This window comes from Sprattus sprattus (assembly GCF_963457725.1).
Source record: "Sprattus sprattus genome assembly, chromosome: 14".
NCBI lineage: Eukaryota > Metazoa > Chordata > Actinopteri > Clupeiformes > Clupeidae > Sprattus > Sprattus sprattus.
This window is the reverse complement of record NC_137912.1, coordinates 30,659,620-30,731,708: the sequence shown is the minus strand read 5'-3', so window position 1 is coordinate 30,731,708 and position 72,089 is coordinate 30,659,620. Positions and strand designations below refer to the sequence as shown.

Sequence of the window (72,089 nt, the reverse complement as noted above, 5' to 3'; positions counted from 1 at the left end):
CCCATGGGCCTACAGGGATGGCAGCACTGATCTGCGGGTTGGTAATTACAATTGATCATTTGCTGAGGTGAAATGGCTTGGTTATTTCTGTCTAGGCTTCTCATGTAGAGTGTTACCATTTTATGGTGAAGCTTATGTTGTTTACTTGCTCCGTTTCTGTCAACTTGATTATTATGGTGAGGATAAAGTCCCAACATTTATATTTCCAACAATATTATTTCCTCTGTCAACCATTTAAAGCTATTTTGATGAAAGAGGTTAATAAGAATTAAAATATATTTGGTTAAATTGGTTAAATTAAAGGTTAACACATAAGTAAAAGATAGAGAGGAAGAGAGAGATTATGGACATACAGTACATTTCTTAAATAATTAACAAATAATTTTCAGATTATTAAAGCATGTCAAATGCACCCACATTAAATGTATTCATTTATTATCACAACTACATTCATGCACAGTGTCATAGTATTTTATATCTTTTGGAAAACGTGGGAGTCATCACTTTGGTTTTACCATTGGTTCTGTATTAAAATGTGTTTAAATTAAGAATTATTATTATTAGGAGTAGTAGTAGTAGCAGTAGTAGTAGTAGTAGTAGTTGCTGTTTTTTTTGTTAAATTAATGTTCAAGAGGGTATACTGTAAAGTTTCTGTTTCTAAGTATACTAGGGCATATGAAGTGATCAAGCAGTTCTGTACTTTACTTCAAAGAGCACACGGATGGCCTAGAACAGAGCAATCATTTGTTTTATACTGACATTGAACAAGTGAGCAAGGGGCTGCACATAGGGAGACTATTATTAATTATGTATTTGTATTTCGTTTTTAATAAATAAAGTCTTTAGTTTAATTTAAAATTGCATGAAAGCCAAATACAACAGATTGCTTTATAAATGCAAGCTTGCTAAAAGGGGAGGGGTTTCCCTCAAAACATTAACTTTTCTTGGAGAGTTTTCTCCAGAAGACATTTCTGACCATTCTGTCTCCATATCATTTTGAGTTGACAATGAACATATTACTTTATAAACTAGACTGCTCTACCTTTATATACCAAGTCACTTATCAACACACTCAAATAGGTAGCATGATTTCATAATAGAGTTCAGTTTCATGTTTTGCTTTCTTATCACACACACCAACGCACACACGTGCGCGCAAACACACTCATACACTTACAAGCACACACACACACACACACACACACACACACACACACACACACACACACACACACACACACACACACACACACACACACACATACACACACACACATACACACACACATACACACACACATACACACACATGCGCAGAGCTGGACCGATGAGTTACTTGTGTTTTCTGTTCTGTCATTTAACACACATACACACACATGTATATTCTCAGACACATAGTTTGAATGCTTGATGGAGAAATGTAGCCTACTTCTTTTATAGAATTGTCTGGCATATGAGGCATTACCTTTGGAATTAACACTTCAATTTTTGTGTACTCAACATTTAGAGTATACTCTTCTCTTTGTGTAATTCATCCTGATGTGCTTTCTTATTTGTGGACAGCATCTTAAATAAATAGTTAGTAAGTAATTTCTTGGCCTGTAGCTTATGTAATGAAATAATGAATACAAATAAGAGATATCTTGGCCTGTAGCAAATTTTTTGAAATATCGATAGCACCGTAGGATTAAATCAATACAACAGTAGAAGAGATTAGTTGTACTGGTATAGGATTGCATTGCACTGTTTATTTGCACATTGTATAAATGCATTATCAATGTGTCTCAAATATGTCACAGACAGGGCCTACGTTGTCCTTGTCTGTTTTATTTACCTATTATTATATGCCTGGTAGTGGTAGGTCAATTCTGCCTCCATGGAATATACATGTGGTACAGTCATGTACACTGATAGCTTAGAGCTTTGGAAAAAAAAATACTGTTATTCGCAGAGATTTGTCCCTGAAAGAATGCATTCAAATAGTCTTTCAATGTGGGTTAGGGTTAACCTGAGTGTCTAACAGAGAAATCTCTGAGCCTCTGCAGTTGTGCTGAAATTAACTTTAATATGACAAATCCTTGCTGGAGAAACTGCAGAGGGTTTTCGAGACACTTCATTTAATTTAGTGTTACAAATGTATATAATTAAGAAAAATATAACTTTATCCCTTGCAAATTTAACTTTAAAATGTGTTGTATACATGTTCCATTTGACCTGGCTTGTATCTATGTCCTATGTCACCAAATAGCATGATTGGAAAAATACTATAAAGGATTTTAAAGGAAGAATTCTACAACTGTTTGTCTGCTCTGTGATATGTTCCTTGATAACTAAATTACAGGGCCTGAAAAACAGATACAGCTTGAACAATACTTGCCTTAATTCTAATTGAAAGAGCTAATTGACAGACTTCCCTTAAGATCTTGACATGTAATTAAGATTTAATGTTGGAATTAAGATCATTAAAACAACATGAATGATATTGAGGGCAGATGACGAGCTATTAATTTGACCTCTTCTTCCTGTAATAATATTGAGACAGACAGTCTGGCAGTTATTAAATCATAATTAGCTTGTGCTATCTGTACAGAATCTTTGTTACTGGGGAGAAACTGGATGTTTACACTACCCCAGTGCTATAAACAAATAAGAATCAAATTGGTATGTAGTGTGTTCTTTGGACCCAGTCATTTGTGGCTCAAGCCAGGACAATAAAAATAATGTACTATACGTAGACAATATACAGACAGTGTACAGCCAACATTCAGATCACCATTACAGAAACAAATGAGTACAAATTAAATTCATAAACTTTGTTGTTTCACTGATGCACCGCAACCAAAAATCTTTTTAAAATATATTCATATTTGTGTGCTGTTGGATGCAAAAATGTAAAAGATAATAAAATTGAAATTAAATAAACAACATTGCAGTCCTATAATAAGTAGCCACAACTAATATTTAAAAGTATAACTTTTTACTATTACAGTGAAAATGTGTTCTTCTACCTTCACTGACAATCTCTTCCTTGACTATTTATCTACTTTAACCATGGTTTAATCATCTCACACATCAATGGACCCATTTGATCATACCCCTGCCAAGCTTATGGCACAATTGGACCAGAAATTCAGGTGCAAGGTAGCAACAACCCCCAGAATCGGTTATCAGAAACCATTCACAGACAAAGTCTTGAGAGAGTCAATAAATATATTCACCGAACTCTGTGAATCACACATTTCTATACGATATAGACAAAACAATAGAACAAAAACAAACAGATGACCCTAAATAAGTACAGTTTTGATTAGTCAATTGATCCACTGAGTACATCTTCATCTGCTCTCTACAGGCTTTAAACGCTTCTCAGGTCTCTCTACCCATAGGTGTGTACTTTTACAACTTAGCTTATACAGGCTTTAAACCCTTATCAGGTCTCTCTACCAACAGGTGTGTACTTTTATAACTTAGCTTATACAGGCTTTACTCAACATGTTACAGAAAGTTCCACTGAATGGAATGGGCCATCCCAACTTTTGGATATTTTTTTATAATGACCACTGAAAGAAAAGGAATGACTGCTGCCATTGGCAACAGTTTAGTGCTTCTGATACACATCTTTCATATCATTCCGCAAGTAGTCTGATCACTCATTGTAGACAGCGAGTAACACCTGAAAACCCTAAAGTTCCGTTTGTTTGAAGCACCTGCTGTGTGTTGGTGTCATGTTTTTCCAGTCGAGATTTATTTTTCAGACTATACATTACACCAATACTGTATCAATAGAGGATGCTTTTTAAATTATAAATGAAAACAAATGAAAAAAAAAATGGTTCTTAATTTAACATGGCTCCAGAAACAAGAACATTTAAGAATACAAAAAAAGAGTTACTCTAAGTATCTCAATATATTCATTACCTATCAGGAAGCAAATTTAGAAGTCACTCACAAAAGGTGAATTCCAATTCCTAATTTGTATGCTTCCTTTGTCCTTGTTCCTCCAGCTTGTGCCCCGGAAATCGTTTCAAAACACACGTCATTAAGGACGTCTCATTTCGTTAAATGCTCTCAGAGGATCTGCAGGGGCGAGGAGAAAGGACTTGGAAGTGAGTAACCAGAGAAGCATCCTAACCGGATCTGTGACGTATGGCCCACCCCCTTTTTCTTCCTTTCTGTCAACCTACAAATTAAAATAAGACGTAGCAGTTTATGAATGAAAAAAGATGATCAATCAAACCAAGAAAATATCTTAATATGCTTGAGTTATCATAAATAACGTAGGTGATCATGTTTAAAAAGACAATACAGTACATTCACACCATGTTATGAGAACAGCAACCTCATGAGCAGGTTTTGTAAATGGAGAATTCTCTGTGCTTTAGAAGATTTGAACAGCTGTTGTACGGTAGGCCTCTATTTCGGTCAATATTGTGTGCACAAATGTCCACAGACATCGACAAAGTATCATTTTATTCTCATTTTGTTCAAAATAATCAAAGATTCTCCATTAAGAGGTATATTTTTATGAATAATGCTTGCTGGTGTTCAATCGTATCTTTCTATTGCACTACAACAACATATTCTGCTGTACACTATTATGTTAGGAATTTACACAACAGTGAATTTGGCCTAGGTTATGGATTTAAATAGAGAGGAATTGTGCTGTAAACATTTGGCAGAACATAATGAGGATGAATAATGAAATAAAAAAAAGGCCTGTGTCAGTGTTGGTACAAATCCTTCCAACCACCCGAATGGTTATTTGTTGCCTCTCTGAAGACAATTGCATACAGTAGAATTAATGTTTTGATAGATCTTACAGTCCTTATATGCTGTATAGGGTGACAGGTCCATTCAGTCTAGCGAGAGGTGATACCACTGTGTCATCAGTAATTGACAACTATTAAAAGTGATACATGAGTAGGCAATGAGCACATCTTACTTTGAATGGATGTCTGTCCTTTGAGACAGAGAGAGTCAGGAGAGAGAATCAGAATCATGGCAGATGATTTCATACATGCTAGCATACATGCTAGCATACATGCGGCAAGTGAACATGATACCTACAAACAAAGGATAATAGTGGATGAAATGGGGAGAGAGCATTCAAGTATTGTAGAACAGCGTAGTTAGCTTGTCAGGTTACTATTACAGGGGTAAGTAGAGCAATAAAACATATAACTATGTTGGTGACTTCAATCATTTACATTGTGGGTAAATAGGCTAGCAAAGTAGATGTATCATGAGCGGGATAGAATTAATACTTGACCGTGTGGTGGGGATGGGTAGGTGTGGGCAAAGGGTTTCTGCAAGGAGATCAGGTGGAGAGACTACAGCAAAATCCCACAGCAGAGACAAAGTGAGTGGGAAGAGCTTGATTGCCAAATATGCGTATATGTACTTAAGGGTTATGGTGATGAGGAACAATGCTATCACAGCCATCAGCATTTGCAGGCAAAGGTCATGCTATACGAGAGAGAATAATTTGGATAGTAAACATCAATTTGATTAACAGATCACATAAATAAATAACAAACATTTAGATAAACAATCAACAGCAGGTAATAGTCAAGCAACAGTATTACTGCAATTTAAACAGCTAGTTAGGCAGAATCTGCAATTTGGTGCAATTTGTTTTCGATATTTGAGCTCATCAGTGGATTTACACACCTCCCTCCCATGCTTCTGAAGCACCAAAACATAAGTATGTAGAAACATGGGACTGTACTTGTATGTTTTCTTTTTATCAGGGAATGCTATGTTGGATCAAAATGACAAAACCTATGAAAACAGACAGTAAAGCTGATGACAGTGCCACTGAAACAAGATTCTATTTATAGTTCACCCAATGTCAGGTAACCAAATCATTGATTGGTTTTCAATTTATGCCATAATGATGACATATTGAAAAGGCATCTATTTATAGTGAAGGGGGAATCATTGTCTGGTAGAGACACATCCACATCAGGTTATTAAATTACATGCTGAGTGCTCTACAGTAAAAGACCAATGCAGGGACTCCACCACCTTTGAATCAGTTCCTGTCCAGCAAAATTGAGAGGAGAAGGCAAAAAGAAAACAGTAAGCATAATACAGAAGTTCATGGACGACATTTGAGATGTATGTCAGATAGGCAAGCCATCTCAGCCAACTTTATATTTGGGTCTAATAACCTTTTTTTATCTAAAGTACAAATCTATGCATATCAAATAACATACATTTATGACATAAACTATATTTATAAAAGTATAAATCACGTCTTACCTTAGTGAAGTGCAAGACACCTCCAGGAATGTCATCAAATGCACTGACTGAATGCACTGACTGTCTGAGTCCACTTGAAAAGCCTGTTCAATATTCAGCACAACAATGCCAGACAGTCTTTCCTGACTCATAGTGTTTATCCGTTAAGTTTTCAACCGATGCAAGCAAGAAAAGTTCCTTTTACATGATGTGTTAACTTGGTTACTTTCACATTGATGAGGCCTGGATCTCATGTTTCAAAACAGGGGTTTTCAACTGAGTTTGTCCCAGGGACCACCATTCTGACTAGAAAGTCATTTGTAATTTGCCACTAATATGCCTGCGCGTGCGTGATTATAACTGCCGCCGCCACGCCCCCTCCCCCTGCACAGATATTCTGCCTATAGCACTTAAATATGTGAAATTATCAGGGTAGAACACTAACCACTGCTGCCACGCCCCCTCCCCCTGCACAGATATTCCGCCTGGTTACTCCGCACTTGTCAGTGTAATTTATTCGCTGAATATGGGTCTACATTGGTATTTTTCAAGCAATGCAACTTGGCTTTTCAGACTTTAGATTGACATATTTTTAAAATTTTAGATATTTTTCACGATATTCAAGAGTAATCTGGAAATGTGTAGAAATATCAAAGGGAATTTATACGATTAAAAAAAGTAAATGGTGAACTGATCAACACAGGCTCATGCCTCAGGCCGCGGCCCCCTGGTTGAAAACCCCTGTTTTATAAAGTGCTTATGGTTTCTTTGGATGTCATGACGCTAAAGAGGTAAATCTCCTCTTTGAAAAATCGTCGACAAACAAATGCCAGGTCTGCTTCAGGGTGTGTTCTAGAGCCAGGAATGATGTTGTGTTAAGGGTGTGATAAGGCTTGTGATAAGGCTTTCCCTATCTTTTTCCTGAAAGTACGGTATGAGGCTCTAGAAATATATTTCATAATGAATTATATGCCAATATTCAATCAATTTGATTCTGTGAAGGCAGAACAATGGCAATGCCAATGAATATTAGATTAGAAAATAATACATTTGCCCGATTTAATGAGACTTCCTGTATAAACCAGGCCCACTCCTGGTTTTCAGTCGAATCCAGATATAGAGACAGATAATGTAGTTTGTTGAACAGATACAGACAATGACCTCTAATATGTTACCATTGCTAGCAGAGTACAGATGTGCTACTAGCTAGGATCTTGATCGTGGCATCATTTAAACTTGATGATTGTACTGCTTTTGATAGTACCTTGCATTGCATGAGGACACATTGCATCAGAATGCAGGATAACAAAACCTGAAAGTCAGTTATTGATGTCAGCAGGCTGTTGGCTTGCCCACCTACACACATAATGTAATGTATCTCTATTTCAATGACAGTGTCAACTCTTACCTCAAAAGTGGTCCTATAGTGCCTCAGCACCACAATGCAAGCTGGTCCTGCATTGACTCAAAATGAAGCATATGGACTCAAAAACCGAGCGCTGTTTTGCCTTGCCCTCCATGAAGCTATATGGACTGCATATGTCTTACAGCGCTTATGTTGCGGCAGACATCCACAGTGCAGAGATTAAGGACAGGCGAATGGCAATGTATGTAAATTGCTAAAAATGTGCAAAAAATCTGTGAAGTAACACCACTGCAAGCTCCCCACCGGTTAGACACACCATAGTAGCACTTAGCTCTCTGGTTCTGGATGTCAAACTGAAGACCCGCCAGAATTTGTGTCTGATAAAATCCAACAAATGCTTCATGCACAACAAGATATTTGTCAACATATGTTAACACAACTGCGACCTGCTCCTGCATCCTGATGTCTCGTGTGTCATCTCTAATGAGGGCAAAAACGTCTGCTTCACCCACCTGCTGGGTAATGTGGTTTTTAACTTGACTGGATGGCAATCCAGTGGCAATCAGTTGATCCTGTTCATCCTCTGAACAAAGCTAAATGATATCTCTCGCTATTTTAATAGCCAGTCAATTAGGTGGTTGTCAGTAGCTCCATCAAATCTAAAAATGTACATGATTCTCTACCTCATCTGTTTCATCATGACCACAAAGGGCAATACCAGCTCGGCATAGACGAGCAAAGTCTTTTCCGATTTTCTTCAGATTTTGTTTGTTTTCATCACCTCTCGTTGCATGTTCACAGCTAATATGAGAGGCAATGCTTCCAATTTTATGAGACTGCCCTTTCAGCTTTAACGCTGCAATACGTTTATTGTTATCACTACTCGCCTGTCCCCAAATGTCATGGAGATCAATCTCTGTTTAAAGTATTCAGTTTGAACAGATGTCATCATTCCATAATTAAAGTGAGTTGACAAACGGGGGCAAATGGCCATCTAGATCAGTTATCTTGTCAAGCCGGGATGAACACAGACGTTGGCCTCCATCCAACCCAGCACATTTGTGTAAACCAGGCCAGATGAATGCAACCACAACCACACATTAATCACACACACACAGTAACTCTCACTCTGGGGCAACTGAACAGTTACCAGAGGAGTGAAGTCCCAACAAACCCACAATCTTCTGATAACTTAACAACTTCTCTACCTCCATTACCACTGTCTCACCATTAATATCCCAAGATGTTACCATTTTTATACACACATTACCACAGTAACACAGTGGTTGTACAATTTGGAAACTATTGAGTGATTTGTGGGTGACCATGACTTTCCCCTCTTATTAGCATTATAATTGATCCGTAAAGTGCTACCAAAATGTCTATAATCTTGAAACTTAACTCTTTCGCTGGAAAACACTCATCCCTATTGCTAAAGTCTTGTTATTTGAAGTTGTGACTGTGGAGCCACATTTTTTAAAAGCTTGTATTGGTAACGACAACAAATAGGTTCCCACTTGTGTCAGTTGCTAAAAATGGATGTATTACATTTTAAACAAATACACACACACACACACACACACACACACACACACACACACACACACACACACACACACACACACACACACACACACACACACACACACACACAGACACACATATGATCTGTGTAGGCAAATCAACAGACTTAGCATGGAGTCATAAATGAAGCCAAGCTAGTTTAACTTCGCTGGCATTGCAATCTAATAATGAAAAGCTTGCTAGCCAGCTTTCCTAGTCACTAAACACTACAAGTCAGAAGTCTATACATGTATATAGTTAGATATTTTTGTTGAGATTTTCACTGTCAGAGTTCAGTGGAATGAGAGATTCCCTTAGACAGAGACACACCTTTTTTGGGGTTTGCATGGGTTTGGAAGTTTTCACATACGGTGGAAATGCAAAGGGACGTTTGAACCAGATGTAGCAGTACGGAATTTAAGCTGACGTCACTGCGCCGTTTGTTAACTTTTCCCCGTCTACCTAATTTGCCAGTAATTAGGTGGCACCCTTGTCAGTCTCTACAGCCCCATAAATTCACAACGAGGTGCCAACTGGGCATGTGTCATACTCCACGGTACCTGTTGGCGTCAAGCTCAGGTCCACCGGTTTGTGGTAGGTATGACCATGTCTGGTTGGGTCCTCATTCCCAGCCTTGCACTTTACCCGGTTTCACTCCCAGGGTTGGATTGTGCGTCATTTGTGATCTACATACAGGTACAGTATGTATGGGTCCTTGCTCTTCACGAACGGTTGTGGTGATTAGCTAGCTACTCACACATACTTTTTATACTCCTATTTAGCCCGCGGACGCATAGTCGCCGCTGCCCGCGTCATCCTGTGTTCTGCACCCTTAGATGTTCGGTAGGTTATCCTGCTGTTCCCTTTTAATATGTATTACTAGTGTTGTGTGGCGGTAACGTTTTATCTATCCCATAGGAATTGGCCTGGGTGGTTTGACACTGCTGATGTTTTGCTGGGAGTGTTCTGCTGCTAACTCGCTTTGCTTGTTGCTATTGTTTGCTGTTCGTCTTCATGCTTCACGTCTTGTCCTCCTCCCAAGCAGCTGCTCTCTGCTGCGCGCGTGTGCGTGTCTGCTTTTGTTTTGGTCCTTTTGGTTTTCTGTTCAATGTTCTGTTGGCCTATGCTAGGTGCCCAAGGCTAGTTGTCCATCCTAACCTCCCCTAGTGGTGTAATATATATTTGTGTGAGTGCTTTGAGAACAAATTTGGTTTCTATTTACCCTTCACTAGGTTTCTGTGTGTGTGTGCATTTGGTCTGAGCAGTGCACGTTTGCTGTGATCTCCTGTAGGTAATTCACCACTATTTAAATACCCCTGCCTGACTGGTAAGCCTCAGTCCAGTGTCTGTGTTGTCCGTTTATCTGTTGTATATGCGTTGTCCTCCTGTCTGTTCTCTACTGTGTTTTTATTTTTGTAATTAAATAAAACATATTTATTATTTATGGAAACACGTCTCCAGCTTCCTCAGTTGACGAACCTGTGTGCCCCTAGTGTGTGTACTAGTTTAACTCCAACTATTTCCCTGGGTGCAACTCCCAGGGTGGCGTAGTCGAGCTTTAGTTAGTCCCATCTCCACTCACCATATTGTTATGACACACAGACAAAGATGAGACATAAACAAGGCAACAAAAGGTGCCTGTTCAGTGCGTTGTAAAGTAAACACCTTGGTATTGGCACAAAGATGTGATCACTGCCTGCTTTCTCATTCATTTGTTTTCACACAATGTAGCAAGGCCATATTTGCAAGACTGCAGGTCTCTGTAGTGGCTATGGTGTAGTTCTCCTGCACAGGTTTGGCAGGCGTTTGGAGTAACAGTATGCTTGGCCTGCTCTCCTTCTGTTCACCAGTGCATCACAAGACAGCAAACTGCACTGTTGCTCACACCCCCAATCCTGTTGTTGTTGTTGGACTTCAGCCACCAATAGGAAGCAAACTGAGATAACAGACACTTCCGCTGAACACACAAGTAACCATCTGTTTTTAAAGGCGACAGAAAATTAAAAAAACCTGAAATTTCTCTTTTTAGATGCATGTGTTTGCTCCTTACAGTACAGTACTACTGCCATTACTCTCCTCTGCCACACTTCAACAGAAACTCCAGTTACTGTGGTGATAATTGGCTGAATTTGTGTCCTTGTGAATCAGTCCCATTAGTCTCTGCAACATAAATGCTGTCACTTCCTAATCTATCACCAAACGGATCAACATCTCCTGTTGTTATCCTCTGTTTTGCGTGAAGGAATAGAGGATTTTAAAGTAGTCAAATTTATTTCATAGAGAGCATACAAGGTACAATACTAAAGTGAATAAAGCAAAACTGTCCTTGTTTGGTGGATGTTTTGTTTTGCAGGCACATTACTTACATGTTGTGATGTTTGATGCGTTGTGTTTGGTTTACCTGCTATAGTTTATCACTCAACAAACAATAGATGTAAGACCTCTCCTAGGGTTTCAGTCCCTGAGAAACTAAGTCCTTACCTATGCCATGTTTTTAGTCCGCTCCATCATCTTCTTGTGTTTATGCCATGTTTTTAGTCCCCTCCTCCATCTAATTTTGTTTATGCCATGTTTTTAGTCCGCTCCAGCATCTCATTTAGTTTATGCCATGTTTTTAGCATAAATATTTCCCCAAGGAGGTCCTTCTTAGCATTGTTGCCGTTGTGCATGCACTAAGGGGGTTTAGGCTCTGGGCTCTGTTAAGCGCCTAGAGGCAATTGTATTGTTATGGCGCTATACAAATAAAATTGAATTGAATTGAATTGAATTGTGTGATTTGAAATCACAATACCACTCTAAGCTACTTTTAATTGTTTATAACAAAACCTTTGCTAAAAGCAATAGATTGACATTTTGCATGTGCCCTAGCATGCTCCAAAACCTCTTGTAGTAACACTAATTGCCTTAAGGGTTTCCAGTTGTGGTAGCTTGGGCTGTAGACATTATAATAGCATATTCATTTTGTCATCAGGGAATTATGGTGCAATGCAATATATGTATTATTAAAAGCATCAGACAAATCAATTCCTTCGTGAAAATGTAGGTAATAGCCCAAAATGAACATATTATTCACTAAACCCATTTTTTTTTTTTTCTTATGGAGGCTATTTCAGGAGGCATGGGAGTTATAAATGTGTGTCAACCTAAATTTACCTCAGGAACATTTATCACCCTTATGACTAGATTGGTGTTTTTTGCAGACTGTGTAATGACCTACAGGATTATTACATATAAATGACTAGCTTTGGTAGCAAGTCTAACGGTTCCTTGCCCTTTGTAAAGCATTTTTTATGTTGCTCTAATTACCCTTGGCTCAAGATTGCATGTGTGTGTACAGAAGACAGTGAGAGAGATAATGATTTGAGTTGGTGAGAAAGATGATATGAGATTCAGCTTAATTAGATTATTGGCGGAAAAAAGGAGGAATATTGCACAACAGTTGGTCAGCTGGTTACCTCAAGAAGATGTCCAGGGTCCAGATGTGCAGGGTCCAGATGTGCAGGGTCCAGATGTGAAGTGCATGGGGTCTTTGTCTCACTGGAGGGGTTTATTCTGCCTTAATGACAATTACATGTTAACCTGCTTATTACCCACTTAACATACAAAGAAATATTATTAATTAATCATTGTAATTATCTTTAATGTAATTGAATTACTTTGACATTCTATTGAATAATATATTATTGAAAGGATTTATTACACATGAAATGATAGATTAGTGGAGTATAATGCCTTCAAGGGAACGCTACGAGAGTATGACACACTGTATGGAGAATTTCTACTGCATGAAAGTATAAACAAACTATCTTGATAATTCTAATGACAAGTAATAGCAAAATGACCACTAATGCATACAGTCAGTCATTCAATTATACTACTATTAATAATAATAATACATAGATAGATACACTTGGGGAGTTCATTCAGCCCTGGACTTGTCCACTTGGGGATTTCTTTTAAAAATGATCCTGATTCCATCTCATGTCCTCTCTTCTCATCTGTCTCATCTCGTCTCTCAACTACACTGTTTTCTTCTCTCTGCACCTCTTGGTCTTCTCCTCTCTTGCCTGCCTCCCGTTCTCTCTTCGTCTCACATGCTCTCACTCCCCCTGCTCCACTATGGACACAATGGGGCCAGCCTGAGCATGAATAGAAAACGTTGTCCCAAAATGTTTACGATTACCTTTTACCAATGCTCCTAATTATGATAGGATATGATGAAATAAGTATCATTTGTGAGTCATTTGTCATCTCTTAAAATCTGGAACTCAAAAGTACATGGGTTAGAATACTTAAACAAGCAGTACATTTCTGTTAAATGGGTTTGAATACTTAAACAAGCAGGACATTTAGTTACAACAACAAGCTATTGCAATTTGAAGTATATTTTTTATATTTAATGTTTGTTATTTTAGCGAGCTAAAAACAATGTATTAAACGTACTTTAGTTCATGGTTGTTTTAATCTCTAAAATCAGTCTCAATAATTTATGTGGGCTAACCACACAGATTAGGCTATTTTAAGTTCATGAAAGATCACAACAAACAATTGTTTAGATGCAAACTTGAAACTTGTTTTTTACATTTATTTTTTTCCCCACACTTTTTTATGTCATGGCTGACTGATTGGCAGGTGAATTTAATAATCAAATCAGGACAAACACGCTTTCAGAGGGTTCTGAGGCCTTTGAACACATTAAGATGGTCACCAGGCAGGCACAGTTGTGCAGAGAGGAAGCATAAAGAAGAAGCAATGGTCATTTTCTTGATGACATCTCATTTTTTAGAAATAGGATTTCCCTTTCGGTTATTTGAGCAGTTATGTTGACAACAATCCCTGCCACATTTACTTTGTGTATGATTGAACTAGCCCTTGTCCATTTCTTGTGTCCTAATGTAGTTCATGATGTTCTTTCAAAAAGACTTGAACATCACAAGCACATATCGTTCCTTGCAAAAAATATGCAATCACCTGAAAGTCATTGCAATTTTCTTGCTTACTTCCCCATTATTTTCATTTTAAATGTTTATGCTCTTTTCATAGGCAAAATAAGTAATATTATATTTACAGTCAATAAAGAAATACAATAAAAACAGAAATGAACTGCTTGTTTAAGTATTCAAATCCATTTAAAACAGAAATGTACTGCTTTTTTAAGTATTCAAATTTCAAATGTATTTAAAACAGAAATGTACTGCTTGTTTAAGTATTCAAACCTATTTAAAACAGAAATGTACTGCTTGTTTAAGTATTCAAACCTATTTAAAACAGAAATGTACTGCTTGTTTAAGTATTCAAACCCATGTACTTTTGAGTTCCAGATTTCGAGAGATGACAAATGACTCACACCTGATGCTTATTTCATCATAGCCTATCATTATGAGGAGCAACCTATGAGTGGTGAAAGTAAACTTCTCCTTCTGGACATAAAAATCACTCTTTCTACATGATCTGACCCTGAACAAAAGCTTCAACATAAGAGGTAGGTAACGGGTTGGATTAGGCAAAAGACAAAAAAGACAGTGTGAGATGGGTTGAATTCAGACATCAGTAATGCATTTAATGTGTGAGGACTGAGGTGGGGTGAATACTGTATTGTATCTATCAGAACCCAAAGTAAGAATAGCCATTCACAACAGGATAGGAAGTAGTCCTTTGAACTGATTGAACTGATAACCCTGAGCTCATCAGGCCTAGCACCCTTTCACACCTTCAGACCAAGACAACGACAACAAATCAGGGAAAGGCACCAAGTCTTTAAATGTTCAATACAACGACAACAAGTCAGGGAAAGGCACCAAGTGTTTCAATGTCCAATTGAGCACCATTGAATTGGGTCACACCACGCAAATATTTCATATTTAAGGGCTTTTCCTAACTAACAGGAGTTTTTCCTTGCCCCTGTTGCCATTGTGCTTGCACTTAGGGGGTTCAGGCTCTGGGCTCTGTAAAGCGCCTTGAGACAATTGTATTGTTCTGGCGCTATATGAATACAATTTAATTGAATTGATTATAATTCCTCCAAACTATCCAAAGAGGACATTGACTGGTGAGGAAGGCCATCACTCCTAAAATCGTCGTAGTTCAGTGCAGCGGCACCGGAATGATTTCAGTGGTGGGGGGGCCAAATGCGCGTGCATGTGTCACTCTCAATTTTTGCTATATCAATCGCACGCATGCAGGCGGCCAGGCGCTAAGTGGCCTAAGCATGGGACAGTGCGTGACACCTCATCAGCCAATAATAAATCAGTCAGTTTCCCGGGAATAAGCAGTTTGACAACATTTTCATGAAAGCAACCTACATCTACTCAACTCTGCTGCTCATCCTACAAATACATGTTCCTTATGCGGCACAAATTAAAACAGGCTTTCTAATGGTATAATATTTATTGCCCAGAGGCATTGATACAAAAAGAAATAATCTACCAAACACACATTTCCTTACTTTTTGTCCGATGTTTATCTATACCGCGAAATAGGCTAGTCTTTGTATTGTAAGGCACTCGCTAAAGTCCAAATCTCTCGCCATCTCAAGAGAGCATTCAGTCTCCCTCTCCTGAATATGGGAACAGTCAGGTCCCCCTGTTTAGCGGTCTTCGCCATAGACATGCTTAGGTCTATTGTCAAATCTATTGTACGTCTATGGTCTTGCCGACTGCGCCGCGTCTTCGGACTTGAGTTGTTGTGGAACCGCAGTGCAGTGTGGGAGCAGCACTACACTGCGACGGTTAGCTTAAATTCTAAGAATATGTGTGTTGTATTCATCAATAATATGTGTGGTTTGTGTGTAAGCCTTCCTGTTATTATGTGAATGTGTTCCAATTAATGTAGTTTGAAGTGCGTACCATGCTCATGTTGTAGCCTACAGGTGTCGGAGTTATAACTGACTATAGGTCTCTCACCATGGTACTGAAAATTAAGCCAAACACTTAAAGACAGCGTGGAAACTTTGGTTATTGTCGAAGTGCTGGAATGTATTAGCCTGGATACCAGCCTGAACCCCGCCCATAACATTTTTGGTCAGGGAAGTTCGGTCTGGCTTTGTGCAGTTGGAGAGAGAGTATCAGCGGCCGGATTATGCCGTACCAATCAAATGGTCAGGGCGGGCTTTATTCGATGACGGACAGATGACCAACCAATGCTTGAGTTGATTAGATAGATAGATGAAATCGTACCAAGATGGTGGCGTATCGGGAGCCTGTTAGTGGGACATATTTTATGTGATTTAAGCTATCTACACGATTTTTTTATGTCTACATTGACTCGGTTAGTTGTGTATGTGCAACATGAATGTTGCCGAGGATTGTAGGTCTTAACTGAAGCGCTCTAGACCATTATTCAATTCAATTCAATTCAATTTTATTTGTATAGCGCCATAACAATACAATTGAGTTCCTGCGCCTGTCGTCATAGTTGCTGGTCGCGTGCCGAAAAACGATGGGCGTAGCCATTTTGGCAGTAATCGCGTCAGTTATCTGGCAGGCACTGACTAGCTGTCACGGCTTCAGTTGACTGTCATTTAGCCGTTGGGAGTGATGAACCTATGTATGAAATTCAAAAAATATAAATTAAGGTTGAAAATGACAGCCACTTAGGTTGGGTACGTTCAAAAACACAAACTAGCAAGTTACAGATGCACTGCAGTAGCTACCCAAGATAATAAACAAACATGCTAACGTGACACTGCCGTACCTAGTCAAGCTAATAAACAAACAATGCTAACGTGACACTGTCTATCAAACTGGGATAATTTAATACTTACCCTTGCAGTGATGATGCCGAAGTTTTTGGATGCAAGACTCCACAGTCGAAGTTGTGTTACGAAGCCGGACTGAAAACATTTATAAGCCTCCAAGCCTTTGTATGCTCTGAGGGAGTCCCCAGTGTAAACTGAGGGAAAATTGAGCAGATAGCTGTGGATGTCAGCGTAGCGCAAGTCAGGTAAATATTCTTCGTTGTAGGATGTTATGCTCTTGAAAAGCACCCCGGGAGCGTTATATGGGTCGCTTATATTTAATCTCTGTAATTTTGGAGTTTGACACATGTGTCCCACAAACACCCAGTCCTCCACAAATGTACTGCACCAAGAACCATTTGAAGAGCATAGAGGTGTTTTTTTCCCCACCAAATTAGCAAAAAAGGCAAGCCCGTCCATCTGCATAAAAATATACAGTGGTATGTGGCCCTGACTCAATAGAGTATGGTTGCAGGGTAGGATCAAAGGCATCTTTGACCTAAGACAATTACCCTCTGCTCTGCTGAGAATCTGACCTGCCTTCGCCCCCTCCCCCTCATTATTCCTCTCCTCTGTCCTACTGAAGCCTCCTGCACTCATCAGTTGTTCCTCTCCTCCTCCATGTCCTCTCTCCTCTCTGTGGCCACAGCACCCTCACTCCCTTCACTTCTCTCCCATGAGCTGGAATACCCGGCGTCCTGACACATAAAAGAATCAAACATTCTCCCATAAATGTAAGCCATCAGTGCTTCCTTTATTTTCATGGATCGATTCAGAAAATGATATACCAAAAGACAAGGATTTGTTCCCTGATTCTCTCTCTGCATCCCTCTCTCTCGCACGCACAAACATACACACACACACACACATTCTTTGTGAGAGGTAAGTGTTTGCTGTCACATCACCTGCTGAATATCCCAGTGTGAACTACATAAGGACTAGCTATAACACCTCTACCATACATTGTATGTTATAGTGATGTCCTATACCATGGTCTTATATGAGCCCTGATTTTGACACTTTGACACTGATCGGCTTTGTACAGCTTAATTCAATTCAATTCAATTCAATTTTATTTGTATAGCGCCATAACAATACAATTGCCTCTCGGCGCTTAACACTGCCCAGAGCCTGAACCCCCTTAGTGCATGCACAACGGCAACAGGGGCAAGGAAAAACTCCCTGTTAGGCAGGAAGAAACCTTAAGCAGAACCACGGCACATAAGGGGGGACCCATCTGCTTGAGGTCGGCCGGGTGGAGACAGGAAGGTGGGACGGGGGGAAGGGGAAGGGTAGTGTGGCAGAAGGGGAAAGGAAGCAACAGGGGCAATACACAGCCAGCATTTGGTCACTGGACATATGTATACATACATCTGGTGGTAAATACATGATACAGACAAGACCAGATTACTGTGCCAATAGGGTTACTGTTACAGGGGTAAGGGATGTAGGGACAGAGAAACAGTTCGGTTGAGGCAATAATGTATATTGTATATAAAGGCTAGCATAGGGTATTGGGTAGAGAAGGTGTACGGCAAAGCAGTGGCGGTGGGTGCGGTTCGCCGAGGGTTTCTCTAGGTAGACCAGGTAGAGAGACTACGTGCAGAGTGGTGGGGGTGGGGAGGGATAGTTCCACTTCCATCAGCGATTGGAACACGCCTGGCTCCGGGGAGGCAGTGGACTTTGCAGGGGCCGCTTGTTGAAGGGGGGGTGTGGACATCTTGGACCATGGAGCTGCCGATGACCAGAGTGGTGGTCGTCACATCCAGCGGGAGAAGTCGTCGAGGGGATGATGACTGTGTTGAGGGCCCAGGATGGGGAGCAGGGCGGCGTGGGCGATGCTGGTGTTGCTCTGGAGCCGGTCTGCAGGGGCGTTTCGGGGCGGGCTGAGGAGGGGAGTGATCAGGCCCAGGAGGCTCCTCCTGATCCATCTAACAAACAGGAAATGACGAATCAGTCAGCAGGTCTGTCAGTCGGGAATCAGCACAAACAAACACACAGATGAATCATTTCACCAACCAGGGACATGTCACCTGTGTGTCAGTTTGCCTGTTGCATATTGCGGTGCTTAGATATGTTTAGTTTTTCTGGCAAATATGTTTAGTTTTAAAAGCACTCAGTCTCTATAAACTGTAAGCTTTAAAATCACAACATATGACGAGATGGTTGTGGAATAATCTCCTGAATGCCTTTCCAATATGAGGTACTATTTATATTATAACTGGTTATCTTGTTCTTGTCTGTGTCTTAAGCTACTGTTGTTCCCATAAGCTTACAGCTTCTTTCAGTTAACGGGGAGTCCTTGCCAGGCTTTGGTCTCTGTTAAGAACCTTAAGACCATTACAATTATTATTGGTATTTTAGAAATAAAGAACCTTAAGATCATTACAATTATTATTGGTACTATAGACATACATAACCTTAAGATCATTACAATTATTATTGGTACTATAGACATACATAACCTTGAGATCATTACAATTATTATTGGTGCTATAGAAATAAAGAACCTTAAGATCATTACAATTAGTATTGGTACTGTAGACATACACAACCTTAAGATCATTACAATTATTATTGGTGCTATAGAAATAAAGAACCTTAAGACCATTATACAGGGATATACAGTACTGTGCAAAAGTTTTAGGCAGGTGTGAAAAAATGCTGTAAACTAAGAATGCTTTCAAAAATGGAAGTGTTAACAGTTTATTTTCATCAATTCTTCATAAATTAATAAAATGCAGTGAAGGAACAGAAGAAAATTCTAAATTAAATCAAAATTTGGTGTGACCACCCTTTGCCTTCAAAATAGCATCAATTTTCCAGATACACTTGCGCACAGTTTTTGAAGGAACTCGGCTGGTAAATTGTTCCAAACATCTTGGAGAACTAACCACAGATCTTCTGTGGATGTAGGCTTCCTAAAATTCTTCTGTCTCTTCATGTAAACCCAGACAGACTCGATGATGTAGAGATCAGGGCTCTGTGGGGGTCATACCATCACTTGCAGGACTTTCTGTTCTTCTTTAAGCTGAAGATAGTTGTTAATGACATTGGCTGTATGTTTGGGGTTATGTTCCTGCTGCAGAATACATTTGGTGCCAATCATACGCCTCCCTGATGGTATTGCATGATGGATTAGTATCTGCCTGTATCTCAGCATTGAAGACTCCATTCATCCTGACCAAATTTCCAACTCCACTTGCAGAAATGCAGCCCCAAACTGGAAAGGAACCTCTACCATGCTTCATTGTTGCCTGCAGACTCTCATTATTGTACCTCTCTCCAGCCCTTCGGCGAACAAACTGTCTTCTTCTACAGCCAAATATTTCTCATTTTGACTCATCAGTCCAGAGCACCTTCTGCCATGTTTCTGCACCCCAGTTTCTATGTTTTCATGCTTAGTTCAGTCACTTGGCCTTGTTTCCTTGTCGGGGTAGAGCTTTTTGGCTGCAACTCTTCCATGAAGACCACTTCTGGCCAGACTTCCCCGGACAGTAAATGTCTGTACCTGGGTACCACTGGTTTCTGCCAGTTCTGAGCTGATGCCACTGCTTGAAATCTTCCGATTTCGAAGGTAAATAAGCTTGATGGGTTTTTCATCAGCTGCATTAAGTTTCCTTGGCTGACCACTGCGTCTACGATCCTCAACGTCTTCTTCAAAAGAGCTTGAACTGCACATTTTGAAACCCCTGTCTGCTTTGAAATCTTTGTCTGGGAGAGACCCTGCTGATGCAGTATAACTATGTTGTGTCTTGTTGCTGTGCTCAGTCTTACCATGTAAATGGATACAAAAATAAACATTTATTGTTTACATTTTTCAAAGCATTCTTAGTTCATAGCATTTTTTCACACCTACCTAAAACTTTTGCACAGTACTGTATATATAGATATATATATATAAATATGTATTTAATGTAAAAATTTTACTTCAATGAAAAGGTAATTTTGAGTGAAAGACCAAGAGGATAAACAGCAAATACAAATTTTTTCATAGCCTGTTTTGCTCCTATTCACTAGGGGTGCCAATATTTGTGGAGGGCACTGTAACTATTATTGGTTTTATAGAAATACATTGAATTGAATGGAATTGCTTAAAAGTGCATCCTGCGCCATTCTAATGCAATACTTCTTGTCCATTTGAATTGTTCCTCACAGTCCTCTAGCTGTCCACTCTGATGTCCGCACACAGTCCTGGCTCTGTCAATGGGATATACACAGGGTGCGATTTGTCCAAAAACCAGAGGGGGGGATGTTTTTTTTTTATCATGAAAAAAAAACAAGCAATACATAGGCCTAATTCTCTTCATATACATGCATCATATACAGTACTGTGCAAAAGTTTTAGGCAGGTGTGAAAAAATGCTATGAACTAAGAATGCTTTGAAAAATGTAAACAATAAATGTTTATTTTGTATCCATTTACATGGTAAGACTGAGCAAAGCAACAAGACACAACGTAGTTATACTGCATCAGCAGGGTCTCTCCCAGACAAAGATATCAAAGCAGACAGGGGTTTCAAAATGTGCAGTTCAAGCTCTTTTGAAGAAGACGTTGAGGATCGTAGATGCAGTGGTCAGCCAAGGAAACTTAATGCAGCTGATGAAAAACACATCAAGCTTATTTACCTTCGAAATCGGAAGATTTCAAGCAGTGGCATCAGCTCAGAACTGGCAGAAACCAGTGGTACCCAGGTACAGACATTTACTGTCCGGGGAAGTCTGGCCAGAAGTGGTCTTCATGGAAGAGTTGCAGCCAAAAAGCTCTACCCCGACAAGGAAACAAGGCCAAGTGACTGAACTAAGCACGAAAACATAGAAACTGGGGTGCAGAAACATGGCAGAAGGTGCTCTGTACTGATGAGTCAAAATTAGAAATATTTGGCTGTAGAAGAAGGCAGTTTGTTCGCCGAAGGGCTGGAGAGAGGTACAATAATGAGAGTCTGCAGGCAACAGTGAAGCATGGTAGAGGTTCCTTTCCAGTTTGGGGCTGCATTTCTGCATGTGGAGTTGGAGATTTGGTCAGGATGAATGGTGTCCTCAATGCTGAGAAATACAGGCAGATACTAATCCATCATGCAATACCATCAGGGAGGCGTATGATTGGCACCAAATGTATTCTGCAGCAGGAACATAACCCCAAACATACAGGCAATGTCATTAACAACTATCTTCAGCTTAAAGAAGAACATAAAGTCCTGCAAGTGATGGTATGACCCCCACAGAGCCCTGATCTCTACATCATCGAGTCTGTCTGGGTTTACATGAAGAGACAGAAGAATTTTAGGAAGCCTACATCCACAGAAGATCTGTGGTTAGTTCTCCAAGATGTTTGGAACAATTTACCAGACAAGTTCCTTCAAAAACTGTGTGCAAGTGTATCTGGAAGAATTTATGCTATTTTGAAGGCAAAGGGTGGTCACACCAAATATTGATTTAATTTAGAATTTTCTTCTGTGACTTCACTGCATTTTGTTAATTTATGAAGAATTGATGAAAATAAACTGTTAACACTTCCATTTTTGAAAGAATTCTTAGTTTACAGCATTTTTTCACACCTGCCTAAAACTTTTGCACAGTACTGTATATGTCTATCATGATATGATAATCGCTGCTAGACGCTCAGTTATTGTGCTCCCTCTCATTCACGTTGAAATACTGAAACCGAAACTGAAACTTTGAAACTGAAACGCAACTGTTTTGGACAGAACTCGCTAATTCAGTGAACAAATATTTTCATATTCATTGTACAGTAGCCTATACACGGAAATGAGCAAAGCCAGCGAATTCTGAGAATGCCGACAGTTTAATAATTGAGGGTTATCCCCCCCATGTATGAAATTCATCCAGCTGAGGTGGGGATGTAAAAACCAGAGGGGGGGTAAATCCCCACCATCCCCCCCGGCAAATCGCACCCTGGATATACAAGGTGTATATAGGTGCATTTGCTGTTGAGGTAAAATGTCAACAACCTTTCACCAGAATCAGGGACTCTACCTTTAAGAAGATCCACATTGTGGAGGTCACTTACTGTAAGATGTGGGGACATTTTTTGTATAGTCAGATTGGACAAAAATGCAGCTTTTTGGCCAATCCTCAATTTGCTACATGGGGCATAAATCAAACACTACCCATGCTTTAACAATACACCATTGCCACAGTTAAATGTAATAATAATAATAATAATAATAATGAGATACATTTCTGCAAGAAAATGTGAAGCGTGCTTGCTTAACAGCCGCAACACATCACAAACCCTTTCCCAGCAAACAGTGGTTGAACACATGAATACACAGTAGGCTTTAAGATTCAAAAACATTGTTCCAAATGAGCTGACAGTCAGTTAGTTTTTTTTTTTCATTCATTCTCTGGTGCCACTTTGGGCTTTGGTTTCAATGTTTGGTTTGAAGAAGAACTAGAATATGCATGTCCTGAAGGAAATACCAGTGCAAAAAAATGCAAAATTATAATTTTATTATTATTTTCATATTTTTCACATGCTGTGTTCCACCTCTAAATCTCAATGACTTTTCCCAAAACTTTGCAAAAGTAATTTTAATGGGTGTCCAAAGAAAATGCAACCCCAGACAGTTTGAAATGTTGAGATTTCATTTTTGCATTGCAATTTGATGCACCCTACTGTATGCATTTCCCACTCATGTAGGCCTAGGCTACTGGTCACTGCTGCTCTTGCATTCTACACATCAGGTTATTTCCCTGTCTCTGGGATATCCCATATCATCAGTATACTGTATCTACACATAAAGTCACCAGTAGCCTCGTTTTACGTGAATGAACCAATGTTCAGCTAAGCAGGCTTTCACTCACCTGTTTGTTTCTGCTGGGGTTCTGGATTAATCAACTGCACCAAATTGCTGACAGTTTGTTCCCAGAAAAAAAAAAAAAAAAAACATTTCTATCTAATTGACGTTGAATATTTTGGGGGATGGTAGTACAAGCGATTGACCTGGGTTCGATTCCTGATTGCTGCCGGACTGTATGTCGCTTTAGATAAAAATGTCTGCTAAATACCTGCCCTTTATCTTTGAATACCATAATTACCTGCTATGAACCCAATAAGCTGTTGCAGTAAAAGCTTATTTGGAAAAGGAGTGTGAGTAGCCCACTACGCAGACCTCAGTTCCACAGAGCTGACCTCTGACCTGTTCTTCTCCCAGAGGTTGCAACACAACACATGTCCAAATGTTTGCTGAAAGATTTAACATAACAGCAAATATGTAAGCTATACATTTTTCATTTCAGTGGACTACTTAGCTCCAAAGTTTTTAGACTAATTTAAATTATTAAATTGAATGTGGAGCACGTAACGCATGTTTGGACATTTTACATTGTATGCCTGAATCAATTCTCCACCATGGACATGAGATGGGCTATAGGGCCTTTCAATCTTGACTTAATAATGTTAGCTTGTCATAGAACTGTACTGTAACCTATTCATCTTGACAAAATAATGTTAGCTTGTCATAGAACTGTTCTGTAATCTATTAATCTTGACAAAATAATGTTAGCTTGTCATAGAACTGTACTGTATTCTCCCATGAGCTCATAAAAAAGCACACAGCTATGCACTTTTAAGCCTAGGCAAAATTCTCCCTTTGACTTTATATCAGGGCATTTCTTAATAAACACAATTGAGGTATATTCCGCCCTTAACTTGCATGCTTTTCAGATTCGTGCTTCCGAGGGCTGTCGTAAGTGAAGTACCACTACGAGACGGAAGAACACATTTCGATGGACAGATATATGCTTGCTATCTGGGTAGCTAGTATAGCAACTAGGAAACCATTGCAACCAGGCAACACCATTTGCTGCCTAGCCTAAAGAAAAGTTAAATTTCTCAAATCAAAGTCATAACAACCGCTTGCAGATGATAATAAATGGCTTCACACAGACATTTAACAATCCTGAGAGAAAAAATGGGACAAGGGCTTACTCAGACATCAACATAGTAGCAGCCCTGCCTGCCCCCCCACACCACCATTTCTGTCACTCTACCAGGCCGGCTTTAGGGACATGAGTCCCTCCTTATAGAACTTGGTTCTAATTAAGGTTTCTTCCTGTTTTCTTTTCTTGCCCTAGGGGGCTCAGGCCTTGGGCTCTGTGAAACACTTGATGTTGTACTGGAGGGGAGGTCATTGCATTTTCAACACTTTCACACAAAACTTGAATTCATTGAAAAAAAATAACTATTTGATGGTTCACTACTAAGTTTTATTTGTGGAATTATATTATGGAACTGAAACATTCAGTTTACCACAATTTATTTGAACTTATATCACATAAAGATGAATGCAACTTCAACCACAGAAGCGCATGACAAAACATACATGTATTATGACACAACAAAGAAAATCAGAAGAAGATGGTAAATTAGGATACAATTTCTGATTAAATTTGTCTCAATGTTTTTCTCATGGATAGTGGCCAGTCCACCCCTTAGAGTTGTTTTTTCCCCCCAGTGATTATGTGGCATGCTGTAACAGCCGTCTTGCTCAGTGATGTTTTGATCCCACACAGACAGAAAGATTGAGTAAACAGATAGCTCTACGAGTGAGTTCCACACTCACAGTCACTGTTTCTAAAGTGCTTGCTGAGTCCTGGGAGTCACTGAAGAAGGGACAAGGGAACGGCCCCAGGGCAGACATAGAGAGAGACGGGGACAGGGGGAGGATTTTGTGGGTTGGCAAAATGCTCTTTTTTTCTTTCAAATGGTCCCAGTCATCATAGCAGAACCAAAAACTGGAAATTAAGTTTTGTAGTGGATGGACATCAGTAGACATAGCCTTGGTTGTGCGGACGTGAGCTGCAGTATGTTCCTTCCTGTATATATGCCATGCTCTCATCAAAGTGTGACAGTGGCACAGTGTCCTCCTCATTGATCTGGCGCTCAACATCTGTTTTCAACACAGGTCGTTGATTGTCTGGGAATGCCATGGAGAATAGTGCCTCAGGGTCACACACAAACTTGTAGACATATCTCTCCCCAGCTACCTGTAACCATGGAACAAAAAGGAAATATAAATATGATGTATATTGTTCAATTTACAAGTATACATAATAGAACAGAGAACAAAGGATCTAGTATGTATGTAAAGCTGTAAAAAACAAATTGTTCAGAACCTTCTACCTTTTGCATGATTCCTTTTTCATAGTAATAGCGTAATGAACGACTGAGTTTGTCATAATTCATTGCAGGGCGATTTTTCTGAATCCCCCACCGTCGGGCAACCTTTGAATGACCCATACACAAAAAACAGTTCTGAATCAGAACCTTAGAGTTTTAAAAACTGTCCTAACAGCCATGTCTCCTGTCTAGTGCTCAGGGGTAAATTCATTACATAGGCTTGTTGTCAACTACAACAACATGGTGATATTCCCTGTCTAGGATCAAGTGTTTGTATGGAAGTAAGACACCTTTAAACATTAGCTCTATTTTTACCGTATAAAATGTGAATGAATATATTTCTATTGTCAGTGTTGAAAGTATATATGAAGATTAGCCTCAACAGATATGTCAGTGTTGAGAGTATGTATGACTATTAGCCTAAACAGAAATGTCAGTGTTGAGAGTATGTATGCTGACTAGCCTAAACAGTGTTTCTCCAACTCTCACCTCTTCTGGCTCGATGAGCTTGAATTCCATACCACGGCCAGTCCAGGCAATAAAATGAGAGTTGGATGGTTCATCCAACAGGGCCACCAGGAACTGCCAAAGTTGCAGAGAACCACGTCGCTGGTAGGTGGGTCCCTCCCGATACAACCCTACCTCCTGCTTGATATCACCTAGGGATCAATTACAATTTTACAAATACTGTCCTTTACACAAACTTCAGATTTAGTTTAAACGATCACTTACGCATTAAAGGCGGGCTGTTTCTCATTTACAGTGCCAGAACTGTGTACGAACACCAGAATTTTTTGAGCAGACAGACTGATCGGACAGCTACAGGACCATAGGAGTTTTTCCTGAGTTTTATTTAAATTGTGGACTGCATCTTGAAATTAACGTATTTCATTATTATACGGCTCTTCAGAATACCACAGAATGTTCCACTGATTTCAATGTTCTGAGGTCCAATTTTTTTTTTCTATACTGCAAAAAAGTAATTACCACTGCCTTTGTGCCTCTGCCTCACATCTTTCAAATCATTTCTCAAGTAGTCAGTTTACTTATCAGAACGGAAATTTGTGGTAATTTGTATCTAACTTGTTACATTAGAGATTTGGTGATACTTGGCGGGGTAAAATAATTTTCTTAAAATGGAAGATTTTTCCATCAATTTCAATATTTATGGAGAGTACAGGACCTTTGAGTGCTGGTGGCAGCCTAGTTTTCATAAAAGAAACTTCTACTTTCCCTGAGATGTGCCAATGGTTCTCTCAAATTGCACCATTAATGGAAACATTCAATTTCATATCAATAAATAGATTGCTTAGCCTATTTTTCCTCAACAAGTGGACGAGTCTGCATGTAGCCTAACACATTGCTATGCAACACCTGCAACGTTAAAGTCAAAAGTTGTCAGTGGAAGCCACAAAAACAATGGAAGCAATACAATCATGAAAATTAAGTATTGTGTGCACTTTCTTTTGTCGTTTTGTCGTGTATAATAAGTATTTTCTGATCCTGACCAGCGGACTATACATTATCCTTTACTTAATCTGTAATATACAACACAAAAGCTCTACTGTAAAACAGATGATCCACAGGAAAGAACACAGGATACACACATGTTTTTTACTATCAGCTTGGTGAAAATAGCTAAACTAAATTTTCGTATTCCCTTTCTAGTATTTTAAAGTCATTTTCATTGTTCTTCCCTGTCTTGTTTCTGTACTTCCTCTCAGTTCATCTCATTGCTATTGCTTCTCAATTATTTTGTACTTATTAAAGATTTAGCATGGATGTCATTTCACTTGTGTTATTGGGATGGCTGTAATAGCAGGGTTTGATTATTTCATTTGGACCATTGAACATTTAGTCTGTGTCCGTTGTCATTGGGCAGTGCTGCCAATTACTCTCCAGATTGTAAAAAGTAATATCAACAAGCATGACCATTTACAAACACAAAAATGTACTCCACCAGTAAAAACTTACCCTCTGCTTTTTCTGGCACCACGCATGTATCATCATAGAAGTGTCGTGTCACTTTATCGAACATGCAGCCTGTGTGAAACGGAGTATTGATGAACTATCGGCTTCAAAGAAGTGCATGACTTCAATTTCAAGCTAAACAAATCCCTTTAGTAAGAGTGTGTGTGTGTGTGTGTGTGTGTGTGTATGTGTGTGTGTGTGTGTGGGGGGGGGGGGGTTGTCACACACCAATAACTATTCAATACACATCAACAGATTATTTTTATAGAGTGACATATTAAATGTATTAAAAAAATATCCCCAAAAACATCCTCAAAGGAGGGGAGTACTACACTGGGTCAACCAAAATCATCAAGTTTTTATGTTGAACAGTAAGAAAAAAGATTGTGAATGCATACATGTATTCACTTTGCCATTACTGTATTCAACCTGAGTGAACTCATGACACGAGTACTTAAACATAGTGGCATGAAGATGGCGTGGCAGAAGATGGGCACCCAGCTAAACTGTGCGATGAAATTCACAAAGGGTCCCATAACAAGCAAAAATAAAACCAAATAAAGAAGATCTGGGTAAGTAGATGATAACAATATGAATGAGCTGAATGGTGCTGAATTTTTGCTTTTTTTCGCTGCATGTCTTTTTTCGATATCCTCTCTACATGACCAGGATCATGTACTTTTTTAGTAAACGTAATTATAACACAATTGTAACTCTAGTGTGCCACCTTCAGGTGGTGAAGCTGATCATTTCATTTACAATGGCTTGGTCACGTTCAATCATTTTTCCAAGGTCCATATCTGAGAAGGTAAATACTGCCAAAAATGTAACATTAGTAAAATGTAGTGTTACTAATACCTTCAGCCCTATTAGGATAAGGCATATACCCCTCGTGTCTCAGGCAGACAGAATGGCAGCTGGGCACTTCTGTGGAAGCCAAAACAGAGAGTGAGGATGAAACATCTTTATGAGTTGAGGACATTTACCAGTTGACACTTGCCGTGTAGCCTTTCTGTTATGTTTCTGCATGTCGCCATGATATGAGTAAGCTAAATCTCCCATCTCCCTTTGAATTAGACGACTGTATACTAAAACACAATGTGACCATGGTGATATCCATGCCACAGAACGCAATGAGCAATTTATGTGAATTAAATGTCTTCTTCTTTTCTCTTTGGAAAGTCAGAAATATTAGTGGTAATCTAATTAGCGTTAGCCATGCCATCCTTTCCTATGAACACAGGGAGGAAAGACCAAATCAAAAAAGATAAACTCAGATAGCATACCATAGAACCAATCAGAAAGAGAAAAACAAGGAAATCATCAGTGCGGACACATGTGTCCAGTTTCCGAGCGTAGTCCGATTTCAATCGAAGATCCAATTCATGTGACTCCCCAAATCTAGATTTCCTGTGTCCGACTGAAGTCCGACTGTAATCCGATGTACACCCCCAGATAAGTGATCGGATTACGCTGGAAATCGGACAATGCGCGCATTTGACTCTCGAATCTAGATTTCAACTGGACAAAAACAACTTTTGCACGTGCTTGAGATCCTGCCCATAGATATATACATGCATCATATATGTCTATGATATGATAATTGCTGCTAGACGCTCAGTTCTTGTGCTCCCTCTCATTCATGTTGAAATACTGAAACCGAAACTGAAACACAACTGTTTTGGACAGAACGCGCTAATTCAGTGAACATATATTTTCATATTACTTTTCCACCACTTGTTAGTCATGTAATCCATACATATCGATGCAAATCAATCAATACTAATACAACTTTAACTGTGGTGTGTTTTTGTTTCATTTCACAACTTATTTACTGTATAATCAACGGTAGCAGATGCCCGCTTGTAAACATTCCACATTTGATTTGAACTGACGCGGCCAAGATCTGGATTTGTCACTGCCATGTGCCGTGAGATAACGCAGTTAACCCCCCATGGAGACCCCATGGAGAGAGAAGTCGGGTTTGGCCGAAATCGGAGTAAGTCAAGTCAAGTCAAGTCAAGTCTTTTTATTGTCAGATGCACAGAACAACAGAGTTGGACTGGGCACTGAAATTCTTAGGACAGGACACCATACCACACTTCAATAACATAACAAGACATAACATATAAACATATAAACATATAAGTACTCCAACATGATATAACATAACATGACTTAACAATAAGTACTGAACATTAGATAAAAATATGAAAGACAGAGTAGTAGACCTACTAGATAAACAATAAATATACAATATAGATACTAAACATAAATACGCATACTAAACAGATACTAAACAGATAAACATACCTTCATGATATTTTTAGCTATACTGAACATATTATACACATAATAACCTGAACACAGAGACAAAGACACTTCAAGTGTGTGGGTGGTGCAATATTGCAAATGTAGCGCAAACAGCAGTGAAAGTGAGCCTGTGTAGAGTAAAGTGGCGAGTGTAAAGTGATGAGAGTGCATTATTGTTCATTATTGTTCATTTAGGAGTCTGATGGCCTTAGGGTAGAAACTGTTCTCCAGTCTGTGGGTGCGAGACCGGATACTTCGGAACCTTCTACCAGAAGGCAACAGGGTGAACAGTCTGAAGGATGGGTGGTGACAGTCTTTTAGGATCCTGCCAGCTCTTCGGAGGCATCTTGTAAGGTAGATGTCCTGAAGGGAAGGGAGTTTCCTGCCGATGATAAACTCAGCGGATCTGACCACACTGCGTAGGGCCTTACGGTCCATGGCTGTGCAGCTCCCAAACCACACTGAGATGCTACCAGTCAAGATGCTTTCTATAGTGCATCTATAGAAGTTGGTGAGGATGTCTGGATTCATGCCAAACTTCCTGAGTCGCCTCAGGAAGAAGAGGCGTTTCCGGGCAGCTTTGACCACCTTGTCAGTGTGGGCAGACCAGGTGAGATCATTGCTGATGTTGACCCCGAGGAACTTGAAGCAGCTGACCTTTTCCACTTCAGATCCGTTGATGTGAAGGGGTGTATGCTCCACCCCCTGCCGTCTCTTAAAGTCCACTATCATCTCCTTAGTTTTACTGATGTTGAGAGAGAGGTTATTTTCCTGACACCAAGTTGTTAGGGTGTCAACCTCCTCTCTGTAGGCTGACTCATCATTGTAAGTGATGAGGCCTACGATGGTTGTGTCATCAGCAAACTTCACGATGAGGTTGGAGCTTGGCATTGCCGCACAGTCGTGGGTGAACAAGGAGAACAGGAGAGGGCTAAGCACACAGCCCTGGGGGGCACCCGTGTTTGTGATCATTGTGGCTGACGTGCGGTCACCGAGTCTCACCACCTGTGGCCTCCCCGTCAGGAAGCTGTAGATCCATTTGCAGAGGGAGGTGTTTAGTCCCAGGTCCACAAGCTTAGAGACGAGTCTGGAGGGGATGATGGTTTTGAATGCCGAACTGTAGTCAATGAACAGCATCCTCACATACGAGTTCCCCTTTTCCAGGTGGGAGAGGGCTGTGTGCACTGTCAGGGCGATGGCGTCGTCTGTAGACCTGTTTGATCGATACACAAACTGCATAGGGTCCAGGGTGGGTGGCAGTGAGGAGCAAATGAATGATTTGACCAGTCGCTCGAAGCACTTCATGATGACAGAGGTCAGTGCTATCGGGCGATAGTCATTCATGCTGCTGGCCTTGGTGTTCTTAGGCACAGGGACGATGGTTGTCCTCTTGAAGCAGGTGGGGAGTACAGACAGGCTGACGGAGAGGTTGAAGATGTCACTGAAGACCCCTGCTAGCTGGTCAGCCCAGCCCCTGAGGGCCCTACCTGATATGCCATCGGGACCTGGGGCCTTGCGAGGGTTGACATTTTTGAGTCACTGGCTCACCTCCGCTACAGACAGAGTAGGCATACCGCTGTCTAGGTCATCAGGTAGCTCCACTGCAGGGGGGTCACTGGCCTTTTCAAAGCGAGCATAAAAGGTATTCAGCTCGTCTGGATGTAATGCAGAGGACTGAGTGTCACTGCAACGACTCCCTTTGTAGTCTGTGATGGCTTGTAATCCACTCCACATGCGCCTGGGATCAGAGCCATGGTAACTGGACTCCACCCTGGTCCTATAAGTTCTTTTTGCAGATTTGATGGCCCTCAAGAGTTCATATCTGGCCTTCCTGTACTGATCAGGATCCCCTGAGTTTAAGGCGACAGACCTGGCTCTCAGGCTGGCCCGGACCGTTGTATCAACCCAGGGCTTCTGATTAGGGAAAGACCGGACAGCCCTCTTGGGAACCACCTCATCAATGCAGGGATGAATGTAGCTGGTAACACTGTCTGTATACTCATTGATGTCTCCATCTGCAGCCTCACGAAACATCAGCCAGTCAGTGGTGTCGAAACAGTCCTGGAGAGCCTCCACACTCTCATCACACCATTGATGGACTGTCCGCATAACTGGTCTGACCTGTTTAAGCTTTTGTTTGTATGCGGGGAGGAGAAGAATGGAGGTGTAATCTGCCTTTCCAAAAGCAGGGCGGTGGAGGGGTTTGTAACTGCCCCGGAATGCAGTATAGCAGTGATCAAGGGTCTGGTCTCCGCGTGTGGGAAAGTCAATGTGCTGATAGTATTTAGGCAAGACCTTCTTCATGTTAGCCCTGTTGAAATCTCCAACAACAATGAAGGCTGCCTCTGGGTGCACATTCTCCAGGCCATTGATAATGCTATACAGTTCATCCAAAGCAGTAGCCTTATCCACCTGGGGAGGGATGTAGACTACACTCATGATGTCCCGCGGTAGATAGAAGGGTCTGATTTTTATAGTTAGTAGTTCTAGGACCGGAGAGCAGTGAAATGCCAGTACTGCTATATCCGTAGCCCATAGAAAGTTAACCATAGCACAGAACCCTCCACCCCTGCACTTGCCTGAATCAGCAGTCCTGTCCTGGCGGAATATATTGAAACCCGGCGGCGTAATCGCGGTGTCGGGGATCTCCGGGACAAGCCACGTCTCAACGAATGCCAAGACACAGCAGCTTGTAATGTCCCTTTGAAATTTAGTCCGTGCATAGAGTTCATCCATCTTGTTGTCAATGGACTGAACGTTTGCAAGTAGTATTGTTGGTAGAGTGGGTTTGAAATACCTTTTCCGAGTCCGAACGAGAAATCCAGCACGTCGACCTCGCTTCTTCCTCCTCCGTCTTGTAGGTAAACAAAGCCGCGGAACAACAAAGAGTCCACTGCAGTCCGAGCTCTCGCTCCGGAAAGTTGATTTAAAGTTCGTGAAATAATCTTTTCCAAGTGACGATCGTATATCCAGAAGTGATTTCTGATCATACTGTATGAGCGTCACTGTAATCTGAACGAAACAAACGAACAAGACTAGTAAAACAAACAAAAAGTTACGTAGAGTTGACGGAGCTCCCATCAGTGCGACCATCCTGCTGGCGCACCGGAACCAGCGTACTGCTTACTGCCATCATGTGAACGCACTGATTCACTCATAATTTCCTGACTTCTGATTCCTGATGTAGAGTTACAAAGAGAGAAGCAAGGATTTGTCTCTAAGTATATGGCAGTATGCCCTTAATTAGATGGTATGTTTGGTATAAGACGGTAATGTAAGAACTTTTTCATTTCAATCAGAAAAGAATGTATACAATGGCAATGGATGTGTGACAAATAGATAAGAGATCAAAATGCCATTTGATTTGCATGTGTGAGGACATTAGTGGGACCAAGACATGGCAGTAGATCCTAGTTACTATCTGAGTGTTAACTTTCAATTTTCTGAATAAACACACTGCTTTAAAGCTGAGAGGAGAGGAGATGTGTTAAGCAGCACTGAATAAACACACTGCTCTAAAGCTGAGAGGTGATGTGTTAAGCAGCACTGAATAAACACACTGCTCTAAAGCTGAGAGGTGATGTGTTAAGCAGCACTGAATAAACACACTGCTCTAAAGCTGAGAGGTGATGTGTTAAGCAGCACTGAATAAACACACTGCTCTAAAGCTGAGAGGTGATGTGTTAAGCAGCACTGAATAAACACACTGCTCTAAAGCTGAGAGGTGATGTGTTAAGCAGCACTGAATAAACACACTGCTCTAAAGCTGAGAGGTGATGTGTTAAGCAGCACTGAATAAACACACTGCTCTAAAGCTGGGAGGAGAGGAGAGGAGAGGAGAGGAGAGGAGAGGAGAGGAGAGGAGATGTGTTAAGCAGCACTGAATAAACACACTGCTCTAAAGCTGGGAGGAGAGGAGAGGAGAGGAGATGAGTTAAGCAGCACTGAATAAACACACTGCTCTTAATCTGGGAGGAGAGGAGAGGAGAGGAGATGTGTTAAGCAGCACTGAATCACCACACTGCTCTTAAGCTGGGAGGAGAGGAGAGGAGAGGAGATGTGTTAAGCAGCACTGAATCAACACACTGCTCTAAAGATAGGAGGAGAGGAGAGGAGAGGAGATGTGTTAAGCAGCACTGAATCAACACACTGCTCTAAAGATAGGAGGAGAGGAGAGGAGAGGAGATGTGTTAAGCAGCACTGAATCAACACACTGCTCTAAAGATAGGAGGAGAGGAGAGGAGATGTGTTAAGCAGCACTGAATCAACACACTGCTCTAAAGCTGGGAGGAGAGGAGAGGAGAGGAGATGTGTTAAGCAGCACTGAATCAACACACTGCTCTAAAGCTGGGAGGAGAGGAGAGGAGAGGAGAGGAGAGGAGATGTGTTAAGCAGCACTGAATAAACACACTGCTCTAAAGCTGGGAGGAGAGGAGAGGAGAGGAGAGGAGAGGAGAGGAGAGGAGAGGAGAGGAGAGGAGAGGAGAGGAGAGGAGAGGAGATGTGTTAAGCAGCACTGGGCTGCTGGCCCATGACCCCTGGGAGGCAATTAGTTGCCCTATCCTTCAGAGGGACCATCAAACAGAGCCAGGCCTATAGGAAATTAAAATCCAACAGAGCCACAACCATAAACAGATCCCTTGTCCAATAATGAGCCTTCATTTTATCAATCAACCCATCTTTCAGTAAAAGGCCATCTGACTTTCCACACTGAAAAGTCTTACATAATCTTGAGATCAAGGATTCTCCTTTTAAATTAGATTGTTTTTTTTTTCAGTTTCTTTCAATAAAGACATGGTAGACATTACAATGAACAGGTTAAGGTTCCACATCTACTGTATTTACAGATTGTATAAGTATTCAAACAAAGCATGTTTTGTCTCTAAGCAGAAACTTGAAGTGTGCAAGATGCATAGCCAAACGCCACTCTCTCTATTAATCTCTGTTTTGCGGAAGGTCTACAACAATGAGACCAAACATAACACAAATATCATTGCTGGCATTGCATCACAAAACATGCTATACATACCTTTGACGTGTCTAAACCACAGTAACAAAAACATTTACATGTGATTGGTATTGATTGTTATTGGTGATTTTTATTGTTTTGAATCCTAACTTACAGCATGTATCTGTTTTAAAAAGGTCTAACTAAGTTAATATTTAAATCAAAATGATGATACCCCCAAAAATGACACTCTCAATCCAAGACAGACGGTGGTAGCATTGCAAATCATGTTTCAGGCATATCAATAAATGTTAGTACAAAAAGGAAGTACCTTGAGTGTAAAATGTAGTCTTTATACTTCAAAAAACAATTGTCCTCGTATGTGGACGTCATGCAAAAGTGGACTCAGATGACTTTAAGTCTTTGTGAACATACTATTTCTTTCTAAGATTTAAATTAGCTTGTATTATAATTCAACAGACAATAACAACAATGACCATACAGAATAACATGGTATTTCATTAAATTCCCACTTTACACATGCATCAACAGACCAACTAATATTTAGATCTTTGTAACATGGTGTCCACATGCAAGGACAGCTTAATAACTTTTAAATAAAACCATTTTTTTTAATGAAATGAAAAAGGATTCCAATTTCAGCCCAATTTTGAACAATAAAAATCCTTAAACCAATCTGGATAATTTTAATCATAATTCATGCATGAATGTGTTAAAAAAACATTCACCACAGATTGAAACATTACCTATATGAACCACTCTATTAAAACATCACTTTCACATAAATTCCACAGAGCTGGTATTTTGGGCAGGGTCACCATTCAAACCAAATGACATGATGTGGTACCTGGATCACAATGCCTGGGCACCTGACCACCTAAAGACACATCTTTCTCTATTTCAATACATCTGGGTGGGTTGGTGTTGAGTGAAAGTCAAAGGAGGCATTCAATCCTCTCTTGCTAATTGCAAACAAGTATGGTGGTGGCCCCGAGATGCCAGCCATTTCATGAGATTCATTTGGTCCAATGATTGCTCTGAATTAACATGTAACAGACACACAATGTAAAGACATACAAGACCAGGTGCAACCAGTGATGGAAACACTATTCCCCTGTGATGTCCCCATCCCAACATAATGCTCACGTACACACTGCTAACAAATAAATAATGGTTCCCAGCAAGACAAAAGGGTCATCAAATACAATATATAACCCGCAGAATCACCAGACTGTGTAATAATATTTTATTATTTTAGATTCACTTCCTTTTTTCCTCAAATAACTTGAGTACGTTCTTCTTGAGAAATCGGCCAATATCCCACTACATACAGTTGAAAATGCTTTAAAATGTTTTGAATTTAAAGAATGGGCCAACTCATTAGCTATTGGTTTTTGTTGGTGTGCACATGCTTAATTTTAAGTGTTTCTGATAAATTGTCAACACCTGCAGTATCTGTGTTTCACTGTTTCACTGTCCATCACTGTATGATGCATACAGCTGTCAGAATGCAGCAAATATCTCTACCAAGTCCATTGAATAAATACATTGAAATGAATCCATATTTTAAGTTGACATTTTTGGGGGTGTTATGGTCAAACGATATTCATATTTTTTTTCTTGCACATAGCTCTCTCTATACATATTATTAGAAATAATATATAATAATTAGAAATGTATAAATAATCAATAGTATATACATATAATAATGAAAATACTGTAAATATGTCCCTTAGAACTTTTTTTTTTAAAGATCACTACAGATATATAATGATAATTATCCAATATGAGTATAAATAATGATAAATGTCAGAATGAAAATTGCATCATGTTTCCACTTTTTTTACTTTTTTTAAATACAAAAAAAAAACGGTTTTCACTCGAAGCAGATGCAACAAGATATGTTCACTTTCTTAATGCATATTATTTATGCATAACATAATAACACATTTTGTGCATAACTTTATAACATAATTTACATTTAAAAGCCATGCAGTTGATTCTGAAAAAAAAAAATTGCAGCCCCATATTTGTACATATGTCTCCCTATTCGTTCAGTTGTGGATAGAGATGACAGAAACGAAACAGTTAACATTTTTGTAAAACCGAATGTTATTTTTTGTGATTTCAGAGCTATCAAACCCTTCTTAAATACTGTAAGCACTATCAGTCTTTTGTTATCCTCTCATTAATTTCAAAGTCCTCACAGTTGTCTTTGCAATCGCCGTGATAATAAGGTTATACATATTATATATTTGTGTTATATGGCAGAAAAATGCTAAAATGGTATTTGCTGAAAACTAATTTTACAAATACTGAGATTGATGTTTCCAAGTAAAAGATATCAAAAGCAGGCCAATACCATATCAATCAAAGCAATTCAATAAATCAATTAGGCCTATATGGCATCATTTAATAACGCAAATGTTTTAAAAGTTGATAAGTCCAGGTGCATTTGCAAGTTATTGATGACTGATTGAAACCCATCCCAAATAGTGGTGATAACAATTCAAATGTGCTTATTCCCATAACACCAAAATGTGCCATCAGATTTCTCCAGGTCTTAATTTTATCATCAGGTCACTGCAATCTTCTGTAAAACTAAACGAGTAAGTAGTGTGACAGAATGTCAGTTACTGTTTGAAGGAAAGAGCATGAATTTACTGAGTGTTAATGTGGCACTACTTGTCTTTAACCTAACGGCATGGTGCTTTTAGTTATTAATTCAGCCAATTAACAAATCCATTCCTATGAACGATTCATTCCTATTCATATAACTTGTAAACACTGCTAGAAATCAAATGGGTCCACAGAGGGCACAGGCTATTATTGTCCTTAGTGTAGGGACTGGCAACTATCCAGATAGGACTCAATTTACTTCCTTATACCTTCTTTTCTAATTCAATAAATGCTGGAATGCTCACTGGGTTCACATGATCATAGGTTATGCATGGGTTGATTTACACCCAGGCTCACTACATGAACTGGTTTTAGAAATGGAAAAGTGTTTCCACTTGCGATGTTGGTTTGCTTCTCTACAATTATAGATTTTGTCATTACAAATGGCAACATTTTGTGTTACAGAGGATGCTGGTAATACCACTACCATTTTTGGTCTCATACAATTACTAATGACTTTTATCGATCAGGCCCAAAATGCTTAATTTCTTTATTTAATTCAAAATCGGGTAACTGCAAGGCTAATACAAATAAACAAGTTCAAGTTTATTTTTCCATTCAACAAAATATTAGGGGTGAAAATCATATAATATGAACATAGAACGATATTATGGTCCAAGACAAGTGAGTGATATTTCCACAATGACCGATGTAAGTACCAGGATGGTAAAACTATTGTCGAGCAGCCTTTTTTGGATAAATAAGATGATGTAGTACCTGAGTCATAGGTGAAATCCGGTGGCTCTTGTTTTATGATCATAGTTGGATGGTACATCTGGGGAAGATGGGCACCTGCCATCACAGGATGTTCAAACAAGGAGTCGTGGTATTCCTGCTTGAAGCCCTGGGGGGCAAACAGGAGACTGGGTTCAGACAGCTGCCGATGACACATAGGGCGCCCATCACGAGGCAGACTTTGGGCTGAAGAGAAGGAGGGGCATGGCTCTGATAGCTGTCGTCGGAACCTATAGTGGACACAGAGACATACTAGTGAGAATCTACGAGAGGCCTCTAAACCTGATCCTATAGTGGACACAGAGACATACTAGTGAGAATCTAAAGATTCCAATAAACCTGTAACTGATTCTACAAAGAGCAGACATAAGTGAATAGCACTGCACAGTAAAGTGAGTCTTCTATAATTACACAACTTGCAGTATTCAGTAAGTTTGCAAAGAGATGAAAGAATAAACTAGAGACTCTAACCATCTGTCTCATGTTATGGCATTTACATTAGTTATAGGCACAAAAGTCAAATCAACTCACAAAGACCTCAGTAAGTGTTGCCTAAACCTGACATTGCCAAAAGTTATATTTATGTGTTCACCTCACATTATAATTCAGGTGAATTCAAATAATTAGACTTGTCTAGATTTTACCATACCACTGAAATATATATAAAAAAAATGTCTTTGAAGCCCAAATTGGCTGAGATCATTTGGACAGACCTGTGGTCCATGGTATATGCGCTGTCAGGAGTAGGTTGAGCAGTAGCTAGGTGGGGGAATGTCCTGCTTGATTTGGGGAGAGATGGGGCTGTTATGGCGGATGCATGGTGAGGGGACACTGGTGTGCTGCTGGGTGGAGGAACAGGATTAGAAGCCTTTAGTCCTGCAATATGCTTTTGCTCACAGGCACTGTGAACAGAGAGGGAGAAATAGAAGCAATATTGATTTTAATTACATATTGTTTGGAACAAGTTCATAGGACAACAGACACATAACTTTGACACCAATGGATACTATGATCTCTGTTACTTTAATTTAATTTCAACATTTTAAATGTCTCTGCTTCTGCATACACCACTCAAATATTTATCTGTGCAAAACCAGCCATGGTTCATTTTTTAACAATTTGTGACAATGTTGTGAAATAGACAAAATGTATAGATATAAATGGTCATATAAGGAGAAATCTGCAATCTTTGATTAGTAGGTTTTTTTTTTTATTCCATCTTTTCTGTCCAGATGTACATCATTTTAAAGTAATGTTACCTACTGGCATAGTTGTTATTGTACATTATACAAACAAATATTGCCTCCATTTGGCAGTGTGTATACTGAATGTAGTCTTTTTAGCTTTTTATTAGTACAAAATAACTTTCCACTGTGAGCACAAAAACGACTTACAAATTAAAAAGACTTTCATTCAGACAGTACTGAATGATTTGCAGATGGAACTTCAAAAAAGACATAAAGATTATAATATAGAGGACCTTACAAAGGGAAACTCTAATCAATGAAAATAAAGTGTTCAATAGCAGCTACACTTGTGTTTAGGAGGAAATATTTGCTAAGTAATTTGGATTCTTAGTTATTTTGTGTCCACTGCTTTAGGTGCTTACTATTCACTGAAATTAGAAACACACCTGTCAATTTGTCTAAGGGGAGATGATGGTGATGCATCATAATTACACCCTATTCTATTATAGGACTGGAAACATTTAAGAATAATTTGTGATTTACTTCAAGTATGACTATACTCTGTCACTGAGCATGCCTCCATCCCTGAAAGAGATCAATAATGTGGAGATGGGGTTATGTCTGCCACATTCAGAAAGTCTTATTGAAATTGATTATATGCACCCAAATTCAAAGCTGTCAATGTTTCTCCATAGCTTTCCTATTTCTACTTCAACAAATAACTTGTGTCTCACAACTGAAGAAAAGTACCACTGTAAAAGAGAGAGTCTAAACTAGATTCCATCAGAGTTGCCCACCTGATACTATACAGGCACTTCTCCCCATAATGCAGCTTGTGTGGTGGCTCGTGGATGCAGGATGTGCTGAGTTTTGCACATGGGCTATGTGGCTCTGTTTTAATCTTCAGCTGCAGGCAGTGGAAAGACCCTGTACAAGTTGAAGACAACAAAATTATATTAAAAAAAAAAGAATATTAAGGGTGAACAGTATGCAGAGAAAGTCTTTCATAAATACACAAGAAAATATAAATGTACACAATACGAATCCAAATCAAATGATAACGGATGTAGGATTGGGTGGACCAGCCGCAAGCAGCAGTTTCACAGCTCAGTGTTCTAGAGCCCACAGAGACCTGGGTTTGAGTTCCAATTGCAGTCATTTCCTGATCCTACTCCTAATCTCCACCCCACTAATTTCCCATCTCTGTACACTCTGCTACCTAAATAAAGGCTTCAAAAGTAGACGTAGAATTGATGTGATAAGGAAAAGTACTGTGCACTGACGGCATCAAGTTTCATTAACTTTCATTACATTTTATTATTTAATTAACATTGATTATCATAGTTAACTGAAACTAACCTAATATGAGGTTGCAGTAAAAGACCATTCTTTTGCATCACCACATTGTATTTAGAATATGCTATTGGCTATTTTCAAGTGCCAGGATGTCTGCTAAAATATTTTACATTCTATCAAAGATGTAAGGTATACATTTGTGTAAGGGTTAAGGTTACAGTTAGGCTGTGTACAGTTAGACACATTTAGATTATTATTATTTGTATTAAATGTATTACATTACGCATGTTTGGACATTTTACATTCTAGGCCTAAATACATTTCTTGAATAATGAACGTGAGATGGGCTATACTGATCTCGACTAAAATAATGTTAGCATGTCATGGAATTTTTTTTACAGGCTCATCGTGGATGTGGCTAGGGCATTTTAAAATACGCAAATACGTTTTCAAAAAGTACATTTTGAAGGTACTTCACTTAGATTAGTTATAGTTTTAAAATATTTAAGAAAACCTCAAAATATGAAGGGAAAAATGTAAAGCTGTATTTCACTGTAACTGATTCTAAAACATGCATTCTCCATTAAACAATAGGTGCATCCAGTTGGTCACCACACACTGTATTTAATTTCAATATGAGTTCACATTTTAGTCACGTATGACTCAAATCATTCCACAAGGTATTGGTTTTGGTATAAATAAAAAATGTTAATATTATAACACTATTTCATAATGTTCTACTACCAGTACTAGCAGTTGTTGTTGCAGAAAGTGATATTTTTAATTTAAGCAGTAAATAGCCAGTATTTTTCAGCATGCCCTTACTATTATCAATGAAGCTTCCAGACCCTACAATTTTACAATTTAAAAGTAAATGTATAACAAAAACACGAGGAAACATGATATAAATGGAAGGAAAAGGAATACTTATTTTAGAGTAGAATATTTGATGTGTTGAATTACACCCCGAAACCAACCTCTGTCTTTTGCCTACTTGCTCCGTCCCCTTGGCTTTGTTCTAGACCATGGGAAAGTTTCCTTATATGCAATAATCTTGCAATAATCCTACATCCTTATTTTTCAGGTAGTTCATATTAATGTGACAAAATTGAAAAAATAAAAGTGGTAAATATTAATTACCCAAAATATTGTGTTCCTGATGACAAAAATAAAATATAGTATCAGTGTGTGCAAGATATCAAGTATACAGAGTCAGGTTAATCTAAATCAATAATAACTATCAAGTATACAGAGTCAGGTTAATCTTAATCAATAATAACTTCCAAGTATACAGAGTCAGGTTAATCTTAATCAATAATAACTGACATTTGAAATTGAAAGAGTCCTCTGTCCTCTTTTCAAATAGAAACAGACGCATCTCTTCAAATGTATTAGTGTGTCTTAAAGCCCCAATATGCAACAATTATACTTCAGGATTAGGGTTAGGATAAGCAGTTTAACCTTAAAATAACAGCTTAAAAAATTTGGGGCACTACAATGACTTTTAATATGGAGAATCGCCTCCGTGCCATTGCTATAGCAGGGTCTATAGGCATATAACTGCGTTCTGTAGTTTTGCCTGCCGCAGCCAGCCGACCTGACTTGTTTAATTTCTGTCGATCTAGTAAGTAGCTTATTTGCCGTCTTCCTTTGTCTTATGTTGCACTTGCTTGATGTTTGACAGTGTAAGGACAGTCGCTGAGTAACTAGTTTGTCATAATGTCAAAGTCAGCACATTTCGAGAGATTTCGTTAGTTTTAGCTGCTAGCATACCTTTAGCGAATAGCTATTTATCCGTTGTACTGCTTTAAACTGATTGTGATTGTAGAACATCTCAGTCCCTGCTTGCTACACGACTGGCCCATATGGGAGTGCTGTGGCTGCCCACTCTGTAGCCCAACTGCCCTCGCCCTCGTCCATCTGCTCCTGGCTGGCCCACCTGGGCCCACATGCTAACATCGCCATACATGCAACAGCAATGCACACATCACCGTCACCGAGGCCATTACAGTACCGTACAGCACACTGAGAAAAGTACTAAGCAACAATATATGCAAAGTTAGAAGTTACCTATCTTCATTATTTTATGCTGATATCTGTTCTTAAGCATTCTTGGTGTAACCACATGATATGCGTGATTCCAAACTAATAGATAGCAAAAATACTGATATAGTATTAATATCATAGAAGGATCATAGAAGCTAATTTTCATAATTTTGTAAATAGTTCAAGAAAAGACCAAAAAAAAACATTTCTTTTAGATTTAAGAAAACAACACTTATTTGACACAGAGGATATTCACCAAACACATCCAATTGCTGAGAGTATAACACATATCAGCAGTGATGCGTGTGGAAGGCAGCAGAGATGGAATGATGTTCCAGAAAGGGACAAGCCAGACCCTGTTTTGATGAGCTGTACAACATTCCCCCTCTTGGCTAATTTTTAAAACATAAGCTTGCATTGCACCCTGCCACGCCATTCATGGTCCATGCCACTTCCGAAGCTGGCATCACCATTTCACTGGCCAGAACTATGCCAACTGCACTTCCTATGTCCATTTTAGAGAAGACAGCAGGCTTGTATGTTATTAATACATTACTAGGACACTTCATATAAACCTGCAAATAAATAATCTAGTTTGCTGTAATGTGATCTTATTCACGTATTTACTAAGAGGTATTATATGCAACACAATATAAAAAAAAATTCACTGTGGAGGTATGAAATTGGTATAAGTATATGATCGAGAGTATAATGCGACTCACATTACAAAGCCACCTTAGTAAACCCAGAAACCATGCAGTAAGCAAAGACATCTATGACAAAATATGGGAAAGTTTGCTGACTGGGTAGCAATATGTCTGTAATGTTCCTTAATGCTTGCTTGATAAAACCTTACATGAAGAAAATGAAGCTCTCAGTGTATCGTTCCATTTACTTGTTTAGCTGATGCTTTTCTCCAGAGCAATGTACAGATTCCTCCCTGAATTATACACATTGCTCTACCCTTTGCTCTAGCAGTTGAGCTACAGGGACATCCATTATCCTGTAGCGTGCATGTCAGAATTGTGTTAGACATGAGGACATTGTCCTGTAGTGTGCATGTTAATCTTGTGTTAGACATGAGGACATTGTTTTACCAAGGAACTGAACCTCCAGAGGGAGCTGTCATGCCAGGAAAATGAAGAAAAATTTCCATATTCCAGTTTCCATACAGAAAAGTTGTATTTAATTTCACTATAGATTAATGGCCACTGTATATCTCTATATATTACACCAGATATCTTGCAAAACATTCAAATCTGTTTGCATATTCAGCCTAATAAAGAGTCAAATCATACTCACAGTTCTCACTATGGAAGTCTGGGACAAACTGCTCATCATTCTCCAGAGCTAGAACAGAGAAAACAAGAGAAAGAGGGTAAGGGTAATGTAACGTTAAATACGAACGAAATGCCTTTATCAAGAGACAGGCTTCTGTAAATGTACCACATATGAAGTAAAACCGCAGTATGAATGCAAAAACAATAATTCATAATTTCTGTGAAGGGATAGCACAGCCAACTCATTCAAATTCAGCATTTATGTCAGAAATAGATCAAAAACCACCCTCAAGTCCACACAATATTCAAAGGGCCAAAAACCTTTTGGTTTTGATGAGTGTTGCATCACGAAAGAGTACTATCAATTTTATGTATACACACCAAAGATGGGTGTTTCTGTTTTATCAAAAACAATAACAGCTTGAGACACGTACACGTCTTGAGGACCATTTCTTATATGAAGCTGATCATCTCTTGGCAGGTCTCCCATGACATTTGTAAATGGGTTTCAATGAGACCATCATTCATCCAAAAAGGAAATAATAAAAACATAATTTATATACAATGTGTATATGAGCTGAAAACAAAACAAAAACAATACATAAAAGTGATTGGCTAATAGATTTGTGAGTAGTGCTGAGATGAAAAGCATGAGAGTGAAGATGGGGATGAGGTAGGACAGAGGACAGTGAGCTCCCACCAGGCGAGCTGGAGGGAGGTGTGTGTCAACATGTGAATGAGATCGCCAGCCCTGGAACTCTGCCGCCATTGACAAAAAGGGGAGGAACAAAGTGAAAGAAAAACTGTTGGGATCCTGGCATGGGTTAGGGTTATGTTAGTCTTCAGCCATCACTGACTTATCTCTGTAGACGCATAATAAAGGTGGGTTTGTCTATTACAATCTTGCTTGTCTTAGGACATGGATTTTAAATATTGTCATGTCCCGTTTATGAACTGATAGCCATGAACATGTTTGGTTAGTTTTCAGTTTATTTTCCCCCTTGCCAATTACTAATTCAATGGCCAAGTCAATCAATTTGAGAAAACAACAGGTCATGTTAAACCAGATGAGAACAATAGCCCACTATTAACGGATATTAATCATCCCTTTTATTTTCAAACTATCTTTCACTTCTTGTAATTTTACACCTCTAAGACTAGAGACCTATCAACCACTACCATGCTATCTGAAGAACAATCTGTCTCCCATAATGATCTCTTATTTCCAATTACTAGACCCAATAAATCTTACTCATGGGTGTAGGCATGTAGCTCTTTCCTTTATTTTAATAGACAGGAAGTCATCTGTTAAAATTACACAGTTGAGATGTTCATCTCAGTGATATGAGCTTGGCAGGATTATATTTCTTTCAGTAATATCTACATGGAGACACTTCTAAAATATCTTACACCCCCTGGTGAAAAGGGGGTACATTGTACAGCTGAAACAGAGCATTAAAACAAATTGCCCCCCAAATATAGTTTTGATCCGCACACTTGAAATACCTAAATATATTTGAAGTTCATTAAAAGAGAAATAAGTTATTGGAATAGTGAGTATACCCCAATCCTCTCATACACTCAAAACAGAATAACAAAGTCAAATACCTACAATTTCAAAAATATAATTCAATATTATATAAAAGGTAAAATTGCAATTATTACAATATAAATTAGATAAAAGCACCAGACTTAGGATAGGAGACTTCTCCCTCAAACTTGGACATGGCTCATTCCCTGACATTTACTGGGCTGAGCAATGAGAAGCATTACCATATAATTTTTACTGAGACCATCAATTGCAATATTCAGCACTAACATTATGAAAGTCCAGCAAAACAAAATAAAATAAAAAACTTCAAAAATAAGTGAATAGAATGATTTCATAGTATGAATGTACCTGTGCCTGAAGGATTTACTTTATACTACATCTAAAATGTTTTATAATTTAACAAACTGATATTTTTCCTAGTAATACAATAGTAATTTGGAATTGGTTATTAAAACTGCTTATAGTTACTTGAAACAGAACAGAAATGTTTCCCAACAAATAAAGTAATATTTTAACACTGATCAGTGAATAGATAATAAATATATTTGGTATCATAAATTGCACCCTATCTGGCTGAACAATACGGGCTTGCAATAAAATGTGTATAGAAATGTTAATCTATATTTCATATATTCCAAAGCAATATTACTAAAATGAAAAACTACATACCATTTCTTATTGCTATGTCCGATGGTGACTTATTCTTTTAACATCGTAACATAGGAAAAAAGTAGCATATGGAAAAGACTCTTCAGAGCATGCATACAAACTTCACATACTTGCATAAAAAGCCACAAAATGGTCTTTTCCAAAATATTGTTTTTTAACAAAATATTGACAACATTATCATAAGTTTGTTCACATAAGCTAATAATAATTTATACACATATTATTACGATTGTTATCGTCTATAAAAGATTAAATTAATTATACTAGCAATGGGAATGAGCATTCACTAACCTACAGGTCTGCGCTGCAAGCTGGTAGGAAAGAAGACGCTTGCACTCGTTATGTCCTGAAGCATCTTGTTCGATTTACCCCCAAATCAGACAATCTTGCCATTAGAGAATAAATAAAGAAAAGAAAAAATCCACAATGGTGGAAAAATGATGGACTTTAAAAATCAATCCCAGTTTATCCAAATGAGCGAAAGGGTTAATGGAAACAATAAATCTTCAGCACTGGAGAGACCCTTAAACTGACTAAGAGTGAGAGAAAAAGAGAAAATGAAAAAAATAAGAGAGGAGAGAGGCAGACAAGAACAAGAACAGAAGTGGAAAATAATACAAGGTGGTAGTCAAGTTGGCTTGGATGCAGTGCCAAGCCAAGAGGGGATTTAAGCATGCTGTTTAGTAAGAAGGTAATATGTGAAGACACTCTGGGTAGTCTTCTCAGTTGCCCTCTCCCAGACTGCTGCCTGGCAAGTTCTATAATGCATGCATGACACACAAGGTGCCTATTCCAGTCAAGACATTAATTGGCTGAAACAATGAGGTAACTTGAGGCTCATCCTCCACGAAAACACAAACCTAATATTCAAAACACCACCCCCTCTTTCCTCATCTTTCTTTCTTCAACAAAGCGCTCTTCTGCTCATTTGAGCTAACACAGCTCACAGTCCTAGCATGTGGACTGTCTGCCTTTTGATTTGCCTCTATCCCATGCACACTAGACACCTACCTGAACAAACCCAAGTCTCCCGCAACTGGTAGAGGTCCTGAAAGAGATCTGAAACAACATAAAAACATGCAGTCCATTTGACTTTGGACCTCACTGTCAAAGCTCTCAGATCTCCAGTGATACATGACGAGTAACTGATGTTGCCGAGAGAAAGAAATGTATATATGGTCTAAATCATTTAAGAATAATGCACATAATCTTAAGAAGTTGTGAAATGAACTTCTTCTGTTAGTCCATCCTAATTCCAAGCTTACCCTCTGTGTCTAATGCCAGGTCAGATCGAATCTGTTTTTGCTTTCTGTCATTGACTGGTTTCTCACCAGAAGACTTCCCCTGTGGATTCAAAGCAGTGGGGGTGGGGCATGGGGATAAGGAAGAAGAAATGATGTTGGCTACTGCTGGGAGTGAACAAGCATAAATGACTTGTTGGCTTGTATAACATTAGTGAGAGTAAAACCCACCATATTTAAGGAGCTTGGCCCATATGTCAAAAGGCCAACAGAAAACTATGCAGGCTACCATGCTCCACAATAGACTACTAATAATAATCTAAAAATAAGAACATAAGATCATAATTAGCTAGACAGTTTTCCTATAAATGTCAGCTTGTTAACACAATTATTTCATCATTATAATATATATTGATAACAATATTGCTTGTGATTTATTTCCATCTGACTCACATGTGGTTTACTGAGAGGTACTTTTTGGTCGTAAAATCCATCCATGTTTTTGTGTCCCATTTAACTGTTTAGGGGAGTATATGTAGCCTCTTCATTAGCGATGCAGTGCCATCCGACCTAAAATTGACCAGAAGCTGTATTTGCGGTTAGGAATAAAAACTGCATTAACTTTTACAACTGATTTACTATTATTTTTGTTTTTAGGTATCAATACGCCTTTAATGAGCCGAATGAGCACGTTCAAAGGCGTAGTAAGCCTGCATCAAAACCGAACTTTAGCCACCTACGCATATGAAGAACAAGGGGTTGATGTATCCCTTGCTTTTATGACACAACAAGCTTATGATACTGTTGAAACAGTACTGAACACCACTACTGTCAGCCGTTGGACCAACTTAAGCTTGCGGGAGACGCAGCCCTTACCTATCACCCTGTTCATGGTATTTAGCTTAGCAAGCTAAACCTGTAAAGTAGAGAAATCATGTAGGTTGCAGGTGTAAGTGTTAACTTACCTAATGTAGAGTATGTATTTATGTGAGATCCGCCTGAGAAACTTCAAACATGACAACCTGTGCACAGATCACGCGCTCGTATAATGCTCCATCTTCTGTTCATACTGCCCTGCACTCATCGGCGTCTGCTTACGCCGCCCATTCAAACAGCCGGAACTCTCTCCTATTGGCTGTCCTGCATTTGTTCAGTTCCATTTACCTGTCAATCAGCCTTGGTTTGAGTCTCTCGCCTAAAAGAAATAAACAAAAACTTTCTGAATTGCTACAAATCCATGTATTAGTTCTTTGATTTCGATAGATTAACATAGAACAAGGTATTGTTTTTAATAATACAAATGTGTGACCTAATTAAAATAATTCCAATGCATACTGTAATATGGGGTTCAGTTTGAAGCATTATCCTTGTGTAAGCATGTTTAACATCAGACACCCTATGTTTGCCTGAAGAACAAGAACGGATTAGGCTATTAAAACAATAAACTTTTTTAATATATGTATTACCTCCGGCGAGTAGGTTGTGTTTTCCTTGCTGTTTTTCTGTTTGTTTGCAAGATTACCCATAATTTGCAAATTTTCATGAAACATGGTGGAGGAAAGTCACATGAGCCAATGAAAAAACCCATGGGGCTGTTCCAGTACATTTGTCCTCTTTCTGTATTGTGAGATCTCTGTGCTCTCCAAGAGCATTCGTAGTAAACCTATACAATGAATCATATGTTCTGTGAATGTTTTGCAAGCCCCACAGGCTTCACATAATTTGCTGATCTAAAGATACAATTTTCCTCTCGTTACTTTGCAGATTGGTTCAACTGCAGATGGGATTGAAAATTCAGTAGTTCCATGTCACTCAAGACAACTTGTTTTTTAAGACAGCAGACTGTTGTGAAAGCCAAACAACTTTAATCAAATTATGACTGAACTGATGGAAGCTGTATTGAGAACCACTGGAAGACAATTGACCATTTTTGTCTTCCTAGGTCCATGATCTCAAACCAATGCCAAGCAATTTAAACCAATTCATCTTCCAGTGTTTTATCTCATTAAGGGCCTGATTTACTAACAGGATTGCGCCAATTTCAGGCGTAAAATAGCGGATGTAAACATAAAACGGTATTTACTAAGGGGGCGCAGCGCATATTAACGCCTGTGGGTGTGAACAGGGGAGGGCACGGAAACGTGGGTGGAAACCTGGGTGGAACGTGGGCATGGAGCGCAATTTAATGGGAGGAGAGAAGGTAAGTGCGCCTAATGATGTATTGCGTGGTATTTACTAAAACTGCCTGTCGAGCGCACGTCTCTAATTTGCGGGATAATTCTCTGCCTCATAAAAGCACGTCTTAACCAGGAAGCGCATTTCCATTGAGTCTGAAAACGTTGATATGGCAGCAGTTATAAGAGCAAGGCGAAAATATAGACAGAGACAGCGCACAGAAATATTTTTTTCAACTCGTATAACACTTTTTCAGTTAAGCGATCCACAAATCATTAGACGGTACAGGTTAACCAGCCACGCAATACTTCAATTACTGAACCAGATCAGAGACATCGAACCCTCCAACCGGAGATCACATTCCATTCCATCAGTGGTTAAACTCAGGACAACATTACAAATATTGGCATCGGCTCATTTCAAACAGTTATAGCATCAGCAGTTGGTACATCTCAGCCTTCACTCAGCCAAATATTCACCCAGGTACTCAACGCATTGCTACGGCGCACTGGTCAATACATTTCCCCACTGCCATAGCTGAAATTAGAGACATCAAACAGGACTTTTTTTAAATCGCAAACTTTCCGAATGTAATTGGAACTATTGATTGCACCCACGTCCAGATATATTGTAGTGAACCCATGTCCCTTGTAGAAATTATTAATCTCGCCATGTACACATCTTTATTGTTATAATGGACAGTTTAATGCCACCAATAGCATATTCTTTATAATCGTGTTCTTTTAAACATCTCGCTGTAGGTGATGGCGGGCAGAACAACAATATAACAGCGCACACATTGAATCAGGTTCAGTGATTGAGCGAACGTGAACCAATATATCTATCTCCTCTTCGCTGAATCTTCATTTTCTCTTCCTAAATAAATACCACGGAAAATGCGCAAAAACACCGTGCGTTAATGTGCGACCGCAGATTAAGCAGCGGTCGCAATTTTAGTAAATCAGGCCCTATAGGGCGGAGTAAACACAGATTGCCCAGCGCAGATCTGGTTTGATTAATACCACGGAAAATGCGCAAAAACACTGTGCGTTAATGTGCGACCGCAGATTAAGCAGCTGTCGCAATCTTAGTAAATCAGGCCCTTAGGGCCTCTTCATGTGTTCTGTCAGGTCAGTGTCTTGTTGTCTTCAGAGTTTATATGAAAAGACAATACAATGTTTAGGCAACCTCCTGACTGATTTGTCCATTTCATAAGCCTATTTCAACTGAAATGTATGTATTGCCACTGAGTGGGTTGATGGGATGTATCAAGGCTCACACATGGACACATGTCCAGAGATGTCAAACTTGAAGCATCTTTCAAACATGAACTACACAGACAGTGCCTACTAAACAGGGTTCCGAGCCTGCCTGGAGTTATCCTTTTAGACACAGAGCCTAGGACTGGAAATTACTTGTGCAAGTCACTTTCTCAGCAACTGGAAATTACCCGACAATTTAGATGGAGAACACACATATGATGTCATAGATGAGGCAGTTACTAGGGGAGTCGCTATGGCAGTACCATGGAAGTTAGGTGGTAGCTACCTTAGTTGCAACAGTGAAGCTGTGATGGCAACTGCTTGAAGAAGAAAAGAGGGGCAGGGATGAAGTGAGAGCCTTGGGTTAATGCAGCCATACTAGAGAGGAAGAGGAATGCTTGGCTATGTATTGTAAAGTCACTGTCAGAGAGATAGAGAGGAGGAGAGAGAGATGTAGAGAAAGGGAGAAAATGGAGAAAGAGGTACATATGAGAGCGAGAATCACTACCTTGACAAATTTAGCAAACAGCAAAACAAACTTGCCATCATTTTGGGAGAGGATTCTGGGTTCCTGTGTGCTTACACAATCTGTGTGTGTGTAAGTGAGAGACAGAGTGTAGAGTAAATGTACAAATGTAGTGTTTATCCACACATGTACATATTTAATAAATTCCAGGATTCTGTATTTTCTATCTTTCAATCTTTCATTGATGAGCCCAGTGTGCTCTCATTGGTCAGCTAGGCAGGTAATAAGGATCGTTTTGTGAGACTGAGTCATCTTGTAACAAAGGAAAATGGCCAGACTTCCAATCCGGTGTTTCAGGCAAAGAGTTTTGTTTTCTTTGTGGGAGAGAGTAACTCCCTCTGGGATATTGCTAAATGGAGTAGTATATGGTATTCATATTTCTCTGTGGAATATGTATATACAGCCGCGGAAAAAATTAAGAGACCACTTCAAAATTATCAGTTTCTCTGGTTTTACTATTTATTGGTATGTGTTAAAGTAAAATGTACATTTTAGTTTTATTCTATAACCTACTGGCAACATTCCTACCAAATTTCAAATAAAAATATTGTCATTTAGATCATTTATTTGCAGAAAAATGACAATTGGTCAAAATAGCAAAAATGATGCAGTGTCTTCAGATCTCGAATAATGCAAAGAAAACAAGCTCATATTCATTTTTAAACTACACAATACTAATGCTTACACTTAGGAAGAGTTCAGAAATCAATATTTGGTGGAATAACCTTGATTTAAAATCACAACTTTCATGTGTCTTGGCATGCTCTCCACCAGTCTTTCACATTGCCGTTGGGTGACTTTATGCTACTCCTGGCGCAAGAATTCAAGCAGCTCGGCTTCTTTACATGGCTTGTGACCATCCAGCTTCCTCTTGATCACATTTCAGAGTTTTTTTTATGGGATTCAGGTCTCGAAATTGGGCTGGCCATGACAGGGTCCTGATCTGGTGATACTCCATCCACACCTTTACTGGCCTGGCTGTGTGGCATGGAGCATTGCCCTGCTGGAAAAAACACTTCTCAGAGTTGGGGAACATTGTCAGAGCAAAAGGGAGCAAGTTTTTCTTCCGGGACAACGTTGTACTTTGCCTGGCTGAGGTTTGTAAAAGACCATAAGGATTGAAAAAGCGGACTGGAGGTTCTTCTAAGTTCGTCTTCTCTGATGAGTCCGATTTCACAGTAGGTGCAAGACTCTCTGGCTTGTAGGCCTCTCCAGGTCTCCGTCTAACCATCAGACGACCATGTGTTGGGCAAAGCTGAAAATTGGACTCATCAGAGAAGACGAACTAGAAGACCCTCCAGTCCACTTTTTTCAATCCTTATGGTCTTTTACAAACCTCAGCCAGGCAAAGTACAACGTTGTCCCGGAAGAAAAACTTGCTTCCTTTTGCTCTGACAATGTTCCCCAACTCTGAGAAGTGTTTTTTTCCAGCAGGGCAATGCTCCATGCCACACAGCCAGGCCAGTAAAGGTGTGGATGGAGTACCACCAGATCAGGACCCTGTCATGGCCAGCCCAATTTTGAGACCTGAATCCTATAAAAAACCTCTGAAATGTGATCAAGAGGAAGATGGATGGTCACAAGCCATGAAAAGAAGCCGAGCTGCTTGAATTCTTGCGCCAGGAGTAGCATAAAGTCACCCTACGGCAATGTGAAAGACTGGTGGAGAGCATGCCAAGACACATGAAAGTTGTGATTTTAAATCAAGGTTATTCCACCAAATATTGATTTCTGAACTCTTCCTAAGTGTAAGCATTAGTATTGTGTAGTTTAAAAATGAATATGAGCTTGTTTTCTTTGCATTATTCGAGATCTGAAGACACTGCATCATTTTTGCTATTTTGACCAATTGTCATTTTTCTGCAAATAAATGATCTAAATGACAATATTTTTATTTGAAATTTGGTAGGAATGTTGCCAGTAGGTTATAGAATAAAACTAAAATGTACATTTTACTTTAACACATACCAATAAATAGTAAAACCAGAGAAACTGATAATTTTGAAGTGGTCTCTTAATTTTTTCCGCGGCTGTATATATTATCAGAATATTTTATCAGAAAAGTGTTGGCTCCATCCGAGACAGAAGTACTGGGGTTCTCATTGCAGGTGGTGACATGAATTGTGTAACGTTTCAGCTAAAGATAAAGTCCCAATATTAACATTACATTTACATTTACATTAAGTCATAAAGCAGACGATTTTGTCCAAAGTGACGTACAAGAGAGAGAACAGCCAAGCTAAGAGCAATAAAACCTGGTGTAACAATAAATACTTTTTTTTTTTTTAAATAGAAAATTACATAGAAAGAAAAAGAAGTGCGGACTGTCACTGCTAAAGTGCCACTTAAGCCAAGGTGCCAGTTATGAAGGGAGGTGCTCTCTGAAGAGTTGGGTCTTCAAGAGCTTCTTGAAGGTAGAGAGGGACGCCCCTGCTCTGGTAGTGCTAGGCAGTTCGATCCACCAACGTGGAACTACAAATGAGAATAGTCTGGATTGCCGTGCTTTCACAGGCGGCAGTGCCAGACGACGCTCACTGGATGAGCGCAGCGTCCTGGGTGTAACTGCATCAGGTTTCAAAATGAGCAGATGATTTAATCATAACTGTCAAGAAATGTGGATCCTGGATCAGGAGGAGCCTCCTGGGCCTGATCACTCCCCTCCTCAGCCCGCCCCGAAACGCCCCTGCAGACCGGCTCCAGAGCAACACCAGCATCGCCCACGCCGCCCTGCTCCCCATCCTGGGCCCTCAACTCAGTCATCATCCCCTTGACGACTTCTCCCGCTGGATGTGACGACCCCCACCCTGGTCATCGGCAGCTCCATGGTCCGAGATGTCCACCCCCCCCCCCTTCAACAAGCGGCCCCTGCAAGGTCCACTGCCTCCCCGGAGCCAGGCGTGTTCCAATCGCTGATGGATGTGGAACTTTACCTCCCCACCCCCACCACTCTGCACGTAGTCTCTCTACCTGGTCTACCTAGAGAAACCCTCGGCCAACCGCACCCACTGCCATTGCATTGCCGTACACCTACTCTACCCAATACCCTATGCTAGCATTTATGTACAATATACATGATTGCCTCCACCGAATTGTTTCTCTGTCCCTACATCCCCTACCCCTGTAACAGTAACCCTATTGCCACAGTAATCTGGTCTTGTCTGTATCATGTATTCACCACCAGATGTATGTACACATATGTCCAGTGACCAAATGCTGGCTGTGTATTGCCCCTGTTGCTTCATTTCCCCTTCTGCCACACTACCCTTCCCCTTCCCCCCTTCCCCCCGTCCCACCTTCCTGTCTCCACCCGGCCGACCTCAAGCAGATGGGTCCCCCCTTATGTGCCGTGGTTCTGCTCAAGGTTTCTTCCTGCCTAACAGGGAGTTTTTTCTTGCCCCTGTTGCCGTTGTGCATGCACTAAGGGGGTTCAGGCTCTGGGCTCTGTTAAGCGCCGAGAGGCAATTGTATTGTTATGGCGCTATACAAATAAAATTGAATTGAATTGAATTGAAATGTACGTAGTTGATATTTGGACTTTCATCATATTCACATATTGACCTCTTACACCTAGAGAAGAAACACATAGGATAATAGACTGTAAAATATTTCCAATCACCCTTTCAGACCACTCTCCGGTGTTGTTTGAATGGGATTTATGCCTAAAAAAAAAAATTATCTCCTCAATGACCACACTTTTGTTCAGTGTGTAAGAATGAAACTAAATAACTAACTGGAACTCAACACCAATCCAGAAATGTCTCCCTTAACAGAATAAAGGTTTTGCCATGGCAATCACAGTCCCCCGACATAAACCCTATAGAAAATCTGTGATGAGTTGAAGAGGAGTGTCCACAAGCGTCAACCTCGGAATCTGGAGAGATACTGTATGGAGGAATGGTCTCAGATCCAATGCCATGTGTTAGCCAACCTCATCAAGCATTATAGGAGAAGACTCAGAGCTGTTATCTTGGCAAAGGGAGGCTGCACAAAATATGAAATGAAGGGGTACCAATAATTGTGGCCCACATCATTTTGAGAAAAATATTTGTTTCATGATAAAAAATGTAATGTTTCTTTCAATTATGTCACTTCAATTAAAGGTTATATTTTTGTGAATCTTTTGAATGGATCCACATCGTGTTTTGCTCATTTTTACTAAAGGGTGCCAATAATTCTAGAGGGCACTGTATGCTCAGAGCCCATGGCTGCAATTAGGTTCAATTAGGTTCAACGGTCACTTATCTGGTCACTTATCTGGGCCTTTTAAACTTGAAAGGGGTACTCGCCAAGGCTGCACCTTATCACCTGTGCTTTTTTCTATTTACATTTAGCCACTCACTCAAATGCGTAGAGATGATTTGAACAATAGTTGAAGGAGAACATACAATTTCATTTTATGTGGATTATGTACATTTGTACTTCATCATAATTCATCATATTCCATACCTGCTTTAGAAAACAGTGTAAAACTATTTGGGTACTACTCAGGCTATTGAATAAATGTTAATAAAACAGAGGCACTGGATATTAACAGTCTTATTTCAAAACAAACAAAATATCCCTGTGAATTTTGCTGGCTGCCTGTGGGTATTAAATACCTTGGTAGTTTTATAACAACAGGGTTGGATAAATTATATAATGCAAATTATGACAAATTAATCAATACAATCAGACAGGATCTAGCCCACTGGTCATCTCTTCCCTTGTCCCTGTTGGGTCGAATAAAATCAACCCATATGAATGTTCTTCCAAGACGTCTTTACCCATTTTAGAAGCGCCCTATTCCATGTTCTGTATGTGTCGTGCAGCACTGAACCCCGCTCAGACCACGCCCACTCAGACTACAACTCACCCAGCTCCGTCTCATTCCCAATCACCAGAATACTAATCATGGACACCTGTCACTCCACTATTTAAACTTTTCTCTCCCCTCACTTCCTTGTCTAGCCTCGTTTCAAAAGGACAAAATTCCTGAAGATTCAAGCTCCAGTCTATTCACTCCCTCTGTTTGTTCCTGTCTCCGATTCCGTCTCCCAGGTCACATATTCTCTTTGTGTTTGATACTTAGTTTCTGTGGTTCCCAGTTCCAGTGATTGTTCCCTAGCTTGCGCATTCTCCTGGACTGTCTTTCGTTTAATTGTTATCTTCTGAGCATTGTGTTTTGTTAATTACATCTTCGGACCGTTTATTCCCATTCCCTTGTTTTCATTCTGGTCCTCTGCCTGTGATCAGCTTTTGTGTTGTTCCCATTTAGTGCCCCTGTTCTGGCTGCTTCTAATAAACTTGTTGCCTGAAGTCCCTGACAGAATGCCAGACCACAGACATGGAGTTCGAGCTGCCGGCAGGAGACTCCTCTGTTCAAGAGAGGCTCCATCGACTCTGTCAGGGCTGGTCCTCCATCACTGAATACTCCCTGCAGTTCTGTACCCTGACCACGGCAAGTTGTTGATCGTGTTGATCCCCAATCCCATCCTGGCCAGAGTACGGAACCGGAACCCATGCAAGTCTACTCGACCTCGACCTCAACCTCTGCCAAGTTTGAAACTGAGGGACACGTCATGGCAGCGTGTCCAACCCAACCAATGAGACCCCGGGTGAGTTCCGTCCAGCTGAGTATCAAATTATGACATCCTTTATTGATCCCTGTCACCCTGACTTCTTTCTCTGGGTCCTCGTTGACAGTTGGGTCAGTCGGAATTTTCATCTCGGGCCCCCTCAGCAGAAGACTAGCGCTGCCAAAGACCCAGAGTCCGTTACCCTATTCCGTCCGCTCCATCACTGGTAAGCCTTTGTCTAGGAGGCTAATCGAACACGTCACCTCTCCTGTTCACCTCGAGGTTTGTCTCAGCACAAGGAGGAGATACAGTTCTTGCTCCACACCCCAACCCTGTGTTGGGAGACAGGAGAGGTGACCTGCCTACTGGCCAAATCATCACGCAGGTCTCCCACAACCACCTCACTAATCCCTCTCCAGGCCACCACAGTTGAAAGCCCCATTGACAAGGTCCGTCAAGACATCCCGTCTCAAAATAAACACCTTCACAACATCTTTTGCCCGCAGAAAGCCTCACAATTTCCACCACACTGACCCTGGGACTGCTCAATAGACCTGCTAACAGGTGAACCAGTTCCCTGGGGAAGGATCAACCCCCTCACATTTCATGAACAATGGAGGATTACATGGAGGAGGCTCTACAGCAGGGGTGCATCTGCCCATCGACCTCTCCAGCGGCCTCAAGCTTTTTTTTTGTGAAAAAGATGAATGGGGGACTTCGGTCCTGCATTGACTACCAGGCATTGAACAAGATCATGACCAAGTATCACTACCGCTTCCTCTCATCGTATCGGCACTGGAGCAGCTGCAAGGAACCAAGATGTTCACTAAGCAGGATCTCCGCAGCGTCATACAACCTGGGCCGAATATAAGTGGAAGACAGCGTTTATCACCCCTAGTGGCTACTTTGAGTACTGCATTATGCCATATGCCAATGCCCCCTCAGTATTCAAGGGATGCATGAATGAGGTGTTCCGGTAGTATTTAAACAGATGTGTCATTGTCTGCATTGACAATATACTGATATACTCCCAGAACAAGACTGATCATTGCCATCATGTGCCCCTCGTGCCCCACAGGAACATTATCTCTATCTCAAGGCGGAGAAATGCTCCTTTCACACTGACAAAGTTAAGAACTGGGGTACTACATCTACGCCTCAGGTATCAGCATTGACGATGTAAAGGTGTCAGTCTTGGTCACTGACCACTACGGTCAAGGAGCTGCAGAGATTTCTGGGTTACCATCGGCTCATCAACGGCTCATCAACAACTGTACCTCAGATCCAAGCTGAAGTCCCTCCAGTGGAATCACGAGGCGGATGCAGCCTTTGACCAGCTCGAGCAAGCCTTCGCAACCACAACCGTTCTCACTCTCCCATACCCTACCTTTCATGGTGGTGGGGGGGGGGTGCGTCCAAGACAGGGGCGGGTGCGGCCTTGTCCCAAAGGTTAGGTAAAACCCCCACGTCTCCATCCATGTGCCTACTACTCTAGGAAATTCACCCGACATCAGCAACCGTGAACTCCTACCCATCAAGCTGACCCTTGAAGAGTGCCGGCACTTTCTGGCCTTGTTGATACTAGGACAAAACTCTGTGAAGTAACAAGTTCCCGATTACGTCTCTCACAATCTTCCCAGCTCTGCATTGTGACTTCCAAGTCTTCTGTTATTCTCTTGTTTAATTTTGAGCACTTGCGCTCTTGTTTTTCAGTGTTTGAAACAATTTTTGTGCGTTGGGTTTTGTTTAAGAGAATTCCTCTGAGCGTTCTGTTAGGCGAATGAATATCTCCTGTGCTTTATACAGTATTTACTAGTGCAGTGCCCGTAGGAATTATGCATTCTGTAGTGTTAGCAGACGTAGGTGTAGCTGTTGGGTAGTGTAATAGCAAGACATATTTGCACTCCACATAGGTACAGGTTACACTGAAGTATTATTGTGATGCATGTTTCCTTTTCATTAAGAAATGTTTTAATGTTAGCCTTTTTGGAGATATACCAACAAATAAAGGTTGAGATTATGTAGTGGATGCAGTTGAATATAGATGTTAACGTTGCTGTCTAAACTATAAACTAAATGTCATAAAGAAAGAAATTATTTAAGGACTGGGAGGATAACATGACAACGTGGCCCAACATAATTTACAGCGAGATTTGCGCTGACTGGAGATGGCGTTACTATCCCCCACCCGAATTCAGTGCAGGTCTGTGAGGATAACATGACAACGTGACCCAACATAGCTTACAGCGAGATTTGCGCAATGGACAATCTGAAAGCCTCCGAGGCTTATCAATAAGCTACCATTTGTAGTGGTGTATACTCAAACGATAACCCATAGTGCCTAACGCAAACGATAAAATAGAAATATCTCGCGAACTATGAATTCAGAGAGAGAGTTGTATAGAGTAAAATTCATGCGTTTTGCATATGCCATGAATAAGTGCTGTAATCACAGTTACATTTCAACCATGCTTATGAAATGAGTTTGCCAAGTTGTAAGTCGAATACGTGCAGAAATGTACTGTAAAAATACGCTATAGCTACTAATAAACAATATGAATATTTTGATGGATTATTATTCCCTGTCTGTTAGATGACTATTTTGAAACTTAATATAAAGAAGCTTAAAAATAAACAAATTGATAAAATCAATCACTGTCTTAAGATTACCTGAGCAAAAGTCTGTATCTGTTCACCAAGAAGAATTTGAATGCGGACCGCCTTATCGTATCCAACGCTATTCTGAACTTTGAGTGAAGGCAGGATAGTTTAATACCGCTACGCATATATGTTTGATTGTGACGTAATTTCGGTGCACAATCGGTCAGTGGGACTTGCTACGGGAAACGATAACCCATAGTGCCTACGGGAAACGGTAAAATACAAATATCTCGCGATCTATTAATTCAAAAATCTTAAAAATCAAGGATGCACAGGTTCATGACATGCGTAAGCTAAATGCGAAATCTCATAACTAATGTAACTACCGTCAGGGAGATACGCCCTAGACTGACACACTGGACACACACAGAGATTTCTGGATTTATAGATAGATTCAAACCTTCCATCTTCTGTGTGTTATCCATGTTTACATTGGTTTTCACCCTGTTTGTTTCTCCTTTTCCCTGTTACCTGGTTGTGTTCATATAAACTCTGTGAATTTCCATCTCTGAGTCTTGATGTCCCTGACAAAGTACTTTAGTCTTGTATGGAAAAGGAATTTTCGAGTTACAAAGGACCAGTTGGTGAAGGAGTTCAAATGTTCAAAAGACCAGAGATAATGGCAGTCTCTCACTCCTACTGCACCGCAGACTAATGGATTTGTAATCATTATTCCATGCTATTGCGAGTGAAAATCTGTGAGACTTCGTAAGATCTGTGAAATTCAGTTTCATGTATGTGAGACATGAGAAATGTTTAAAATGATAACTGGGTATTCATGGGTATGATTACTTGCATGTGACAGCGAGAGGTCTGGCTGCTGTGGGAGGTCCAGAAGGAATTTACCATCCTTCTGTGGGGGACCAAGGTGGCCAACCCACGTTTTGAGATTTGGGCTGACTGGGTGGTGAAGTCAGGAAAAACGGTGCAAGAGATTTGTAAAAATATATTCTTATTTATTTGACTGGGGACTCTCTCCAGCAACTCCAAACAAAACAAACACATTCTAATGTACTACAAGAACTACGCAAACTGTATTGTGTTCAATTATCCTTTCAGCAGGTAAGTCTCTTACAACACTCTCCTCAAGGAATAAAGCACCCTTTAAATAGGCCTGCCACTTGGGCTAAATTGGTCCAATCAGCCAATTTGGACCCAACCATTGACGTGAGGGAGCCCTTCCCACATTAGTCCTATAGATCACATAACAATTATATTAATGTATACATAGCCCACCACCACGTCAACTACTGCACCCAAAACCATAGATCATACTATGTTCACACACCATACATATTATTGACATACATACATAACACACTTCACATCCAACACCCCTCATGCCGTTACTTAATTAAGAAGGCAATAAGGGCAGGTGGCGAGTGAAATGCCTAACTAGGCATGTGTGAGTGTGTTCAAGGTCTCTCTCCCGCTCTTGCGGGTAAATGTGTGTCAAGTACAATACCACTGCAAATAAGTGTTTTACTGAATTATGAAAGTCGATTTTTTTTTCAGTTGTCAGTGCTGCACCCTGGAAGAATGAACGCAGATTTCCATCAGTTATCTCCACATAAAGTCTCAAAAGAACTACATAGGAGGCAGCAAATAGGCTGCCAGGGAAGGTCAACATCATCAAAGGCAGATCAGAAATTTGAGAGATTTGATAACTTTCCTGTATGGGTAACAAGTATTTATTGGGTTAGTTTAAAATGCTGTTTGGGTATAGATATGTAATGACAAGGTCAGTGGTTGTGTCTTAATTCAGGATTCTGAGATGTTGTCATTATGGGAATGTTGTATATGCATAATGTATATGCAAAGTACATAAATGTAAATATGTTCCTAAGTGCACCAGGTGCATCTTGTCTTGGCTGTGAATAGAGCATTGCCAGGGGTGGAAGGCTGTGGGAGGAAGCACAAGCAGGCCCTTTGGAGAAACATTGAACAGATGGTCTCAGTGCGATGTGTGGCACCCAACAGGGGAAAAATCAATGCTCATAACTTCAAAACAAAACAAAAAAAGAATTATATAAGATCATATGATTGCTCTTCTGCAGTTCCACCGTCTAATTAATAAGTGTTTTGTTTGTGGTTTGATTCTTTTTTTTTTCATTCACCCTGTCAACAAGTATTTTTTTAGAAGGCAGTAATACTACAGTTTAAGCTTACTCTTACTCTTTTTCTCTGCTTTTTTCTCTTGCTGCAGCAGCTGTTTCTGCAACACAATTTCTGCACTGGCTAAGTCTTCAAAGTCAACCGACATTAAGATATGTATTTGAGACTTGGTGTCAAAGGTCAGCCAATATATGAATTTATGAATCTAATATATTTTGTGCATCCAGGAGAAGTGACCCAGCATCATATATGCTCAAGAACACAGGAGCTTTTCATGTTTCCACACAATGACAAAATAAATATAATTATCCCTTTCAAAAGTCAGTTCTATAAAACAGTATTCACAAGTGTGATTTTGCATCTCATTCTAGACTTATACAGTGTTCTATCGGTCTGCCACTTGAAATGTGCTCCCACTCCAGTACGACATCCTTAAATAGAACCCTACTGGCTGCTGTATCTGCATCCAACCTCAGGCCTGAGTTTAAGTTGATTTATTTTATAAAGGGACAGTGTACATAGACATATTCACATATTCAACAAGTATATGACCATGTAGTTACACAGGTTAAGTCATCTTCTTTCACGTGAACATTGCTAAATATTGTCACAAGAAATTGTGGAGATAAAATTGTGGAGATTTTCTCAATATGCATGTATGTGTTGATGAAATATATTTTACTTTGCTGTAATATTTTGTATCTGTAATTTGAAAATGTGTAATTTTTTAGCTAACAACTTTCTATTTTGGATATTCTATAACTAAACATGCAAAAGGTGCACTGTGTATGTGTAACACATTGGTACACAGGGGAAACTGAAGAACTACTGTATTGCTAAATTGCCCTATGAAGTGCATTGTAATACTGTAATTGCAAAAGGTTTTAGCCTAACAAACACTAAGGCTGAATCCCATTTCTCCCGCTACCCCTTCGTCTTTCCCCTTCCCCTCCGTTTTGCGCGTTCATGTGGAGGGGTAGGGCTGTCCCAATTCACGTTAAGACAGAGGGGTAGGGGAAGGGGAAGCGCTTTCTACCGCTCCAAACGGAGATTTTCCGAGGGCACACTTCAAACGGAGGGGTAGACTGATTTCCCTCAATGCATTGCGAACCCGTGATCATTAAAGAACAAACATCGCGCGAGTCCATTTAAAAATGTCGGAAACAGCAGGGAAAGCATCACAGAAATGAAAGTATTTTCTTTGTAATTCATGATTTTAAAACTTGTTTGATGAAATGTTGCATTGTGTAAATAACAGCTGCAGGCGCCATGTTTGTTTATATCTGGTGAGTGACAGCTGTCGCTCTCCGGTAACGTAACAGCTGACGCTTCGTACTGATGACGTACGTAATTGTTGAAGTGCTATCCCAATTCGAAGGGCTAGCGTTTCAACCCCTTCCGCTACCGCTCCGTTTGAAAAAGCGAAGGCGAAGGGGTAGGGGTAAGGGTAGGGGTAGAGATGAGAAATGGGATTGGGCCTAACAGTAGTGTGTATTTAGTAATTGAAAAAGTCATACCATATGAATGAGCTTTGAATGCAGTGTTTCATTTTGCAGGAGATATGGGGTGTTTTACATGTTGTGTATAGTTTTGAAAATATGAGACCTACTTTCAGAAAACACGTGGAACCAGTCGTAAATGTTTTCACTGTAGAGTGAACACAGTTTCTGAAACGAATGATGTGGTGTCGAGTGATTTGAGTGTGGAGAGTGGTATGTTGTTCATGTGAACAGAGCAGAGTTGATACATGTGATGTGACAGGATCGGGGTACTGTGGGGTGGGCTGTCCATGTTGCACTGGATGTTACAGATTGGAGGGAAAAGTGTCCTCCCACCTCCACACTGTACCCCAATAGAAAGCCTCCTGCAGTTTGTCAGAAGACATTAGTCCCCAAGATGCCCAGTGTGGACTTGTTGAATAATTCAGCTCACCCACCCTTTCCACTTGAAAGAGCCCATCTCAAAATGTCACCTTGAAGTTTAACTGGCTGATTCAGGGGCTAACACTCCCATTGTTTTAGCCTGCTGCACAACACCATGCCACACCATATTCACATCTTACAGGGCACACCTCTGACCTTCACTTAATACATTGCTGAATACATGTGCTCGAGGCGACTAAGTGCCTTTCTAGACTGGTTCTGTGAAGTGAATAGCTGCTCTGTCCCAGTGACTAAATCAATGGAGATTAATTGAGGAATTGTCAAGGTCTCCACAGGAAGAAATCTGCGGATGATGTACTAATTCATTATTTTTTGTTGCACAGTATTTTTGTTGCAATTGCATTAGTAGAGTATTACTTATATACAGTACAATACATTCTAGATGTATTTGCTTTTAAAACTAATCTTAGCCCAAGAGCTGTCACAGAATTCACATTGCTCTTTGGCATATTATGATGATGCAATTCCAGACTGACCAGAGATTTATGCAATCAATAATTTCATGTTTGTTTTTCATTTGACTCCTTTGCATACACTCTAATGTGTTGCAAAAGCAATGGGTCAGTCTGGCTCACATTTTACAATTCCTTACACATTTTCTGAAAATAGGTATCAGTTCTTCAAAGACTTTTTAAATGACTAACTACAAACTAGCGTGATGAATCTAAAACACTGTTAGATATACACAGCCGCGGAAAAAATTAAGAGACCACTTCAAAATTATCAGTTTCTCTGGTTTTACTGTTTATTGGTATGTGTTAAAGTAAAATGTACATTTTAGTTTTATTCTATAACCTACTGGCAACATTCCTACCAAATTTCAAATAAAAATATTGTCATTTAGATCATTTATTTGCAGAAAAATGACAATTGGTCAAAATAGCAAAAAAGATGCAGTGTCTTCAGATCTCGAATAATGCAAAGAAAACAAGCTCATATTCATTTTTAAACTACACAATACTAATGCTTTAACTTAGGAAGAGTTCAGAAATCAATATTTGGTGGAATAACCTTGATTTAAAATCACAACTTTCATGTGTCTTGGCATGCTCTCCACCAGTCTTTCACATTGCCGTTGGGTGACTTTATGCTACTCCTGGCGCAAGAATTCAAGCAGCTCGGCTTCTTTTCATGGCTTGTGACCATCCATCCATCAAGGTTATTCCACCAAATATTGATTTCTGAACTCTTCCTAAGTTAAAGCATTAGTATTGTGTAGTTTAAAAATGAATATGAGCTTGTTTTCTTTGCATTATTCGAGATCTGAAGACACTGCATCTTTTTTGCTATTTTGACCAATTGTCATTTTTCTGCAAATAAATGATCTAAATGACAATATTTTTATTTGAAATTTGGTAGGAATGTTGCCAGTAGGTTATAGAATAAAACAAAAATGTACATTTTACTTCAACACATACCAATAAACAGTAAAACCAGAGAAACTGATAATTTTGAAGTGGTCTCTTAATTTTTTCCGCGGCTGTACATTTTGCATTAAGGGGTTACAGTGCAAACTACTGTGTGAAAAAAAGGTGTACCTGGACTGGAACATTCCTGTATACTCCTGTATAAACCATACTTAGCATGTTTGGGGCCCTGCCGAGAGCTACTTGTTACCATGATGAATAATCACTTAACACCTTGGGCCAAGCCAGCATGTGTCCTTCAATTTGTCAAAAGTCTTACCTTGGATTTGGTTGCACTACAACTTGTTCCTCCTCTAAAATCTAATAAGATATCATTAGATATTGTTTATTATTATTATTATTACGACACAATGTAATAGAATGTAAAGGCTTTTAGTGAGCACGTTGAACTGTGTAGGAGGGCCTTTACGGATCCCGGGTACAACATGTGGCACGTGTTGGGACTGACGCCAGCCAGTTGTGCACTGTTGTTGTATCCTGCCACCCTTGCTATCTTTGTAGAACTACAATTTTCATGTAGCATGTTAGCCAACCACAACTAAACATAACTCATCAAAACTAAACATAAACAAAACTTTACTGATAAACTGGACATATAACCTACTGTTAGTTGCTTATCTAAATGTATCTCTGTATCAAATAATCTTTTCTCTCTCATAGCGTGACCTTTCCCCACAAATGCTGATTGCTATGGAAACATTGTTTCTCATCACCATAGCCATTAAATACATCTACACATATTAGGCAGCCGAGCTCTATTCCCCTCCTATAGACTGATCCTACTGTGGGTTGCTACTGTAGTTTCTCCACCTGATCTAGTTCCAGAAACCCTCTGCCCACAACTACCCATTCCCACCACTCTGTCACTACTTACCATAAAAATAATTGCCGCCATCGACATAGTTTTCTGTTTCATTGCTCATTAATTGTTTCATTATTTACCCTTGTAATAGTAACCTTACAAACTTCAATCCTTTAAGCGAATAAAACTCAGTAATTTAAAGCCACTTCACTTAAGCCATTCATTGAACACTTTCATTTTTATGAGAACGATGAACTGAACGCAACTTAATGAGAAATAATGAATTTGAACGGTGAACACTTTCACATTATCTGGGTCCGTTGCCACTGAGGTCTAAAACGATACAGAATGTTTTCCTTCTACTGAGGAAAGACGCTGTCTAAACCGAATGCTTGCACCATGTCATTGCTCAGTAGGCTACCTGTTAAAAAGGCCATTATAATTATTTGTTAAGTTGCCAAGACAGAGCATGTTTCGGTAAATTACGTATTTGGTAATTGCGCTGGTCATGTGACAGTGTTTTGATTTCTCTTCACGGCATATTTAGATGGAGTGGCAGTGAACTTCGGGCATATTTTCACATAATTGAACGTTGCACTTTGTTGAAGTTGTGTGCGTCCATGTCTACATACGTTTGACTTTGTAGCCTACCTTGTCATTATGTGTTTGTTATAGTTAAGCTTGCTCATAATTGTAACGGACAGTGTCACTTAATTAATCTAGCATGGTGGTACTGTTCGTGAACTTGCTTAGCATAAACTGCTAATGTACAAATACGAGTGTTACAGGGTTTACCTTTGCTAACTTTTGAGCGGTCTTTCATTTAGTGTACATGCCCTTGTATATCTAAGATTAAGCCAGTCGCATGTCATTGCTCAAGAGGTTGCATTCTCAGCGTTAGTTCCCTGTATGATTCATTATTTAAATGGTACTAAAGGACTGTGTATCTGATAAAGTTTCCAACAGCAAAAATCATACCTTTCTGTTCAAACTATGTCCTGCAGGAAAAATAGCAATTCTTAAAATGAAAATGAACTGAACTGAACTGAACTATGAACGAGTTCAGAAATGAAACGGTGAACAATGAACCGTGAACGATTCATATTTACTTCTATGAACTGAACTTTTAACTATTTCATGAGAGGTTTGAACGTGCACAACACTGCCTGTTGCATGGTTGCTGACACACCACTGATCTCAGCTGAACTGCTGCTAGCAGGGGGGTTGTCCGTAGTGGACTCCGTGGGCTGGCGACTAGTTGACAGGCTAGTTAAAAAGCCAAAATAATCTAATTTAGGCGGTTTTGCCGCCTTCTCCTCCTGTCCTTTTCTCTCTTGCTTTTTTTTTCAACCTCCACTCTTATGCTTAAATACGGCTGTCGCTTTACTTGAAGGGGGGCCCGTCGAGCGACGTGTGTATACCTTTAGGCCCGGCTACGGGCCCCGACACCTTGCAGGCCCAGGTGCAGCCACATCTGCTGCACCCCCTTTAATGACGCCCCTGGGAATAACGGTTCTTGGCGATCGCGAAGAACTCTCTCCCTATAAAATGCTTATCTAACTAATATCACTCCTTGGTCAATGGGATCTCTCAGGGAGGAAGATGCCATTTTTTTCCAGGGGTGTGGAAAGCTTATCCAGCTTCATTTAAATTATGCGCTGGGGCAGGTTTAAGTTTATTTATGTGTTGCTATGGTGATTTAGCTAAAGTTGCTTTGAAGAACCGAAAAGGCGGACTTATGTTATCTTATCCTGAAATGTATATCGGTAACTCTTAAAGAGGTACGAAGAATACCCAGATAGCAAGCACACGTTGGCCCAACTGCGGCATTGGTTGGCGACTGGTTGGAAAGGTTGGCGGTGGAATTCCAACCTTGGGCCAACGTTGAACCAACGTCAGCAGTCTCGTCAAAATGCAACGGTTGGACAGTTGACGTTGGTTCAACGTTGGCCCAAGGTTGGAATTCCAACTCTGTGTTTTTTACAGTTAGAGTTGGAATTCCAACGTTGGGCCAACATTGACCCAACGTCAACTGCCCAACATTAATATAAAAAGGCAATTGGTTGGGCAGTTGACGTTGGGTTCATGTTGGCTCAACGTCAGCTGCCCAACATTTTGATTGTGTTTTTTTTTTTTTTTTTTTTTTTTTTTTAACCATTCCACCTTTTTCCGCGGGGCATATTGGTAGTCAATCCTGTGTTTTTTTTTTATTAAGATAAACATGAGTATTAAAAGTATAGCCTACTGCTGGCCAGACATTGTGATTCCGCGTCTCTGTAAACACTTTCAGAATATAGCCTATCTCTGTATCACTGCGTAACAATACAAATAGCCACGAGCTTATTTTAAAATTAAAAACCGTTAGCAGATATTGTGAACTGCCTTCGTCACCTTTTTCTGACTGTAGCGAGTCATTTCAATTTTCAACAAGTTATTTAAACTTTTGATCCACATTCATCAGTAAAGGTAGGAACCGTATCGTTAATTAACCACATAAGACGTAGCACTATCGACTAGGTAACGCAAGCAGGCGCAGCATTCACATTCTTGTCTACGCTAAGCGTGATTTTGTTAGCTGGCTAGCTACCTGTCATTTAGTTAGCAGCTGAGCTATCTCTACGGCTGGTGATCCGGTGTCCAGCGACAGCAGCAGCAGCAGCAGCATGGATGACGGCTCTGATGCGGACTAGCCTACCAAGACTAATTTATTTGTGTGTTCGCTTGTTTTGTCTTTGCTTGCGTGTTGCCAACAATAAATGATTTTTACCTGTAGGTAACTGCTGTCTGTTTAAATTCCTTACGGGCCGTGCCTAGGCTATAGACTTTGTTGCCATTCGCGACTGTACAAAACAAATCGGAAAATACGCTAAGAGATGTTCCTGCTGAGGGTCAAACAAGACTTCATGCATTGTCTACACACCTGTCACTTCTGAAATATGTAAGTTTGATTCATTAAACCATATTTATATTGATAAAAACATATTTGTTAAGCGGATTTTTTGGTGGCCCGCGGGATAGGTCGCGTTACGATAGGTTGGTTTAAGTTTTTGGATGCATTAACTGTGGTGGCAAGAAGTATGACCGTCCTTGGATTATGGGACATTGTAACACCTTATCCTGATTTGAATTATTGAATAGACATCGGGTGGACTTCTGTAAGATCATAGAAAGCGAAAAATAGCTTTGGTTTAACAAAATAAGCTAAAGTTGGCAATTGGTTATTAGCCAACGTTGGCAATTGGTTATAAGCCAACGTTGGCAATTGGTTAAGCCAATGTTGGCAATTGGTTAAAAGCCAACCAAAACCCGACACTCACTCCTATTTGCCAACGTTGGGCCAACATTAGGCCAGCGGCCAAAATGTCGTAGGCTCACAACGTTTTGCCAACGTAGGGCCAACGTATGCTTGCTATCTGGGTAGGGCCCTGAGGATGGTTTGTCTTCAGAGTGTTTATTTCCTGATGTCACTTGAAAATTTTCTGTTTTTGAGAAGTAGTTTTCTCTGAGGGAGTTTTATTTATTACATTCTAAAGCAAAAAAGTAACTCATACTCCACTTCCCCATTCCCACAGTCTGTTTTTCTCGAGGTAGCCATGTTTGGCTGTGTCTACCCTTTTCAGAGATAATGCTATGTCGTCATAGGGCCGACAGTGGCACATGAGGTAGAGAAGTCATTTAGTAATCAGAAAGTTGATAGATCAATTCCCTGTCGAAGCATCCTTCAGCAAGACACTGAACCCCTAATAGCTCCTGATGTGCAGTGTGCCATCAGTGTAAAATGTGTATACATCCTTGTAAGTCGTTTTGGATAAAGCGTCTGCTAAATGACTGTGACGGTCTGCATGAGACCGCACAGAAACAGACATACGGTATAGAAATCACTCAGCCTTACCAGGGGTGTCTGCTATTTATCTACATAGTCTTTTAGGTACCCTGGGGGTTGTCGCTCTCTTGCAGGGTAGCGTGCCAGAGGCTCAGGACTGCCTGGCTGAAGTGGGTCCTGCTCTGCTTGATCTGGACTCACTGGCCAACCAGTGAGTTGCTCCGGCACTGGTAGGACAGTCTGCACTGCTGGCGCCACTGGAGTAGTGACAAGGTGATTTCGATTGCGGCGCAGGATCCCTCTGGGAGTGTCTACGACGTATGACCTTGGTGCTTCCGCCTGTCTTATCACTGTCCCCTTCTCCTTTGTATCCTTTACCCAGACATGGTCGCCTGGTGTCAGACTTGTGAGATGTTGAGCTCTGTGTCTTTGTTGAAGTTCCAACTCATTCTCTGTCGCTTCTTCTGCTCCTCCTTTTTGAGCTGGGTTATGTCAGTCCAGCCAGGGTTCAGAGATGAGAGAGTGACCGGAACTGTTGTTCTGAGCTGCCGGCCCATTGACAGCTGTGCTGGACTGTACCCATTTGCGAGTGGCGTGGCTCTGTAGGCCATGAGGGCTAAATAAGGGTCTTTTTCTTTCTGGAGGAGGCCTTTAACTGTATGCACAGCGCGTTCTGCCTCTCCATTGCTCTGAGCGTATCTGGGGCTGGACGTTGTGTGTGTGAACCCCCACTGTGTAGCGAACCTAGTGAAGTATTCAGACGCAAACTGGGGTCCATTGTCTGTCATGACCTCAGACGGTATGCCATGTCTGGCGAAGATGGACTTGCAATGTTCCACTACTGCTACTGAGGTTGTTGATGTGAGTTTAGCTACCTCAATGAAACGGGAAAAATAATCTATCACCAACAGGTACTGGTTATCATTCCACTGAAACAGATCAGCACCCACCTTTGCCCATGGTCTATCAGGAAACTCAGAAGGAAGCAGTGGCTCTCTGGGATTGACTCTTTCTTTTGCACATGTGTCGCAGCCCTCGACCACTTTCTGAAGCTGTGTACACAGTCCCGGCCACCAGACAGATTGTTTGGCTCTTTCACAACACTTTGCTATGCCTTGGTGTCCTGCATGCAATTTCTGTATTATGTCTGTCTGTAACGGCTTGGGGATAACTAGCCTACATCCTTTTAGTAGTAAGCCATTCTCCACTGATAGTTCTCCCTGAACCTGTATATATGGTAGGTAAGCTTTGTCTATTGTGGATTTGTCTGGCCAGCCCTCATTACAGTACCTTTTCACCTGGCTCAGAATTCCATCACGTTCCTGGTGTACCTTTATTTCTTGCAGCCTCTTTTCTGTAGCTGGGAGGGTTGACATGACCATGTTTACATAGAGGTTGACTTCCTCCTCTTGCTCCGGCTGCCCTCTGTCTCTCAACGGCGCCCTTGACAGCACATCTGCTGTGGCCAACATCTTGCCGGCCACATGGGAGATAGAGAAGCAGAAAGCCATCAGCCTCATTCTGAGTCTTTGAATGCGTGGGGGGAGCTCATCCAGGCTCTTGGAGCCTAGTAACGGAACCAGAGGCTTATGGTCCGTTTCCACGTGGAACCTGATGCCCACCAGGAAGTCCGCGAAACGCTCGCACGCCCATGTGATTGCCAAGGCCTCTTTTTCAATCTGGGCGTACCTTTTCTCTGTGTCTGTGAGTGTTCTGGAGCTATATGCGACTGGCTTGAGGTGGCCCTCCTCCTGTCTCTGGAGTAGCACGGCTCCCAGTCCGAATGATGATGCGTCAGCTGAGACGACCG

At 40.2% G+C, this 72,089-nt stretch overlaps 1 protein-coding gene across 1 annotated transcript; it reads right to left on the bottom strand.

Moving 5' to 3' along the window:
• Positions 1-25,697: 25,697 nt before the first annotated feature.
• On the bottom strand, positions 25,698-48,488 carry etv1 (ETS variant transcription factor 1; the record flags this gene model as incomplete). Its single annotated transcript, XM_080851787.1, has 12 exons — positions 25,698-25,919; positions 26,056-26,157; positions 26,542-26,711; positions 28,027-28,095; positions 28,882-28,950; positions 38,702-38,949; positions 39,433-39,621; positions 40,704-40,833; positions 44,551-44,598; positions 47,761-47,808; positions 48,015-48,093; positions 48,444-48,488. The coding sequence occupies 12 exons, from the start codon at positions 48,486-48,488 to the stop codon at positions 25,698-25,700; spliced, it is 1,419 nt and encodes a 472-aa protein (XP_080707913.1).
• Positions 48,489-72,089: the final 23,601 nt, after the last annotated feature.